Source organism: Ambystoma mexicanum, chromosome 5q (assembly GCF_040938575.1).
Source record: "Ambystoma mexicanum isolate Mex_15411 chromosome 5q, UKY_AmexF1_1, whole genome shotgun sequence".
NCBI lineage: Eukaryota > Metazoa > Chordata > Amphibia > Caudata > Ambystomatidae > Ambystoma > Ambystoma mexicanum.
The window spans coordinates 1,310,390,938-1,310,463,026 of record NC_090933.1 but is presented as its reverse complement, the minus strand read 5'-3'; positions in this window follow the sequence as shown (position 1 = coordinate 1,310,463,026).

Sequence of the window (72,089 nt, the reverse complement as noted above, 5' to 3'; positions counted from 1 at the left end):
TACCCTAGCCAGGTTTACCCATAACCTGTGGTACTGTTTTAAAGGGGCGGCTGAACATATTCCAGAAGGCAAAGAAAGGGAAGGCTTTCTGAATATAATTAAGAATGGCAAGGAGGTGATGGGAGAGTGTCTCTAGGCAGGGCGGTATACTGCTGACAGCATCAGCAGATACATGGCTGCAAGCAGCGTACTGCACAGATTTGCGTGGTTGAGAAAGTCAAGGTTTGCACAAACGTGCAGGCCAAGCTTCTCAACATGCCTTTCGACGGCTCGAGGTTGTTCGGCAGCAAGGATGGATGAAAGCTTGGACAAGCTGCAGACCGCCAGGGCAGCGGCTAAGTCCCTTAGCGTCTCCATTCGACAACCTCAGCAACCTTATTCAGGCTCATCTTCCTGGAGAGGCCGTTCTTTTCGTTACTACTCCTCCTTTGGTAGAGGAAAAGGACAGGCTGTACAGAAAGGACAAAGGAAATTTGCTCATGGTGGACGAGGAAAGAGTGCTAAATTAGCCCCAGCAGCAGCATTTTTACCCTCAGCCGCTGCTGCCTCTAAACCACTCTGTGGCCTTGACCCGCAAGACCCCGGTGGGAGGCTGAATCTCTCAGCATCAGAACAAATGGCGAGGCATTACTTCAGATGCTTGGGCACTGGAAATAGTATCCCAAGGTTACTGCCTTCCTTTTCTAAAGAGGCCTCGGGATCATCCACCGGGACCCAGCTCTGTCAAAATTCCAGATCTGCTCCTTGTGCAGGAGATTTTAACCCTGCTAGAGAAAGGTGCAATAGAACATGTACCTGTAGCGGAGAGGAACAAGGGTTGGTAGTCCCCTTATTTTCTCATCCCCAAGAAGGACGGAGCACTGAAACTCATCTTGGGCTTAAGAAACTTGAACAAGTTCCTCAGGAAGGACAAGTTCAAGATGGTGACACTTTCTCAGATCTTTCAGGTTCTCCAACTCCAAGACTGGTTGGTATCATTGGACCTTCAGGATCCGTACTTTCATGTGTCAATCCATCTCAAGCACAGAAAGTACCTGAGGTTTGCGGTTGGCGACTCTCATTATCAGTTTCGAGTTCTGCTATTCGGACTAACCTCCTCCCCAAGGGTTTTCACCAAACTGATGGCGGTGGTGGCAGCAAGTCTCAGGAGAGGGGGGGATTCACGTCTACCTCTACCTGGACGATTGGTTAATCAGGGCGGCTCGTTCACCCAAACAGGCCCAGGAACATCGGAGAATCACCTGCCACTTCCTACACAGACTGGGCTTCTCCCTCAATTACAAGAAGTCCCATTTGATACCTTTCCAAAGACTCCAGTTCATCGGAGCGGTCTTGGATACTTCCTCGGCAAAGCCTCGCCTGCCGAGGTGAGAGCTCAACACATTCTGCAGATGGTAACAAAATTCTAAAATGCCCACCGCCTACCAGCCTATGATATTTTGATGTTGCTCGGCCTCATGGCATCCTGCATTTTTTTGGTGCCAGAGGCCAAATTGGGAATGAGATCCCTTCAATGGGCCTTCAAGACTCAGTGGTCCCAGTTTTCGGGGAATATGTCAGATCTTCTGCAGGTTCCGAGCAAAGTTGCTCAAGACCTTCTATGGTGTGCCTGCAAGGACAATATTCTCAACGGAGACTCTTTTTGGCAGCCATGGCCGGAGATAATGTAGTGACGGACGCCTCACTCACGGGGTGGGGAGCCCACTCCAACGATCTGACAAACAGCAGTCAGTGGCGTAACACAAAATGTGGGGGCCCCCCTGCGAGCAATGTGTTAGGCAGAATCCAGTGCAGTTCCCTTAGGGAGCACTTCACCAGATTAGGCCTAAAGGTGAGAGCAATAAATCCCCTTTGGTATCAGTCTGTACCACAAAGATTTAGCTGGTAGTTGTCGCTGAGCAGTCAGACTTATCTCAAGAGGGAGATGAGCAGTATTCAGTGTTTACACATTAGGCCCACTAGGCCATGGAACAAGGAAACACTGACCAAAGCTTTGTAGTTAAAAAGTAGATATATATTTATTTTATACACTTCTAATAAAACACATGTATTACAAGTATCAAGGAAGTTAAATTAAGTCAAGGAAAAATATACACACTCCCTATATGAATTGTAGACCAAGTGAACCAGAGAGAAAACCGAGCAAAACGGCACAGTGAAAACTACACACAAGGGATCCTCTGACAATTCCTCACAAGGGAGGGAAAGCACAAGTTATTCAGAAATAGGCTCTTATACACCCTAGCAACACTCCCCATCAGTTGTGAACCAGTTCAGCAAAACAGTGCATTAGTGTAAGCAATACTTAAAATGAAAACTGAGCAAAATGGCATTTCACAATGTTTATGCAGTGGGAAGAAAGAGTAGTTATAAGAAAGGGATGCACCACACAGTTCGAATGGAGAATCCCGAGAAAGCAGGTCTAACAAATGTGACCAGAGTCAGTGGGCCTGTGCCAGGGTTAGTGGTACAGAGCAAGGGCCCAGGAACAAAATGTTCTTGTAGCTGCAGTCAAGTCTTTGGTTAACGATATTTGAAAAGGTGGTTGCAAAGGTTGAAAAGACAGTGTTAAGAGAGAGGGGCGGCCAACCTAACAGGTAGGTAAAGTATTTAAAACACCTTTAGCACTACTGCGAAGAAAGGGCGGCCTGGTGGAACATTTACCTTAAATGGAGAAGTGGCTCCTGTGGTGGTGGTTATTCCTGGTAGTTCATGCAGTTAGGGTGATCCAGCAGAGGAAGAGATGCTCTCGTCATGCAGGAAGGTTCGAGTTACTGCACTACCCAGGGATGAAACCAGCCGCGGTGTTGCCCGATGAATAAAAGGTACGCTCCTTTAAATCGCGGTCTGGGTGGACTGGTGCCTGGCTATCCGGCCTCTGAGTACAGGGTATGGGAGATTCGACCATGGCAGGTCCGGGAAGGCGATTGGCAAACTGGTTGGCCCCCCCATCTCAAGGAAAGAAGGCTCTTGCAGGTGAAGATCTTCTCTCGTCGTGTGGAGAAAAGTGCTGAGACGCTGCAGCAGGGCTTCACCGGTGGTTCAGTTGATGGCTTCTCTCCTCTTTGGCTTCTTAGTTCCAATGGCAACGTCTTGCTCTTCCAGTCCTCAGGACCCTGCTTTTATGCAAAAAGATTCCCATTCATACAGCCTAGCTGTCACTCACACAGTGGAGTGGTCATCTTGGCGGGAGACCCTCCAGCCTATCAGGATAGAGTGCGACATGGGTTGCTGAGGCAACCCTGTTCAGGGGTCCTACTCCCCCTCCCACACAATGCACCCACCCCAGACTCAGTGGCGCCGGAAGGAGGGCTTCCTGACCTGGGATAGGATTGTAGAGAAAGACACGAAAAAGAAGTTATATTAAAGTTCTGGCAAATAAAGTCTACCGGAGCAAAGTCAATATTAAAAAGCAATGGCGGTATGTTAGAGGTTGTCAGAAAAAGTGGTAGCCTCGAACAATGGGAAAATCCCATAGAGAATTATTTGTGGTCGAATATTTAGGGTAGTAACCACTGCCACCAGCCAGAAACTTTTGAGAGAGGTACTGTAGGGTACACTCTCGAAAATGAACATAGGGGAAAAACTATTAACCCCTTCCAGTACCTCTATAGTAAGATGGGTTGTACTGGTTTAGTTCATAGGATTTGACTAGTAAAGTCAATTGGGACTTTACGTGCCCTGGGAGACAGTAGTCAGTCCCAGGGTATGGAGTCTATGTTTGGGGGTTGCTACGACACCCCTGTGTCACTGCACAGAGGGTGCTGTGTAACACATGTGAATAAAGATGGTTCCTATCGGGTTGAGAAGATCCCATAAGCATTAAACACAAAAATAGCCTAGAACACACATAGCAACACGGCCAAACTCTTTAAAATCTGCAAGGAGCTGGTCAATCCTGTTGCGGTCTTTACCTCTCCTGTTCCCTCCCAGGCCCTCTGAATGGCTCTGTCCTCTCACATCTCTGCTAAAACTCAGGACATCCTGTCCTTCATCTCCTCCTCCTCTCCCTCTCCCTCTTCCTCTCTGGGCCCCCCATCGGCCATCTCTACCTCTCTTCCTCCTTTTTCCTCTTTCTCTCTGACAATACCTGATGAGGTTTCTAGACAAGTCCGATCTATGAAAGTGTTGTGCAGACAGGAGCTCCATTGCTCCTTCAGAACCATCATGGACCATATTGACACCCTCACCCCAGCACTCCCTTGTGCACCCACTCCTCAAAAGCTGTCTGCCGATCCAAACTTTTGGCCAAGCTCCATTACTTCTTTCCTGGGCAAACTGCTGGAAAAGCTGGCCATCTCCCAGCTTACTCTCAACACTTAATCTGTTAGTTGTCTCCATAAGCATCAGTCAGAGCTGCCAGAGGCACGGAAACTTGCTCTTTCTCCAGCATGGGGTCTGGCATGGATTCACATGCTCATGAATATTCCCTGTCGTCAGGCTGGGAATCCCCGGTAAAGAAAAAATCAGTTTCAGTTTTGTTTTTGAACTGTCTTTCTACTACTAACCAATCACTGGTCTCTGGGCCCTACTGCCCCCAGCCAATGACTTTCCTCTACCTAAGCCCCTCCTCTGGCAGCCATCTTCAGATTTATACCGCACATTCAAGTGTTGGGAGTCCTCGTGCTGTAGCTCTCGAGCTTTTGCAGCTTATTGCATTATTTTGGAGAGTTTACTCTTATTTTTTCGGTCAATTCGAGGCTCAAGCTCCACCGATTCTTCTTCCGATCAAAGGGGACCCGTTTCAGAAATTTCTACGCTTCTCAAGGGTGGATTTTCATCAAATTACACTTCTTGGAGGATTCCAGAAGACCTTTGAGGCCTACCCCGATTTGGACATGGCCCGGGACAAAGGAGATTCGACGCCTACTGGATCCAAACTGTTTAGGAACTGGCCAGGATGTGGACTGAAGAGCATCTTTAAGGAGGATGAGCACTTCCGGTGTCTCTACTGCCTACATGCCGCCAAGTCGCACGTGGATGAGGACTGTGCGTTCTGCAAGAACATGTCTGTCCGGACCATGAAGGACCGTCGTAAACGACTCGCTGACTGGCTGGAGGCGAAGAGCCCAGCAGCAGGTGAGAAGAAGAAGTCAGAGCGGTTTACTGAGACCTTTGAGGGCACTCCGGCGACAGGGGCCCAACAGAAGGCAAAGCACCGTGAGTCCGCGGGCACCGGGAGCACTGTTGGTTCGGGCTCCTCGGCTGCCAGGCAGGACGCAATGTCACCGACGCCATCATCCACGAGCCAACGCTCTGGCTCGGTGAAAAGGAAGTCGGAGAACCTGTGTAAGCTTCAGGAGAAGCCCCGGTTGATCCTGATGGAGAAAGCTAAGCGGGGGCTAGGCGGTGACCCTCCCCTAGGGTGAAGGCCTCAGATGCGCCTAAGGTCGTGAAAGACCTGATTCACCCGGCGAAGGCCTCGATTGAAGGAGTCGTGGCTGCCCTGGCGAAGCCTGCTATGGCTACCCGAGTGGAGACGACTTCCGGGCCTAGAGTTTCCCTGCCCTCCTGGAGGGAAACATCTTTTCTGCCTATCGAGAAGACCCCCGTGAAACACCAGGACGAGAAAGAGGGGGGGGCACGATAGCCCTAACAAACACAGATGCCACCTCCGAGGATGAGCTGGCTGGCATCAAAGCTATCCTGGACAAGAAGTTCGAGGAGGTCAGGGCCTACGGGAAGGATCCCGACGAGGCGGACGTAGAGAGCTATGGTGGAGCTGAAAAGGAGCTCCGCACTGTGGTGGAAACAGAGGACCCCACCCCCTAGCCGTCGCTCCCGTCACAACCAATGCCTATGCCATAGGACAAATCAGGAGCAATCTTGATGACTTTGCAGACCCTGTGTGCGGAGATAAGGACAAGGTTGCCCTTAACCCCACCGGACGATCCAGTGGCACCTGGACCGTCGGGGGGCCCACCAAGCAAGCAGAGGTGAGTCCATCCTCCCTCTCCCTTCCAGCCTTCACCCCCATCCCCTCCTCCGAGGGATGAGATGGAGATGGGGACAGAGACGGCAACGACAGGGACTGACGACGGAATGGATCTCCAGTCACCTCCCGCCTGGGCCCCCCCCCGACGAAATTGGCTCCTTTCACGCCATGATCGCCAGGGCCTCTGAGCTTTTACAGCTGTGCCCCGAGGAACAAAAGAAAGAGGGATTTCTTTACCAACGACGGGAAGCCAAGAGGAAAACCGTACTTTCGGTCCTGCTGTTGGATGACATATGGAACAAGGGTCTGTCCCTTCTGAAGAACCCTTCCAGGGCCCCTGCGAAGAGAGATGGGTACGAGAAGAAGTATTGGGTCCCGGATTCCGCTCCTATGTGCCTCAGGGCGCAGCCTACCCCGGATTGTGTAGTCTCTGCGGCAGCCAAGAAGAAAGCAGCAGGGGCGATGGCGTCATCTAATTCACTGCTGGACAGCGAGGGAAAGAAGCTAGATGCCATGGGACGTCGAGTCATGTCGTCGGCAGCGCCTACTATTAAGGCGGCCAACGACCTCATGATCGTGGCCCGCTATGATAGGGAGCTGTGGTTCAAGATCGCCCCTATCCTGGACTTCCTCCCGGATGACAAGAGGGCGGAAGCCCTGGAAATCCTGCAAGAAGGCGAGGTGGTGTCGGATCACACCATCACTGTAGCTATGGGCATCGCCGATACCGGTTTTCGTCAGCTGGGCAACAGCGTTTGCCTGCGCCGGCGTGGTTGGCTCAGGGCCACTGACTTCCTTCAGAATATGCAGACTGGGGTACTGGACATGCCCTTCGACAGAAACAACCTGTTCGGGAAAGCAGTGGACGAGTCGCTACAGGCCATCAAAGTGGACACCGAGGCGGCCCGTGCCCTAAGCACTCCATCAACGACGGCCGTCCTTTCGGACCTCCGGAGGCAAATCTCAGGGTGCCTCCAAAGAATTCAGCGGCAGTTCATTGTTGTACTGCCAAGCTGCCCGTTCCTCGTCGCAGGAAGCTCACAGAGGGCGCAGCAAGTCCGTTGGATGCTGTCGTCGCCGCCAAGGAGCCCAGGGTGGCAAGGCCTCGGCTAAACAGGACTGAACCGGCCGTGATGTCGGGCCCCCACCTAAGCACCCCGGGGGGAGGCCGGCTGGTGAACTTCATCAGCGTGATGGAGACCCTCTCCACTGACCATTGGGTGCTGCATGCCCTGGCCCACAGGCACACTCTGGAGTGCCAAAGAAGGTGCCCCCATTCCCTACCTGTGGCCAGGAAAGAAAACCACATTCCACAGCTGCTTCTGGAGGTACGAGCCATGCTGAGAAAGGGCGCGATAGAACTCATCCCAACGGATCCCAACAGGCTCCAGGGCTCCGGAGTATACTTGCGGTATTTCCTTGTCTGAAAGACCGGCGGCCCATCCTGGACCTACGGCGCCTCAACAAATACATCAAAGCCCAGAAGTTCTAGATGGTTACCCTTCAGCACGTGCTGGGACAGCTGGAGGATGGCGACATCCTATCGTTGCTGGACTTGGAGGATGCTTACTTTCACATACCCATACACAAAGAACATCGAAAGTTCCTATGTTTCGTGGTCCAAGGGCGGCACTACCAGTTCAAAGCCCTGTCCTTTGGGTTGAAGTCGGCACAAAGGGTCTTTACCAAGTGCCTGGCACCAGTTGCGGCGTGGCTGCACCTGCAGGGGAGCCTATTGGCTCATTTAAGTAAAGTCAAGAGAACTCGCCGTCGACCACACATCGAAGACCATCCGCCTGCTCACGGAACTGGGATTCTCGATCAACTTTGCGAAGTCCAACTTGGTACCATCGCAGGACGCCCCGTTCCTGGGAGCCAGGCTCGACACAGTAGTGCAGTTGGCCTCACCGTTGACATGGAAGTGTCCAGGGTGAGGGCTATCAAGCCCCTGTTTGGCATGTCATCGTGCATCTACCTTGTGCGTCTGTGAAGGTTGCGGATGCGGCCACTGCAGGAGTTCCTCGACGCCCATTGGATGCAAGATCCCACTCAACAAGACTTTCCGTCAGGCGATCCAGTCGTGGGGCACCCGCGTGCATCTTGCGGCGGGAATGGACTTCCAGACCCCAGCGCACCAGGAAACGGTGATGACAGACGACTCCCTGGAGGGATGGGGAGCACACACTGGAAATCTCCACGAAGAGGCCTTTGGCTCCCAGAGGAGAGGTCCCTGCACATCAATGTCCTGGAGCTCTGGGCTGTGTCCTGGGCCCTCAGGTCTTTCCTTCCGTCCTTCGAGGGCAAAGTGGTGCGGATCTTCACCGACAACACCATCACAATGTTCTACATCCGAAAGCAGGTGGGCACCAGATCCCCAGCCCTATTCAAGGAAGCGCAAGATCTGTGGCATTGGGCCATCGCCCACGGGATGTTCCTGGTGCCCTTCTACCTGGCAGGAGTAAAGAACACCATTGCCGACTCACTCAGCAGGGAGCTGCGCTCGTGCCACGAGTGGGAACTCCAGCAGGATCAAGTGGATCTACTATTCTGACGATAGGGCAATCCCCAGATAGCTCTATTCTCGACGGCAACGAACACCAAGTGCCAGAGGTTCGCCAGCAGGTTTCCCCAGCCGGGGGGCCTGGGCGATGCATTCTCCTTCCCCTGGGATGGCCTGTTCCCTCCGTTGCCATTGCTTCTGCGACTCATCAGTCAACTCAGACGGTCCTGGAAGTCGTCTCCACTCGGGTAGCCATAGCAGGCTACGCCAGGGCAGCCAGGACCCCTTCAATCGAGGCCTTTGCCGGGTGAATCAGGTCCTTCACGACCTTAGGCGCGTCTGAGGCCTTCACCTTATGGGGAGGGTCACCGCCTCGCCCCCCCTTAGCTTTCTCCGTCAGGATCAACCGGGGCTTCTCTCGAGAGCAGGTAAACCTTTCTTATCCAATAACAGTTGCATGATCTTAGCGAGAGCCTTAATACTATCACGACTCGATTATTGCAATGCCCTTTACAGTGGCGCCAACAAAACTATCACCAAAAGGCTACAAATCCTCCAAAATAACACCCTTAGAGCCGCCTTAGGCATAAACAAAAGGGAACATATCTCCTCCACTAGACAACAATACAAATGGCTCTTCACCGACAATAAAATTCACCTAAAAATGCTCTCCCTGACGCACAAAGCCCTCAATAACGCTGCCCCCATTTACCTGATGGACAAAATAAAAAGAAAAACCTCTAGCAGACCTACAAGAACGCCCAACTCCAACTGTCTGGAAATTCTAAGATTTAAACTTGCCAAAATTGGCGGCACAAGCTTCCCTGTGCTAGCCGCTAAATGGTGGAATGCCCTGCCACACAACCTTAGATCAGACCAACCTTTCCCCCACTTTAGAACAAACCTCATCAAACACCTCATTGACAACAACATGTAAGGTTTGAAAGACGTTATTTGTGTTATGTTACTCATCTGAATGTATATATGTACCTTCAAAGATTCATCACTATTGTAAATTTTAATTATGTAACATTGTAATTTGCTGTAACATTGTAATTTCTATGCAACTTTGAAAGCTTCGTATATTCTGCTCACTGCGCCCGGTTACCCTTGGGTCTGGCGCACAATACAAATAAATAAACAAACAAACAAACAAACACAGGTTCTCCGACTTCCTTTTCACCGAGCCAGAGCGTTGGCTCGTGGATGATGGCGTCGGTGACATTGCGCCCTGCCTGGCAGCCGAGGATTCCGAATCAATCCCCATCAAAGGATGATTCTCGTTGCACCGGCGTGGCCGAGGCAGATATGCTTCCCAGACCTTCTGGACTTGTCAGCGTCCCCCCCCAGTCAGACTGTCGACGGAGGCGGATCTTCTCGCCAGGGAAGGAAGCGCCATCCTGCATCATGACCCAGGATCGCTGAACCTGCAGGCCCGGCTCCTGCAGCACTAGGATTCGGAGGCTACGATATCCCGGCAGACTGCAAGGAGGTCCTTGCAAAGGCCAGGGCGTCCTCGACTCTTAAGTGCTATGGACATAAATGGAAGAGGTTTTCTGTCTGGTGCTGTGCACAGAACATCAACCCTCTACGGATTACGGCCCCTCAAGTGCTGCTGTACTTGCTGTCGCCGGCCAAGGCGGGGCTGGCACACGCCTCCATCAAGATTCATCTGGCGGCTATCTCCCGCTACACCTGAACTCCGGGGCGGTCGTTGCTGTGGTCTCACCGCCTGGTGAAGGAGTTCATGAAAGGACTTTTCCGATTGTTCCCGCCGGTGAAGGCTCCGGCCCCGGCGTGGGAGCTCAACGTGGTGCTGACCAGGCTCATGGGTCCCCCATTCAAGCCCTTGCATATGGCACAGCTGAAGTTCCTATCATGGTAATCGGCGTTTCTTGTGGCTATCACCTCTGCACTACGAGTGGGAGAGATCCAGGCCCTCTGCTCTAAACCTCCATACCTGACATTCCACGAGACGAGGGTCGTGCTGAGGACGCACCCCTCCTTCATGCCCAAGGTGCCGTCGGACTTCCATCTCAACGAGCCCTTAGTGTTACCTGATTTCTTCCCGTCATCTTTGTCACCGGCTGAGAGGACTTTGCACTCGGTGGATGTAGCTAGAGCGCTGAAGTTCTACGTGGATCGCACAAAGAGTTTTTGGAAGACATCACAGCTGTTTGTGAACTTTGGAACTGTGCACCAAGGGAAAGCCCTCTCGAAGGCTTCCTTTTCCAGATGGCTCTCCGGCTGCATCATGCACTGTCACCGTTTGGCTAACCGACCGATGCCCGTCCGTCCGAGAGCCCATTCAACCAGAGCGATCGCTGCTACTACGGCGTTCCTGTCTGGTGTGCCCCTGCTGGACATCTGCATAGTTGCTACATGGAGTTCGACGCACATCTTCATGGGATTCTACTGCATGGACCGGGATTCCAGGGAGGAGTCCAGAGTCGGCCAGGCAGTGCTGCGCAACCTGTTCGCTTGAAGGTGAGCCTGGTGAGGAGGTAAGAGATGCTTAATGTTGAGTTGTTGAAATGCTTAATGTTGAGCCTTGCCACCTCCCGTGGTTGTGCATGTGTGTACTGCTATGTATTCTTGTATTCATGAACATGTGAATCCATGCCAGACCCCATGCTGGAGAAGGAACAAGTTACTTACCTGTAACTGTTGTTCTTCAGCATGGGTCTGGCATGGATTCACATGTGAACCCTCCCTCCAACCCCTCTGCAGCTCTTCTCTTGGTCCTACTGCCACTTTAAGTGCTACCAAATCTTAAGATGGCTGCCAGAGGAGGGGCTTAGGTAGAGGGCGTCATTGGCTGGGGGCAGTATGACCCAGAGGCCAGTGATTGGTTACTAGTAGAAAGACAGTTCAGAAACAAAACTGAAACTGATTTTTTCTTTACCGAGGATTCCCAGCCTGACGACGGGGACTATTCAGGAGCATGTGAATCCATGCCAGACCCATGCTGGAGAACAACAGTTACAGGTAAGTAACTTGTTCCCTAACCTTGATTCCAGCATTCCTTCTGTCCACATCCTCCTTGATATTTCCTCTGCTTTGGACACGGTCAACCACACCATCCTGATCATTCGACTCCATGAGAACCTGGGCATCACGGATCAGGCCCTTGAGCGGCTGACCTTCCTCTTGGATGCCCCTCCCAGGTCCAACTTGGTCCTTTTCTCTCTGCCACATCTCTCTATACCTGTAGGTTTCCCCAGGTCTCCATCCTTTCACCCTGATTTTTCAACCTCTACTTGGCCCCTTTGGCCTAGCTGATCTCTACCTTTCTTACTCTTACTTTCAGTGTTATGCAGATGACACTCCGCTTTCCTTCAGGCTCCCCTCATACTCCTCTCCTTTCTCACTCATTCCTGACCGTCTATCCTGGATTCAGGATTGGTGCGCCTCCAACGATCTCTGCCTCAATGACATTAAGATGGAGAGCCTTCTCATTGGGACCCCTGCCCCTGCTTTCCCTCTCTCACTCTGGCCGCCCGCCTTGGGCCCTCTTCCTTCGCCTTTCTGCGAGGCAAAAAACCTTGGTGTCATCTTTGACACCACGCTCTCTTTCTCTCCTCACATCTCGGACGTCGCCAAGAAGTCCCACTACCAGCTGCTCCTCCTCAAAGGGACTCTTTCCTTTCTCACTTTCCCCCAGAAGCTCACTGTCTCCAGAGCCCTGGTTCTCTCTAGGCTGGACTACTGCAACAGCCTCTTTCTCAATCTGCCTTTCTCTACTCTCCGCCCTCTGCAACTAATCCAGAACAGGACTGCAAGACTTATCCTTGGCCTCAAGCCCAGGAATTGTATCTCTACAGCCCTGAAATCTCTCCACTGGCTCCCGGTTGCGGAAAGGATCAAGTTCAGGACGCTTTGCATTGCCCACAAGGCTTTCTGTGCCCGGGACCCACACTAGATCCAATGCCCTCTCTTCCAAAATACCTTCCTTCTCCGACGGAGCAGATCCACAGCGCTAAAACTGAGGAGGCTATTCGGCACAGTAGCTCAGATCAACCCTGACCTCCCAGCGTCAGCAATGGTGATGTATGCCGAAAAGGCGTACGACTCTGTGTCGTGGAACTTTCTATTTGGTGTCCTCGGACGCATGGGACTGGGCAGTGGTTTATGTAAATTTGTTAAGTTACTATATAAAGACCTCAAGGCCATGGTTAGGCAGCAATAAAATTAGCCAGAGGCACCCGCCACGGGTGCCCATACTCCTACGTCCCGTCCCCTTTCCTCCATTCTTATGGGACATTCCTCCGTCCTGTGGGACGGGACCGGAGCACTTTGTAAAAAGCATCCCATTTTTCAAAAATGTGTCCTTCCTCTCTTTTTACGCAACCCTGCCCTTAGCTCTACCCAGCGCATCGCCCATCAGTCCTTTTCTCCGCTCGCTCGGGACTGGACGCACTTATATCTCCGGAAGATTTTTTCCTTCCAGTTCCTCCTCTCTTGCTCTGGCTTAGCAGTCGCGTTGTAGTCCTTCTATGCCGTTTCAGATAGACTTTCCAAATTGTTCTTCTTGTCAGCGACCCTTCGCTATGGCGGTTCCCCAACCTCTGTGCTTAGAGTGTTAGGGTCCGGACCACCGGTGGGACTCGTGTTTTTATTGCGATTCCCTTTCGGTCCGGACGCTTCAATGTCCTTTGGAGCGGCAGGAGGAGGTGTTTCAGCGCACTCCTCCGGTGCATTTTCAATCTTTCAAACAACGATAAAAAGAAACGCCCAGTGAGTTCTTTACTTTTTAGGGCACCCCAGCCGGGGGACTCCTTCGCGGGGTCTTCCCGGTCCGGGAGGAGCGTCAAAAGCTCTATTACCGGGGCTAGCCCTGAGGTGCCTTCCAGGCCTAAAAATTGTACCAGAGTTTTCTCCGAGGGCATCCGTAATGGGCCTATTGACACCAGATTACATTCCGAGGCCCCTCCTGTGAGGGCTGTTTGTGGGCTTAGTTCTACTGAGGCATCGAGTACTGGAGCTTGCTTCAAGGTCTCCTTGGTTGGAACTTCCTGTAAAATCACTGGGGTTCGCCCTGAGACCTCAGTTGAGGTTGTTGACACCGAACGAAATTTCGCAGCCCCTCGAGAGGGGGCTTTTACCGGACTCAGTCCGAGGCCCGACATTTAGAGGCTTAGGTGTCCAACAGTTCTGAGAAGCCTTTTAAGGTCTTGCAGATGAAGTATGTTCCTCCTCGTTCCCGCGGAGACCCCAGTTCTGTTAAGGGGGCACGGAGTGCTGTTTTGTACCATAATCCCTCCGTTACCGGCAGTGCTGAGGTCCTTCCTTCCTTTGAAGGCTTAGTTATGATGTCACAGAAACATTCTAGGCCACACAGTACCGGCTCGGTTGAGGTTCTTTGTGTTAAGGCTAAAATGAAGACCCCTGACCCACCTGTGGGGAACCCTGCTTCACTTCCACATGTGTCGCAGTTCTCCTCAGGTGGCGACAAAATGGTGGCCGTTCCCGCCAAGACCACAGTGCCAATTTTGGATACAACCCTTACAACTTCGCCATCGGACCTAGGTGTAGGGGGTGCTTCTTCAGGTGAACTTCGGTTTCCTTGTGCACATCCGTTTTGTCCATGTTAGGCAGAATCCTGTGCAGTTCCCTTAGGGGGCACTACAGAAGATTAAGACTGCAGGTATATGCAAGAAAATCCCCTTTGGTATCAGTCTGTACCACAAAGATTTAGTTGGTAGCTGTGGCTAAGCAGTCAGACTTATCTCAAGAGGGAGATGAGCAGTATTCAGGGTTTACACATCAGGGCTTCAGTCCTATGGGACAAGGAAACACTGACCAAAGCTTTGTATCAAAAAGAATATATATATATTTCTCCAGCATTGGATCTTTCATGGATTCACATGCTTAGAATATTCCCCGTCGTCAGGCTGGGAATCCCCGGTACATTATATAGACCTTTTCCCGTAGGAAAACTTTTTCGACGCTTATGCGTCCTATCCACCTCGTTTTGTATCATGCGTGCCCGTACCGTCAGGACGTCATGATATAAATACAGGCCCCGCCCCCGCGCTCCCTCAGATTTCAACCGTCTTTCAAAGTAGTGGGATCCTTGTGTTTACTACTAGTGAAAACTAGGTTGTTTTTTCTGTTTCGCTTCGGCGAAGTTCAAATTCTGGAGAATTATGTCTGGAAAAGCGTTATTTCGCCCGAGTGCAACATGTGGCCTCAAAAAAGTTTATGAAGGAGACGGCCACATGGACTGTATCTACTGTCTCCACCCGCACCACACGGCGGATACATGTGAGATATGCCAGGGTTTCTCCCAAAAAACCCTTAAGGACCGTAAAAGAAGGCTGGTCGACTGGCTTAATGACGGAGCGGGTGCCTACCCGGCTTCGGAAGTTGGCTCCACGGCCTCCAGGAGCAAGTCGGAGCCTCCATCGAAAAAGGTGCGGCCAGCAGAAATTCGCACTGAGGACAAGCATAAGGGGAAACATGCTGGATCTTCCTCATCACATAAAAAGCCCTCCTCCTCCTCATCATCTAAGACGGAGAGGCTAGCGCTGTCAAAATCCTCCTCAGGGGACCGTCCCAGGTCTTCCATGAGTCGAGATGCTTCAGCCGGGAAGTCGGCATCGAAATCGACGACGAAGTCTAAGGGCTCGACGACGACGACGTGCTCGTCGACCTCGGTGTCATTCACGATGCCTATTACTGTTCAGGCAGCAGCGGTTGGGATTCCTTCGTCGACGGAGACTCAGTCTATGGCTTGGCTGCCAGAGGTCTATGACCCGATCCCCCCTGAGGTCTTACTGCAGCCAGACACGGCCTGCTCGGCGGAAGGAGAAGGTGGTACGGTTCTGCAGCCATCGGATTTAGGCTTACGGCCTTCCACGTCGGCGACGACGACGATGAGTGCGAGCGGGGGTATGGTACCTATATCATCCACGTTACTGACCCCCCAGACAGTTTTGTCTCTGGATGTGCTTAATACTCTTCAGAAGCTCCTGCAACGGCTGGATACGCAGTTCCCCCAACCTGGGACGTCATCGTCACTTTTTTCTGTACCTGCCGTCGACGAGCAAACTTGTACGGCTCGCTCGACGACTAAACACCCATCGGCTCCCCAGGTGGTAAAAGATCATCCTCGAGCTCAGGAGGAGGGTGAGTTGTCGGAGTCCGACTCTATACTGGGTGACTCGGGGTCAGACATCTCCCTGTCACCGTCGAGGGACCCAACATGGAATTCGGATGTAGAGTTAGAGTCTACGAGGAGCCAGACACAGCCATCTCCCCCGGATGATGTGGGAGCCTTCCATGCAATGATGGGAAAAGCTTGTTCCGAGTTCGGCTTGATTCCTGAGGAGCAGAAGAAAGACTGTTTCCTTTTTGACCACATGGGTCAAAGGAGAAAATCGGTATTTGCCATCCCAATCCTGGACCACGTGTGGCAAGAAGGTCTCAAGACGATGCGCCATCCGTTCTCGGAGCCAGCCATAAAGGGACGGATCGAGAAAAAGTTTAAAGCTCCGGAGTCCACTCCAAAATGTCTAACATCACAGCCTCTGTCTGACTCGGTTGTGTCAGCGGCAGCGGCTAGGAAGGCCAGGGTACAGCAAAAATGTTCAACACCACCGGAAAGCGAGGCTAGGAGGCAGGACGCCTTTGGAAAAAAGGTGCTCTCGGTCGGAGCGACGACAGTAAGAGCAGCCAATTCCTTAGCGATCGTGTCACGATATGATAGAGAAATGTGGCACAAACTGGCCCCTATCCTAGAACACCTGCCAGACGAACACCGGAAAGCTGCTATGTTACTGGTGCGGGATGGCGAAGAGGCCTCGAACCACGCTATTAATATCGCAGTTGACCTAGCAGAGTCTGGCTTCAAACAAATCAACCATGGAGTAGTGCTTCGTCGACAAGCGTGGCTCAAATGTACTACTTTCCGTCCTGAAGTCCAGTACAAAGTCCTTGACATGCCATGCGAAGGGGAACACCTGTTTGGCGAAAAGGTTGATGAAGCGTTGAAAGGGATGAAAGAAGACACTGATACTGCTAGGTCCCTTGGCGCCCTTCAAACGGGTAGAAACTTTCGCTCTTTTCGCCCCTTCAGGGGTGCTTCCGGAAACTCCCGCTTTGGAGCCTCGAGGGACCGTGGATTTAACAGGCCCTCGTACTCTTCACAAGGGTTCAGACGAGCGTCCCAGTCGGCACGTAGAAGCAGGGACTATCAAGCCTCCAGGCGGCGAGGCTCGGGTCCGTCGTCAACGAAGAACAAGCAAACCAGCAACCAATGACGGCCTTCGTAACGTCCTGGGGGGTCGAGTCTCTCATCACTTCGACCGATGGAAATGCATCACCACAGATCGATGGGTTCTAGACACGATTCGCATGGGTCATGCGCTACAATTCAAAGACAAGCCTCCGCGTCTTCCTCCTTTATTCTCGACACAGCCCCACCTCCGAATCCTACGACAAGAGGCGGCGCTTATGTTGCGAAAAGGGGCGGTAGAGAGAGTTCCTGTGGCACAGGAAGGACAAGGAGTTTATTCCAGGTTCTTCGTTGTCAAGAAGCCAAACGGCAAATGGAGGCCCATTCTCGACCTGAGGGTACTCAACAAGTGGCTAAAGAGCCTAAAATTCAAAATGCTAAAGCTCCAAGAGGTTACCAGGTCGGTGCAACCCATGGATTATCTATCATCACTAGACCTTCAAGATGCTTATTTTCACATCCCAATACGCCCACGACACAGGAGATATTTAAGGTTCGTCGTCGGGAGAAAGCATTTTCAGTTCAAGGTCCTCCCGTTCGGGCTCAAGTCCTCCCCCAGGACGTTCACCAAGTGTTTGGCCCCTATAGCGGCCCATTTAAGAAAGGATGGTCACCATGTCTATCCATATCTAGATGACTGGCTGGTCAGAGGTTCGTCCAAGGAACAAACACGAGACAGTCTAAGGGCCACAATGTCCCTCTTACAGGAACTGGGCTTCGCAATAAACTTCAACAAGTCCTCCGTAGAGCCTTCGAGGACCTTGGTCTTTCTAGGAGCGGAGTTTCATACACACACAAGCCTGGTGAGACCATCCAGCGAAAGAATTCAGAAACTTCAAAGCAAGGCGTCGGAATGGAGAGGCGGTACCAAGGTTTCAGTGCTCAAGTACATGTCCCTGCTAGGGACCATGTCGTCCTGCATTCCGTTGATAAACAACTGCCGTCTGTTTATGAGACCTTGCCAGGAATTTCTAGCGGACCGTTGGGCGCAGAGCCGAGGTCGCTGGTCCGACAGACTGGTCGTCGACGAACAACTAGTTCAAGCACTCTGCTGGTGGAGAGTGTCTACTCATCTAACAAAAGGAATGCCTCTACTGGAACCAGAGTTCCAAAAGACGGTGGTGACGGATGCATCGCTAAGCGGATGGGGAGCTCATCTGGATACGTTACAGGTACAAGGCCAGTGGTCGTTGCAGGAGTCCTCCCTGCATATCAACCTGCTAGAACTGAGAGCAGTGCGATGGGCTCTGAAATCTTTTCTTCCTCAACTGAGGGACTCGGTGGTGCGTGTCATGACGGACAACACCACTACGATGTTCTACTTGAGGAAACAAGGAGGGACACGTTCCAGGTCCCTATCGACGGAGGCACAGAAAATCTGGCATTGGGCCCTGCAACACAACATGCAAATCTTAGCGTTCCACCTGCCAGGCGTGAAAAATGTGGAAGCCGATGCCCTCAGCAGAGAAATGAACGAAGTTCACGAATGGGTGCTGAACGACCAACAACTACAACATGTATTCAAGAAATGGGGACATCCTTCCATAGACCTGTTTGCGACGAAGAACAACAGGAAATGCCATCAGTACGCAAGCAGATGGCCTCAGCAGGGCTCACTGGGGGATGCGTTCTCCTTCCCATGGACGAACAAATTCCTGTACGCATTCCCTCCATTTCCCCTTGTCCGGAGGACGTTGCAATGGATCCTCAGGTACCCATGTCGGGTAATTCTGGTGGCCCCGTACTGGGCCAGACAGGTGTGGTTTTCAGACCTGCTACACTTAGCGGTGGCGGAACCGATGAGATTCCAGAAGACCCCCGACCTTCTGTCTCGACAGGAGGGTGTCGTTTGGCATCACGACCCGGACAGCCTCAAGTTGACGGCCTGGCTCCTGACTTCGCCGAATTTGGTCGGTTAACGATTCCAGAGGACTGTCGGCGTATCCTGCAAGCGGCAAGAGCACCTTCCGCAAACGCCTCATACGCGTACAAATGGAGAAGTTTCTGTCAATGGTGCGAGGATCAACCAGGTTTGGCCCCGCAATCGATTAAGCCGGAACAGCTCCTTCCATACTTGCTGTTCTTAGCTCAAAAGGGCCTGTCGGTATCGTCAATAAAAGTACACCTGGCAGCCATTTCCAGGTTTACTCGTCAACGGCATTCGGCACCATTGTTCAGCGACCGCCTGATTAAGCACTTCCTTAAAGGCCTCTTTCGGAGTTTCCCTCCAGAGAAGAAATTTCCGCCGGAGTGGAGCCTCAATCTGGTCTTAACATCTCTTATGAAGCCGCCTTTTGAGCCAATGTCATCATCGTCTCTAAAGTTTTTGTTGTGGAAATTGGCCTTCCTGGTGGCCATCACTTCAGCCCGACGTATTTCAGAAGTTCAGGCTCTAATGGTAGACCCACCATACTTACGATTTTTCAAGAACAAGGTAGTCCTAGCCACTAACCCACGGTTCATACCAAAAGCTCTTTCGGTGTTCCATAAACACTCCTCTATTGTGTTGCCTACGTTTTTTCCAGAGCCATGCTCGGGAGCGGAGCGCATGTTACACACATTGGATGTAAAAAGGGCCCTCAAGTTTTATCTTCATCGTACGCAACCGTTCAGAGAAACGAGACAGCTGTTCGTGGCCTATGGTCTGGGTGCTAGAGGAAAAGCCATTTCAAAGCAAGGACTGTCAAGATGGGTGTCATCTACCATTTCGTACTGCCATTCCAGGGCAGGGAAACCTCTTCTGCGACGGCCAAGAGCTCATTCAACTAGAGCAGCGGCATCGTCGACGGCACTGTGGGCCGGAGTCCCTCTGGGGGACATCTGCATGGCGGCTACCTGGGCGGCGACACACACCTTTACCCGCCATTACTGCCTGTCGCAGCAACATGCCGAAGATACCCGGATGGGACAGGCGGTGCTCCGACACCTATTCCAATAAGGTAAGCCCCGGCTGAGGGGTTGCTTCCTGTGGAATTTATGACTGTATGTGGTTCGTTTTCCTATGTTAACGATTTCTAATGTATACATGATCATAGGGAACGGGCTTTGCGAAGAAAGTGTATGGGTTTGCATGCACGCCTCCTCTTTGGGGGTGGTACTGCTATGTAATCTATTCTAAGCATGTGAATCCATGAAAGATCCAATGCTGGAGAAGGGAATAGTTTCTTACCTGTAACTCCATTTCTCCAGCATTGGTATCTTTCATGGATTCACATGCGCCCTCCTGCCTCCCCTGAGCATGCAAACCGGTTCCCCCACTACTTTGGGGGCCGAAATCTGAGGGAGCGCGGGGGCGGGGCCTGTATTTATATCATGACGTCCTGACGGTACGGGCACGCATGATACAAAACGAGGTGGATAGGACGCATAAGCGTTGAAAAAGTTTTCCTACGGGAAAGGGTCTATATAATGTACCGGGGATTCCCAGCCTGACGACGGAGAATATTCTAAGCATGTGAATCCATGAAAGATACCAATGCTGGAGAAATGGAGTTACAGGTAAGAAACTATTCCCTTATTGTACACACTCTGATGTTCACACACAAATCACTATTATTAAAGCAAGTTAAAACAGTCAAGAAAGGTATACACAACTCCCTATTTAAATTGTAGACACGTTTGAGCAAGAGTGAAAACTGAGCAAAACGGCACAGTGTAAACCAAGCAGAAATGGCACACTAACAATTTCTCAGAAGGGAGGGAAAGGACAAGTTATACAGGTTTAGACTCTTTAACACACTAGCAACACTTCCCAAGTCGATTGTGAACAAGTTAGGCAAGGCAGTACTTTAGCATATGCAATACTGAGTTGAAAACCGAGCAAAATGGCACTTCACAATATTTAAAAAGGGGAAGGAAAAAGGTGGTTATAGGAGTTGGGTGCACACACACATTTCTAGGTGAGAAGCAATCTAGAGAAGGCAGTTGTAACAGATTAAGCCAGAGTCAATAGGCCTGTACCAGAGTCAATGGTACAAGGCAATGTGCCCAGCATCAAACTGTTCTAGTAGCTGCAGTCAAGCCTTTGTTTAACGATTTGAAAAGGCGGTTGCAGAAGGTAAAAGACAATGTTAGATGATAGGGGCGGCCAACCCAGTAGGTGAGTAAAGGATTTAAAACACGTTTAGCGATACCCAACGAAACGGGAGGCCTGGCGGAACAATGTACCCTAAAAGTGGAAGAGGCTCCTGCGGTGGCGGTAGTTCCTGGCAGTTCCTGTAGTTCTGGAGATCCAGCAGAGGAAGGGAGGCTCTCGTCGTGGAGGAAGGTTTGAGTTATTGCACTGCCCAGGGATGAAGCTAGCCGCGGTGCTGCCAAAACAAATAAAAGGTACGATCCTTTAAATTGCGGTCGTGGTGGACGGGTGCCTGGCTATCCGGTCTCCGAGTGCAGGGCACTGGCGATTCGACCAAGGCAGGTCCTGGAAGGCGATTGTTGAACTGGTTGGCCCCACCAGCTCAAGGGAAGAAGACTTTTGGAGAGGAAGAACTTCTCAAGTCATTCGAGAAAAGTGGTGAGGATCTGCAGCAGGGCTTCGCCAGTGGTTCAGTCGTTGCAGGTGTCTTCAGCTTCTCTCCTCTTCGTTTTCTTAGTTCCAGTGGCGACGTCTTGTCCTCCAGTCCTCAGGACCCTGCTTTTATGCAGCTAGACCGCCATTCATACAGCCTAGCTTTCACTCACACCAGTGGTCGAAGTGAGCGAGAGCAGTCGGGAGCGATGCTCCTCTACTTTTTTAAATTACCTTTTACAGCTCCTATACTTTTATTTTAAAAAGAAACCATTCCGGAATGGTTTTGTTTTAAAATAAAAGTGTAGGAAGAAGTTGAAACTTGCACTTTCAGTGCACTACACTGAACGTTCTCTTAAACAGCAGGTGCAAGTGTTTGGGTTGTGTATTGTGTGTGAGAGGGAGCATGGTGATGGGGTTTGTGGGTGCAGGCCCGCAGTGAACATAGTTCCACTACTTCCTTTCATACACTTCGACCACTGACTCACACAGTGGGGGGTGTCTCCTGGCGGGAGAACCCCCCAGCCTATCAGGGCAGAGTGCGACTTGGGTTGCATTGGCAACCCTGCCAGGGTGCCTATTCCCCCTCCCACACATCCTGTCTACCCCAGACTCAGTGGCGCCGAGAGGAGGGCTTCTGTGCAGAATCCCGCTAAATGGACGAACAAAGGATCCCCGACCTGGGCTAGATTTTCAGAGAAAGACACTAGAAAGAAAGATTATTAAAGTTCTGGCAATAAAAACCTACTGGAGTAAAGTTAATATTAAAATAAACGAACGGTATGTTAGAGGCTGTCAGTAAAAGTGGTAGCCTCGAACAATAGGAAAATCCCATAGGAAAATATTTGCGGTCGAATATTTACGGTAGTAACCACTGCCTCCAGCCAGAAACTTTTGAGAGAGGGACTGTACGGTACCCCCTTGAAAATGAACACTAGGGAAAAACTATTAACCCCTCCCGGTACTTCCATATTAAGATGGGTTGTGCTGGTTTAGTTCATAATTATTGATGAGTAAGGTCAATGGGGACTTTACATGCCCTGGGAGACAATAGTCAGTCGCAGGGTATGGAGTCTATGTTTGGGGGGTCGCTACGACACCCTTATGGTACTGCACGGAGGGTGATGTGTACCACACATGTTAAAAAGATGATTCCTATGAGGGTGAGAAAACCCCATAGACCATAAGCACACAAGATAGCCTAAAACACACAAAAGCAATCTGTCTAAGAGTGGGAAAAAAGGGTCTCACTCTTAGCAGGAGAAAAAATAAGCCCTCAAAATCCAGCAAAGCTGCTGGGGGACTCTATAGGTAAGGGAAATTAGCCTTAGAAGAGAATTCTCCCTAACCGTCCACTTTATGATCGCTTCCTGTGGCATCGGCGCCCTTGATTTATGTAGACAACAGTGGGGAAGGGCCCTCTTGGCCACCCTCTCCCTTACGCCCCTGGAATTACTCCGCTCATGAGAGGCCTCCTCCTGTCACACGTAAATATCGACAGAGGACGCCTTTTTCGGTAGGTTTCAAAAACTGATGCGTTCCAACCCCATAAAGCAGTACTTTCGAGGCTTGTTTAGGGAGATATGCCCGCCTGTGCCGACGGTCCTAGCTGCTGTGCCTGTGCCTCCGACGGCGCCGCCCTTTACCGCCTGGGCCTCCTCCAACTCTTCCAGCCCTGCCTCCATTTCCCCAGTGGACAAGCCTATTGTGGTGCTGGATGTGACTCAACCTGATCCGGATCTGTTGGATGATGTACAGGGCGATCAGGAGAGCGAAGACCAGCCCCGCTCTGTCAGAGTTTTTCATGACCGGGTGCTAGACATGATGTGTCTGTTAGATGTTCCAGTACCTGAGGCACCCGCTCCGCAGGAGGGTGTACTTTCGGGGGCGTTCACCTTATCTCCTTCGTAGCGTACCGATTTGTTCTTGCAGAAGGACGTTTTGGCCGAGGTCCGTAAAGTTTGGAAAAAGCCACACTCTGGACTGTTTGTTAACAAGAAGATTGACGCGCGTTACAGGCTCCATTCTTCAGAAGAGGTGGCCTTAACGTCGTGTCCGCCTGCCTCCTCCATGGTAGTGGTGACAGCCACTTTGCAATCCAGACCTGCGTCATTCTCTTCTTCGACGGCTACACAGGTTCTGGCCCAATAGGATATGCTTCTTGACACCTTTGGGAGGAAGATTTTCGCTAACTCAGCTCTGCAGCTGCGTCAAGCCAATGCAGAACTGGTTTTAGCGGGGGCGAATATGAAAATGTGGAAAGGTCTGTCAGAGTTTGAGGAATTTATTCCCGCTGAAAAGTTGGAAGATTTCAAAGCGGATTTGTCGGACGCCAGGGTCTTGGCACAGGATCTCCTGGAGGCTGCAGCGCACCACGTCGACACCTCGGCCCGGGGTCTTATGCTTGGTTTGGATACCTCTTGTCAAGCTTGGCTGCACGCCACCAAGTTCTCCAAGGAGGTACAGGATAAGGTTTTGGACCTGCCTTTCCATGGCAAGGAGTTTTTTCACTCTACAACAGATGTGGAGTTGACCAAAACTAAGGACAGCACTCAGACTGCCAAGTCCTTGTCTGTCCTGGTTAAACCTCCTTTCAGGACGCAGAGATCGTTGTCAAACCCTCGGCCTTCCCTTGGTTTCAGGTTTTTTTTAGATCAGAAATCCCGAAGGGTTGACACCCCTTCGGGAAATTCCCGCCGAAGGCAGCAACGGAGTCGTTTTTTCTCCCGCTCCTCAGCCTCCTCCTCAGGGTCAGGTGGTGCTTCCACCGACAAACCAAGAAAAGAGGGTTTTCTGCGTTCACATGAGACCCCGATGGGAGGACGCATTGCATCTCATTGGGAGGCATGGCCGACCATCACCGAGGACCAGTGGGTCTGGTCAGCGCTCGGGCGGGCTTCCACTTACCCCTTCCCCCTACCCCGCCCATCAATCTTCCCTTCCAGCAGTCGGGGTCGCGCTCCCTTAGAGCCGAGATTCAGAAGTTACTGGATCTCAGGGCGCTGGAACCTGTTCCTTTAGGGGAGCGAGGGGAGTGCGTCTATTCCCGGCTGTTTACGGTGCCCAAACCCAACCAGGCTGGCCTGCGCACCATCCTAGACCTTTCCCAGTTCAATCTCTCTCTACCCCAAGAGAAATTCAAGATGATCACGCCCTGTCAGATAAAGTCCTCTTTACAGAAGGGCGAGTGGCTCAGTGTGGTGGACCTCCAGGATGCGTATATGCATATCCTGATCTGGAATCCACATCGGAAATACCTACGGTTTTCTGTGGGGGAGGAGCACTTCCAGTTCCGAGTGCTCCCTTTTGGCCTCAGCTCGGCACTGCATGTCTTTACGAAGAAGTCGGTTATCGCAACTTGTCTTCGGCTACAGGGTATCCATGTGTATCCGTATTCGGACGATTGGCTGCTGCACAGTCCTTGTCCGCTGAAAGCCTCGAGCAATCTTCAATCTCTCCTCCAGCTCCTGTTCCACCTTGGGCTGTCGGTGAACTGGTGGAAATCTTCCATGATGGTCTCTCAGGACTTGATTTTCCTGGGTTTTTGTTTGAACACGATCGACTGCAGAGTTTACCTGACCGGGGACAGAATGGTTCATCTTTTGGCCACGTGTCAGATGTTTGCGCAGTCAGAGAGTATGTCGGCCTGATGGTCCCAGAGGCTTCTGGGCCTCGTGCGTATTGCCTCTTCCTCTTGCTCGGCTCAAGATGAGGCAGACGCAGATGGCTCGTCAGAGTTCTTGGCGTCTGGCTGTGGATCCAAACTCAAGATAATATCGATTCCGGCTTTCATGAGAGTGGACCTGGTGTGGTGGTCATCTCTCAGCAACCTGTCCGTGGGTGCGGGTTTCCAAGACCCCGCTCCGATGGTGACAATCACGACAGACTCCTGCCTTCTGGGGTGGAGTGCGACATTGGATCTTTTTCAGGTCTTCGACCTCTGGTCGCCCCAAGACAAGTTCCTTCATATAAATCATCTGGAGCTTCTGGCGATCTTCCTGGTGCTCATGGCGTTCAGGCCAGTCATTGCCAACAAAGTGGTTTGTGTCCGCACGGACAATGTGGTGTCCATGTTTTACATCAACAAGCAGGGGGGCACCAAGTATCCTCCTCTTGGGGATCTGGCCATTCAGATTTGGGAATGGGCGGTTCATCATGGTGTCTGGCTGGTGGCAGTTCACATGCCGGGCCAGATGAACGTCACGGCAGATGCCCTCAGCCTACAAATAATGGTCAGCTACGAGTGGGAATTGAAAGCGGAGGTCCTCTTACAGATACTCCTGTGTTGGGGCGCTCCGGAAGTGGACCTCTTTGCAACATCGGCAAACAAGAAACTTCCTCTGTATGCCTCCAGAAATGGGCTGGGAGCCTCCTCTCTGGGAGATGCTCTTGCGATTCCATGGCACAACATGAGGGCCTATGCCTTTCCGCCTCTACCTCTGATTCATCGGACGAGCTGAAGAACACGGTGGATGGTTCTTTTTTGCTCATACCTCTGTGGTGGCCGGCCAGGTTTTGGTTTTCAGAGCTTCAACATCTGTCGGTGTGTGCACCGATCAGGCTTCCGCTAGTTCCCAATCTGCTTCACCAGAGGGATCGGCAGCTGTGGCACCCCTCCCCACAATCGTTCAGCTTGGCGGCTTGGTGCCTGAGTTCAGATCTTTAGAACATCTCAACCTGTCCGCTGACAACATGCGGATTATTCAAGCAGCCAGGAAGTCCTCGACGAGGTCTCAGTATAAGAGCACGTGGCTTTGGTTCTGTCACTGGTGTTTAGCCAAATAGTTGGAACCCAGGATGGCTACTATTGACACAGTGTTGTCATTCGTCTCTCATCTAGCAGAATCGTGCATTCATGTCTTGTCATGCAGGACTTATCTTTCGGTGGTAGCCGCCTACCTATCCACGGACCAGTGCTCTTTCTCACTGTCTAATCCAGTGATTAAACAGCACTTTGCGGGTCTAATGCGTCTTTACCCTCCTGTTCGCAAACCCCATCCGACGTGTGATCTGAAAGTGGTTTGTACGGCTTTGTGCTATAAGCTTTTCGAACCAATGGCTACGGTAAATCTTAAGCACCTTTCGTGGTAGGCAGCTTTCTTGGTCGCCGTTACCTCGGCAAGGCGTGTGAGTGAGCTCCAGGCTTTGTCGGTGGAGCCTCCCTTCTTGGTTTTCCACAAGGATAAGGTTGTCCTTAGGGCAAATCCTGATTTCTTACCAAAGGTGGTTTCTGATTTCCATCTTAATCAGTCAATCTCGCTGCCTGTCTTCTTTCCAAACCCGGCCTCGAAAGCTGAGCGGGTTTTGGATTGCCTGGATGTCAGAAGAGCTCTTAAGTTCTATCTGGACAGAACTTGTGAACCTAGGAGTTCTTCTCAACTTTTGGTGACCTTTGGTAACCCGCAAGGCAAGCAGGCCTCCAAAGCGACTATCTCCAGAAGGAATGCTGCCTGTATTACGGAGTCTTACACTATTCAGGGTCGACAGCCTTCTAAAGGGATCCATGCACATCTGGTACGGGGCAAGGCAGCGGCTGTTGCCTTTCAAAAGTATGTCCCCTGGGAGACCATCGCGAAAGGGGCTACTTGGGCCTCCCCATCGGCTTTTTATAAACATTACTGCTTGGACTTGAGCTCCAGATCTGATCAGTTTGGCCAGGCTGTGCTGAAAAACTTTTTTCAGTATAGTGGTTTCTATCCACCCGCAGTTCCTGTGAGTAGTGAATCTCCCTTAAGTATGGAGGAAAGGGGACGGGACGTAGGAGTATAACCAGATACTCACCGTAGTGACCACCTTCCTCCTAGTCCATCGTCCCCTTTCCCCCATACGCCCGCCCGCCGTCCCCTCTAATAAGGTTCCTCTATTATTGCTTAAAGGTCTCTGACCTGGCGATAGAAAAGGACTGATGGGCTATGCACTGGGCGGAGCTAAGAAGGACGGTGTTACGGCCACGTGCGGTACCCCGCGTAAAAAGAGAGGAAGGACACATTTTTGAAAATGTGATGCTTTTTACAAAGTGCTCCAGTCCCGTCCCACAGGACGGAGAAATGTCCCATAAGTATGGAGGAAAGGGGACTATGGACTAGGAGTAAGGTGCTCACTACGGTGAGTAACCTGGTTATTCTCCCCCCTGCTCTTTGCACTAACAATAGAAGAACCCTTTGCCAGCAGGATACAGGAACACACAGACATAGGGGAATAAACATACCTGGGGCCCCGCAGATTATATCACTGTACACCGATGACACCCTAATATACTTAAAGCACCCCGAAAGAAACATAAGCCCCATTATCACAGAAGTGGACACCTTCACCAGATACTCTGGATACAAAATCAACACTCTAAAATCGGAATTGTTCCCTCTGACTGCCAATACCACGAAGCCCACTCAAACACACGAGATGAAAAGGGCCGATGAGACAGTGAAATATTTGGGTGTCACGGTGGCAAGGTCAAACAAATTATTTTGCGATAAAAACCACCTGGACTATCTCAGCAAACTAGAGAACAAGCTCCATCTGTGGGGCAAGTTCCCACTGTCACTAATAGGACGAATAGCCATTTTAAAGATGATAGTAGTGCCTAAACTCCTGTATTATTTCACTACCATTCCTATATGCCAGGAAGACAATTCTTCGACTCTCTCAATAGGGTCTCGATAGGATTTGTGTGGGGCGGCAGAAACGCATGGGCGAAGTGGGGTTCCCTCACCAAACCATATGATGTGGGGGGGTTGGCAGCTCCCGACTACAAGTTATATTACCTTGCAGCCCAAACCCAATACACAGGTATGTGGTATGACCCAGATAAGGTATACCCACACATTGACTCACAGAAACAGTCCACTGCACCAAATGAAATAAAGACACCCTTGTAAACGAACATAAACTGGTCACATGTCCCTTTGATCCACTGCGCGCCACTCTAGATGCGTAGCAGCGATAACGGATTAAACTAAACATTACTGACCCGTAGACAATACACATCCCGCTTTGGGGCACCCAGGACCGCCCTCCCACAATTGGTTCCCACCGTCCGAACTTCCTGGGACCCGAACCACGAGATGAAACTGGGCGACCTCTTCCCGAGGGGAGATTTGTTACACTGTCCGAATTTCAAAGCAAGCTAGGAAATAACCCTGTTAAGACATTACAGTATTATCTCATGCGGGCGGCAGTGCACAGGAAATGGCACTCATTTCCAACCGAACCCACATCCAATGACTACCTTGAACTGATTGTACAGCCAAACAATAAGCGCAATCTCCTTTCGAAACTGTACTGCATGATCCAGCAAGGAATGCCTCCGCCTAGTGCCCTAAGAGAGAAAGGGGAGGAGGACACAGGGACAACAATAGATGAGCACAAGTGGGGGAAGATGTGTAACCTGACCAAAGAAGTATCACTGAAGGCCCGGCTGAGGCTCATACAATAGAAAGTACTTAACCGGCTCCACTACACGCCCAAACACATATCCAGATTCAGCCCAACACAATTACAAACATGCACGAAATGCAACTCCGTGGATGCAGACACCATACACATGTTCTGGAGCTGCCCCCACATCGTAGAATTTTGGCAGCTTGTTGCTTTGAGACTTCACGAAATGGTGGGTATAACCCTAACACTTCTCCCTCTAAAATACTTACTGGGCGACATAGGCAAGACAAATATAAAAGTCCGTAGGTTGTTTAACCTCGGCTGCGTCTTATCCAAGAAATGTATACTGAAAAAGTGGAAGGCTAACAAAGCGCCAACACTGAGACATTGGGCCTCATTACGACCCAGGCGGTAAGGGGTTAACGGCGCCGTAAAAGGTGGCAGCGCCGTTAACCCCTTACCGCCTAATTACAAGGTCCCTTTGCAGGTCCCCACCTTAACATCTGGTTTTACCAGCCGTTAAGGAACCCGCAAAGGGACTTTCGAGGTCATTACGGTACCGTAATTTGCGGTACCGTAATTACCGCCTTCCCCATTCCCATTAAGCCCTTTGGGGGCAAAAATGGGAATGGGGATGGGCCAATGGGGAATGGGAAATTACCGCCCCGCCAACCTTGGAATGGGGCGGTAATTCCGCCATCCACCATGGCGCAATCGTTAAAATACCGGCGTCAACCATGCCGCTAATAGCGCCATGGTTAACGCCTGGGTCGTAATGACCCCCATTGGTACCATGAAATGGCGATGGTAAATGACAATGAAAAACATTTCATAAAAACTGTTACAGCAGCTGCTAGGCCCAAAGACATATGGACCCCACTTCGATCCCACATGGAGAAACTGTCGGTAGTCGATGCATAGGATCCCGGATACCACACCGCCCGGAAACCCAAAACAGTAATTGTACATCCACTAATGCTTAAGTGCTCACCTGATCTAATGTGATGTTGGACTGTCAATATACTATGTAATGTACGCTCTACTTCTTGTCTCTGTCATATGTTAAATAAAGTTTAAAAAAAGAAATGAAGTCGGCTTGTACAATTAGAGCCAGAGGTCAAGTCCTAAAAAAAGAAAGGAGGCAGACTCATTAGCATACTAATTGAATGGTTCCTTTAAGGTCGCGTGGGTTACCATCGCCCTTCAAATAAATAAACAAATAAAATAATTTGGTGTCACCAGAAATTCATATGAATGTGCCCTCTGAAAAAAGTGTGGGGACTTCTAAAAAAAGTGGGAGGACTCCGTCCACCCGCGTGCACCCTTGAATTGAGACCTGAATACGGCCACAGCACAAGCACTCGCTGCAGTAGTGTGAGCGTATGGGGCCCTTCCACAGAAAGGCTACTTTCCGAATGTATCCTTCGAGCCTAGAAACACTTGCGTACAGACGTGTTATAAATGCCATATCATATTATGGCCAAATCACGACCATTCCGGTCAATTGTTGACATTCTGCTGTGGTGGGACCAGTGGGTCTAGTGGCACAACATTGTGCCAGCCAAAGGAGGCTAAACCTGACAAATGATGGAAACACCTGGGCATGCAAGTCTGTACTTTACATACAATAGCTCTGGCATGTGAGCCTTAACCTGGCATAAGATGGCAGTATTTGGGTGGACGCTACCCTAAGTCATCATATTACAGCAGTGCCTAGCATGAAAGTCTTGATTTAGCATACTCTGACCACACCTAGCATGTAAGCTTTAACTGGAATAAAATGGCAGTAACTACCCATCTGATGTTTACAAAATACATTGGTACTGGTCTATTATGGTTCTGCTGGCTCTGCCCCCAGCATATAACTGCACACATGGCATATTGAGGCAACACTGTGGTTAATATCAGGCTGGAACCTAAAATAGCCTTTCGTCCATGTTAGCACTATTTGTCCTTTTATCAATCTTAAACTTATTGTAGCGGTTACTTTAATTTGTGATGTCACTTCATGTTAATATTAAAGGTATTTGTACTGACCTTATGGCCCTTTAGGAACGTGCATATAATGGATGGGATCACACAGAATAACTCCAAGTCCAAATTAACCGAACCAATTTAGGAAGATGGCAAAGTACTGTTTTATTAACAATTATCTAAAACAGGGAGTTTACAATGAACATCAACAGACGTACGCTCAGTTGTCCTCTCATCGATCTTTACACAAACAATAGCTTTTATATCAACAATACGTCAGAGGTGATGTCATACTATGAAAAACCTATCGAGGATCGGGATTGGCTAAGGGGAACATCTAAGTATACTTTCTATAGGAGCTAGGATTGTGATTGGCAGCCCACTGTCAGATGGACAACATATGCCTACCTCTAAAACATGTAATCTTCAGAAACATTACATACACAGTTTCTCATTGGTCTTGAACTGTAAGGTCCTTCGTAATATGGACTACTACCATTGGTTGGCACGCTTGTGTCATGTCTGGAACATTTTGTTCACTTAGCAGCACATAAGCCCGACCCAGTTGCAAGGAGGTGGGCCATGACACTACCTCCCCACCCAAATAGCCCATCATCTCTCATAACCCAGGCCTTCTGTAAAGAAGATTGTTTTTGTACTTGGCCTTGCAAAAGTATCTTTGAGAATGCACTGTGTGGGCACTCACTATTGTGTCCAGGACTCCAAGTTCAAACTCTATTTTTATCGTTGGCTCACCTGACAGGAGACCACGATTTGGTCCATTTTGTAGGTTTTAAATGCTCTAAATGAATTAAACTTGGCACTCTTGGTGTTTGTTTTTTTTTTGTACCTTAACAAGGGATGATTCATCCTCTGTATGTTCCCTCATTTCCAGACTAGAAAGCTGACCTTGGCTGCTTCAGTCTTGACTCCAGGCCAGACAACCTCACCATGTAGCTCCACGATTCTGCTTATTCTTGCTGCAACACAGTTTTCCATTCCTGCTTCATGGGTCCTGGCTTTCTAAATTCATGATAACGATGTCCAGCTTCTATACAATGGTGGCTTAGCCTCAGTCTATTCACTATGTATAGCTAGCTTCTATGATGACTTAGTCTACCTTGACTTTCAGCATTTGTACATCTATGAATGGTTGATTCTCTGCAACACCTTGTGCACGTATAACCTTCTTCGTAGTTAAAAGCTTCCTTAATTCTTTACTTTATCATTAGATTCTTTAGAATCTATACATTCGCTTCAGTCAGTATATTGGGACGTTGTACAAACTTTCTGATGACATCACAAACTTCTTCTCTTTGCTCTTTCACATATTCATTCAGGGAGTTCCTCCCTTAGGTTATCATCACTTCAGGGATACATTCAGAAGGGTTGTCTCAACGGGTACCTTCTTTCGAACACACGCTGCAGTATCTGCACAACAGCATGTGTCAAACACGGTACAGTCTCATTTCTCCAACATATGGGAGGAAGGGGGGCGTGGTCTCCTGCAGAGGTATATAGCTGCTCCTCTACATTCCCCCCTCTGGTCGAGTCCTCAACCACCTCTTAAAGTTTTTTTACATATTGGTATTTTCTTTTGAAGAAGTGTTTCTTAGGTGTCCATATTTTCATCACCACCCTCAGGGTGCCTGCTGTTTTGACCTGTTCATCTACACTCCAGGTCATGTAGTAGCATTGTCCCTTTGGGGTTCAATAGATAAATCGTCCTACGTACTTTTTATGATTCTTTGGATATAGAAACTTTGTTCCCTCCATTGCTACAATGCTAGCCTCTATATATTTTCTGAGAGCGTCATCAGTCAGCTTCTTGGTGTTTGGTTGATCTTTGACATCAATCATGATCTTCATTCACACTGCTCTCTTTCCGTTTTCTTGCATTGGGCGATCACCATCCTGACTATACAGAATCCAAACATTACTAGCACCAGTATTACTCTAAGAACCTTGAATAGATTCGCCAGCCACTGAGGAGTCCACGAAAACAAGGAGGTATGCCAATTGTCATCTTCAATGTCATCTGTCTTGTCTTCCATCTTGGTCTGCAGGTCTGTCAACATCGAGATGGCCTCTGTCAATGTCCCATTCTGACCATCATGAGAAGGTATGAATGCGCAACATGATGGCCCGATTTTGGGGCAAACTCCTCCTTCCATCGCTATTATCATATCAAGGACATATCTATTATGGAGGGTCATCAATCATATGGCTCTTATCTCTTCTGTAATGGCATTGATTCCCTTTATGGTAGCGTTGATTGACTGCAGAAGCTCCCATCTGGTGATTTTTAACCATTTGGTGTTTGCTACGGTCTGAATTCCAAGCATGAATGTAGCTGTCATTATCATAGCCGTCTTGCTGAACAACTCATGCTCTTCAGGATTAGTTAAATACTCTGTTATTGATTTGGCTGAGAAGTAATTTTCTCTTTTCGTCCGTGGGAGTTCAAGTGATCTTCTTTTTCTCAAATAGTCATCCACTTTTGGAAATTCACCAATGTTTAGATCACTCCGAGGAACCACCAATGCTGGAACATTGATGAGCACCAGGGAACACACTCAGCCCCAACCCTTGGGCAACTTCCTATAGGCCCTAGATCCACAAGCCCAAAATCGGTCCACAAGGACGGCTGTCCCTTCTCCCATTTTGGGAACGTCAATTGTGGTTTTGCATTCTTTGTTACACATGGTTCTTTCCATGTCTTCGGAAACATAGTGTCACATTTATTTATTTATTTTATTTTATTGTTTAATTTATAAAGCGCACTGGCAGCCCGAGGCATCGAGGCGCTGTTACATGAATGTGTCTTAGTTACATGGAAGATACATTGCTACAGGTTACAGTGAGCGTAGCACAATTAAGAAGAAAGAGTGAATTCAAGTATTGTGGTTACGTGGAGACAGATACAGTTGCATTCAGCACAATGAGAGCTACGCCGCGGGCGGGGGCGCGATCATACAACCAGCAGAGTTTTAATTGCTTTGCGGAATGCTAGGTGGGAGTCCATACCTCTGAAGTGGGGTGGTAGGGAGCTCCACTGGGTAGCAGCAATGAATGGGTAGCTGGAGCCTCTGCCACGAACCCTAAATATCTTGGGAACTGTGATTCGGTTGGTGTATGTGGTTCAGGTGGGTCTGGCTGTGTGTGGTTTTGTGATTCTCTGATAAGTAAAGGGGGAGGTATTGTGGATACATTTGTTCGTGAGGGACAGTTTTTTAAAGATTACACACTCTTTAATGGGGAGCCAGTGGTCTTGTTTCCTGGCCGCTGTGATATGGTCCCTTTTGGGAATGCCGATGGCAGCTCTGAGGGGGTTGTTTTGGACAATCTGGAGTTTATTGATAGTTTTAGTGGAGATGCCAGGAGGGGGCTACAGTAATCAGGTCGAGACCGATTATGGCTCTAGTTATGGTGAGGCAGTTTTTCTCAGAGAGAAAAGGTGTAGCTGCGTTGAGTAGCTTGGAGTGATAGGCCACTGCAGACGCAATAGCGTTGACCTGTCTGGTCATCGAGAGGTTGGAGTCTAGATAGACTCCCAGGGTTTTCAATTGTGAAGGCGTTGTACTGGTTGTCAAGTTTCCTTTGGGTTTCTGGGGATCCAATTATAAGTAGTTTGGTTTTATCACTGTTTAAGCACAACCAGTTTTCTGCCATCCAGCTTTGGATGGTGAATAGACGGAGTTGAGGGTTTCAGTGTCAGACCGGTGGGAGGGATGAGGACCTGAGTGTCATCAGCATAGTTTGTGAATGTGATGACTAGTGAGTCAAGGATGTTGAATAGTGACTCTTCCTTAAAGAAAGGAGGTGATCCATGCTGTGACCTTAGGGGCGAAGTTTGCAGCGGTGGAGAGGTGATGGCAAAGGGTTTTGTGGTCCACAAGATCAAAGGCCGCTCACAGGTCTAAGAGCAGGAGAAGATCTGGTTTGGCCGCGTCTTTAATGTCATCCATTTGGTTCTTGATGTCCAAAAGAGCTGTTTCGGTACCGTGGCCTGGGCGGAAGCCTGACACCGAGAAGGTTGTTAACTTCAAGGAATGTTTGTACTTGCAGAGAAGCTGCTTCATGAAGGATCTTTAGGAGAAATGGGATTGTGGTTGTTAGGCAGAAACCTGTGCAGTTCCCTTAGGGAACACTGCAAAAGATTTAAGACTACAGGTGTTGGCAGTAAACCCACTTGGTAGCAGTCTGTACCACCCAGATTTACCTGGTAGCTGTGGCTGAGCAGTCAGACTTCTCTCAAGAAGAGTTAGGCAGTATGCAAAGTATACACAATAGGCACTCAGACACAATACTACAAGCAAACACTGACCAGAGCTTTGGTATCAAAGTATATAATTATTTATTTAAAAACACACGGTTTGAAACACTCCAGCACTCTTGTTGTAAAATATTCTAAACACAGTTACTATTGTAATATATACACCCCTTTTTCCTTATCAGATAAGGCACAGTAAAACACCACTTATTTTCATACAGAGGTGAGCGCTTAACTAGATGGCACTCCAATAAGTTTGTGAGAAAGGGAGGGAAAAAGACAGAATATGGAAAGGTACACCACTCTAAGATTCAGGAACACTGTTAGCAAGGCAGAAGAGCAAAAGTCACTGGTGAGCCAAAGTCCAAAGGCTGGGCCCACTCTTAGAGAGAGCAGAGCACAAATGCGCCCAAGATCACACAGTTACCCTAAGCTTTGACAGTCTTGCAGAGGGTTCAAAAAGAGTTTAGAGAGGCTTAGGAAAGTTTAGCCAGGGTGTCCCAGGCTAACCCAGGTTCGAAAGCCGGGGGCTAAATCTACCCCGTACAGTCGGTAGCAAGGGAAGCCGGGCGGGACACGGTACCTTAAGAGGGAAGGATCCTCCAGCGGTGGCAGTTGTTCCTGGCAGTGGGTGCACGTTGCGTCGTCGTCCAGGGGAAGAGAAGATCTCGACTTGGAGGAAACATGAAGGTCGTTGCACTACCAGGGAAGAAACCAGCCGCAGAGTTTTCCAGTTAAAGGTGGTACCTTTGTTCGCGGTCGTGGTAAAACGTGGTATCCCGGTTGCCGGGGTGCTTGGCACAGGCAAGGCGGCCACGAGGTATGTCAGGAAGGCGAAAATACGGTGAAACTGGTTATCCCCACCAGTCAAAGGAAGAAGACTCTCCGGCGGGAGATCTCCTCTGTCGTTGGGAAAAGTGGTGAGACGGTCCAGCAGGGCTCCACCGGTGGTGGTGTCGTGGCAGGTCGGCTCAGCTTCTCCCTCGTCGGATTCTTAGGTCCTGTGGCAACTTCTGAAGTTCCAGTCCCCAAAGCCCTGCTTTTATGCAGAAAACCCCCATTCACTCAGCCTAGCTGTCACTCAAACATGCTAAGTGGTGAGCCAGCCGGCTCACCACTTGGGCCAATCAGGACGGAGTGCGACTTGAGTTGCCTAGGCAACTCAGTCCAGGGTGCCTAAATTCCCCTCCACCCCTCCTAAGTACCCCAGACAGAGTGGCACCACTTTGGAGGGCTTCTGTGGAGAAGGCCGCCAAAAAGTGGAAAAAAGGGCTCGACTTGGGTTGGAGTCACAGAAGAGAACACAAACGCCATTTTAGAATCAAGTTTTGGCAAAAAATACCAACCGGAGAATTAATCTTAATTAAATAAACCGGCGGTATTTTCGAGGCTACCGTAAATAATTAAATAAAGATAGTAGCCTAAAACAATGGGAAATCCCATAGGAAAATATTCGCGGTTGAATATAAAAAGTAGTATCCACCGCCACCAGCCAAAACTCGATCCGGGGGGACGGAGAAGTGCCTCCTCGACTAACAGACCCTGGGGCAATTGAATTGCCCCAGCCAGTACGTCCACAATATGATGGTTTGTACTGGTTCTGTTCAGAATTTAAGACTAGTAAAGTCAATGGTGTCTTTACATGCCCTGGGAGACAGTAGTCAGTCCCAGGGTATGGAGTCTATACTGGGGGGTCCCTATGACACCCCTGTGTCACTGCACTGAGGGTGCTGTGTAACACATATCACAAAAACACATGAAGCCCTATGGAGTAAAATACCCCATAGCCCATTAAACACATCTAGATTCAAAGAAACACACTCAAATCATGCCCAAGAGTGAGGGTAAAAGAGTCTCACTCTTGGCAGGAGAAAAAAAATGAACCCCAAAAATCCAGCAAAGCTGCTGGGGGACTCACTAGGTTAGGAAATTCAGCCTAAACAGAGAATTCTTCCTAACAGTGGTAATGGGTCTATAGTTCCCTGGATTAGTTGCGTCCAATGAGGGTTTATTTATGAGAGGGTGTACCCATGCTTCCTTAAGGCAGGCTGGGACATGGCCAGTGGAGAAGGAGGCGTTAATAAATGCTGTAAAGAAAGGGGCAAGAGTAGAGGTGCACTCTTTAATGAGTTGCGCTGGTCAGGCGTCCCCTTTACAGTTAGATGGTTTGACAGAATTCAGGAGGGAGATGACTTCCTGCTCGTTAACTTCCTTAAAGGCGAAGGAGGGGGATTCATTGGTGTAAAGACTGGAGGGGGGTCTGTACTTCTGCTCTCTATATGGTAGAGGAGAGGCACAGAGGACCCCAGCCAAGATTCTCTATTACCGTAGCAATAAACGAGCAATCAAGGCCTAGCTTCTGAGGAGGTGATGCAGGCTGGTTCTTAAGTACAGTGTAGCCCCCAAGCCCCCATAAAGGAATGTCCACACACTGTATTAGTTAAAACACAGTCTTTATATAATTAATATTCAAAGTTATGTACACTATCACAATAACTCACTTTATGCTCAGCAGATCTATAATGGCAAATATATACAGTTCTAACTGGTACCACAATTATTATTAGATTCCTTTAAAGTGCATCAACTGTACTCTGGTTAAATGTCAGACAAATCAATTAATAGTGGGAACCGACTTTAGACATAGGAGGAAAGCAGTTGATTAGAACAATTGGCAGAATACTGTCCCCGTTACCTAGAAACAGTTCTGTGTGGAGATCCCCCCCACCTGGGCAACCTGTAAAGTAAAGGGATCACAGGCCCAGTCCATATATTGTTCTAGAAGTCTTATTTCCTTCTAAGATAGTTCTACAACTCCAATGTACCTGGAATAACAGAGTTCGTCGTCGGGTCGTCGACAGATCCTTCTTGAGCGGCTCCCTTTAAGACAGGAGCCACAGATCATCGAGATCCCACGAGGAAAAAGGGTTGAACGACGACGGTGAGGTGGCAGCTTTGTTCCTAGCAGTGCTCGTCGACGACGGAGCTTTGGCGTCCTGCAAGGAAGAGGCGAGCGGGACACATCGGTGATGATAGTTCAGGACCGCAAAGAGATTGTGAAGAACTGAGGCCCAGCAAGGATGTCGAGTTGTGCACCGTCTCTACGATCGTCAGGTGGCGGGAAACCCACCGGCGGCCTCGTCTTTCTCCGGCGGGACAAATTGGTCGACGGTGCAGGCGAGAGCGTCCTTGGATCAAATGCTACTTAGGCAAAGGGAGCACGGCAGCTCCGGTAGGCGATGGCAGTCGTCGACGGTGATGGACAACAGTGTCTGGGCGCTTCTCCTTGTGATTCCGTGGCGGTCACCGTCTCCGGTCGGCAGCCTGCCGTAGGTCTGTCTACCAGGGAGCTTTGGCAAAGATCAGCTGGTGCACGATGGTCCCTCGTAGCTCAGGAAAAGGGCGCCTAACTAGGACCTTTCTGGGTCAGTCCTTGGAGGCACAGCAGCTTTCAGATCGACGAAGTAGAGCAGCAGCAAGACTTCTCGTCCAGCAGGGCTTCAAGGTTAAGCTTCAGTTTCAACTCCAGTTTCTCTTCAGCTTCTGAACACAAATTCTAGCAGTGAGAGCCCCCCAGATATACTAGTTGATCTCCCATTTATTCTGCTGGATCACACTCAGGCAACCAATCGGTCAGAAGGGCATTCATGCAGGCAGGCAGCCAATCAGATGCATAGTGCATTCAGGCCATTCACTTCTCTCCAGTCACTCACAACAAGTTATGTGTATTGGGACAAGTACCCAGCCATTCAACACTCCACACTGCATTCATACCAGTTTCGGGCAGGGCTGTCTCGGTCATTGTGTCAAACACCAGAAACTAGACATCCACAACAAGAAGTGCATATTCGTCACACACTCCATTCACCCAGGTCCCACCCACAGGGTGTACCCACAACATACATTCACTGGGAAGGCTCCAACCAGTTTGGCCTGGACTTCACAACACCATATATGGAACTTCCACCCAACAGCCAGTCAGGGGGGAGGGACAGAGTCAGGGCTTCCCAGGACTTTGGGAAAACAAGGTAACAGGCAAAAGAAAGCGAGAGGCCACATGGGCCATCTTGTTTCCTATCAGGAATCAACTGATTCCAATGGCAGGGCCTGGGCATACCAAAATGGAGGATACTCAGAGCACCTGTCCAATTCAGCATGGAGCTGCCACCAGCCCATACCCTGCTCAATGGGAAACTGTCAGAATGTTCACCCTCACCACCCTTCTCCTCACCTGATGCTTCCTCTTGCTTGTCCTTGGAGTGTTTGGAGGATCTTCGGGGGGTTCTAGTATCTTCCTTGGTAGACTTGTCTCTGGACCTCCTGTCATGCAAGTAGGGTCTGGCTCCCTCGGAGGCCACCTCGACAGGAGGTGGAACCTATCTTGGGGGGCCCCGAGGAGCCAAAGCCCCGCGACAGGGAAAAAACCGATGGGCGGTAAAAAAAACCCTGTGTAGTCTTCCGGAGATGGTATGAAATGGGAGACTCCAATGGTGGATGTGGTAGCAAGAGATCCGGAGCGAAATCAGGAAACAAGAGGATCCAGCGAGTTCGTTCGGTCCACCAATGTGATGATGACTCGGGAAAAAGAAGGCAGAGACCGATCCGAAGAGGCTTGGCCGAATACAAGGTAGCAGCTACGAGAAGCAATGAAGGAGGAAAGAAAAGAAGGAAACGGGGAAAACGGACCGAGCAGAGTGGAAAAGGAAGGGAAAGAGGGAGAAGCAGTAAAGTCCCTACTTACCAGAAACGGTTGGATCCACGAAAGGCACAGAGAGGAACACGAAGATACGTGAGGATGGCGGCGGACCGCTAGCGCGAGTGGCAAGATGCCTAAAGCAAAAGGAAAGTCTGAAAAGGAGTGATGGGCAAAGTGCCGAGAACGGACAAGGGAGCACGGAGAGGCAGAAGAAAAGACAGAGGTAAGACAAGCGGGAAGGAATAAGCACTACTGGAGGGGCACTGGAGGGGCACGGAAGGAGCTGAACAGAGTATAAAGCTGAGCGCTGGTATCAACTAGGAGTAACAACACAGATACAACGCGCCGGGAGGTGGGCGGGGCTTGCTTAAATAACAAAGGCCGCCATGTTGGATGAGGACTGGACTGCTAAGTGAAGGTTCTCTGCGGCGAAAACTTCCACTTCTGCCATAGTCTCCAAGGATGGATCCTGACAGTATAACCCTTCTCCCTCCGAAAGCCCCCTGGTTTTCCCGGGTATCTCTGGTGAAACTCTCTCAGCAATCTTGGAGTATGCAGATGTTGTCTGGGTTCCCAGGTCCTTTCTTCAGTGGAGAAACCCTTCCAATGGACAAGATATTGGAGACTGCCTCGATAATACCGAGAATCCACTAGGTATTCCACTTCATATTCTTGTGGTTCTACTGTGGACGGAGTCTTGGTTTTCCGAAACTTTCGTGAGAAAGGATCCATCTTATATTCTTTAAGCAGTGATGTGTGGAAGACAGGATGTACTCTCTGGAGGTTCTTAGGCAGGCGGATTTCGTATGCAACTGGGTTTATTCGTTTCACTATAGGATAAGGACCCAGATATCGTGGAGCAAATTTGCCGGTGTGTATCCACTTGGGTAGATATCTTGTGGATAACCAGACCCTTTGTCCGGACTTCCAATCTGGGTTGGGTCTTCTGCTTCTATCGGCCCACTTCTTTTGTGCTAGTCGGCTGTCCTCTAATGCTTCTTTTGCCAACCTATGTACCTCTTTTAGTTCTGATAACCGGTCATCTATGGCAGGAGATTTAGTGGGTTGCATTCCGGACCAAGGCATCTGCTGAGGATGGTAACCATAAGTGCAATAGAAAGGACTCATCTTAGTCGAGGTGTGGTAGTTGTTGTTATAGGCGAACTCGGCCTGCGCGAGGTAGGAAGACCAGTTCTCCTGTCTGTTGCTGCAGAAACATCTTAAGTACTGCTCAAGTCCGGCATTAAGTCTCTCTGTCTGACCGTTGCTCTGTGGGTGAAATCCTGACGATAGTGCTCTGTGAATACCCAACTGTTGACACAACGATGTCCAGAATCTAGAGGTAAATTGGGTACCTCTATCCGAAACTATAGTACGAGGCAGGCCATGCAAGCGTACTATATCCCGGAGGAAGACTGAAGCAGTCTTTGGGGCTGACGGAAGACCTTCCAATGCTGAGAACTGGGCCAGTTTACTGTATGAATCAATAGTTACCATGATTGCGGTCATTCCTTCTGATTTTGGGAGATCGACAATAAAATCCGTAGACACGTGTTCCCAAGGCTGGGTGGGTAGGGTAGGTTGTTGTAGTTCGCCCAAAGGTTTGCCTGTTTGGTATTTGTTGGTAGCACAGATCGGGCAGGTCGAAACATATCTCTCTACATCCTTGTGGAGTTCTGGCCACCAAAACCTTCGGCTTATGAGATCTTGGGTCTTCTTGATACCGGGGTGTCCAGCGAGGGGGGTATCATGACACCAGGAGAGGATCTGCTCCTGAAGTTCTTTGGACGGGAGAAACAACCCAGTACCATGGTAGTACAAGCCATCATCAGCCTGATTGACAGTGGTTGGTATGGTTGATAGCGAACCGTATTGGGAGGTAAGTTCTTGCAAAAAGAGAGAGACACCTGCCGTGATCTTAAGGTTGGGAAATAAGAGATCGTGATCTTGATTGAGGTCAGTTTCTTCTCCTGGACATCTGGAGAGGGCATCTGCCATCTTGTTCTCTGATCCTGGTAAATAGGTGATGTGAAAATCATATTGGGAGAAGAAATATGCCCACCTAGCATGTCGGGCATTGGTACACTCCATCTGCTGTAACACTCTGAGGTTACGATGATCAGTTCGTACTAGAAACGGGTGTGCTGCTCCTTGTAATAAGTGTCTCCACTCTTGGCATGCCAGTTTGATGGCCAGTAGTTCTCTCTCTAAAACAGAGTAATTCTGTTCGCTTTTGGTCAGGGTCTTGGAATAATACGCTACTGGATGCGTGAGACCGTCTTCTACCTCTTGCAACAGAATGGCTCCCACTGCTCCCCCCGAGGCATCAGTTTCCAATATAAATGGTCTTGTTTGATCTGGTTGCACCAGTATGGGAGCGGAGGTAAACAGCTCCTTGAGCTGTAAGAAGGCTCTTTTCTGTTCTGTTCCAAAGGCGTACTGAACCCCTTTTTTAAGGAGACCTGTAATGGGTAACATCAAGTTAGAAAAGTTGGGGATAAATTGGCGATAGAAATTTGCCAAACCTAAGAAAGACTGGATCTCTTTGACACTTCTAGGCTCCTTCCAGTCCAGGATCGCCTTTATCTTCCCGGGTTCCATCCTGATCCCTTCCTTCGAGAGGACATAACCTAGATAAGAGACCGAGGTTACTTCAAACTGGCACTTTTCTGGTTTGACCAGGAGGTGATTTGCTCGGAGTCGATGTAACACTCTTTTGACTTGTTCACGATGGTCCGGTAGTTCTTGAGAATAGATCAATATGTCGTCTAAATAAACGACCACCGAGACAAACAACATGGCGAAGAAAATCTTGTCGATAAACCTCTGAAAGACTGCAGGGGCATTTACCAGACCGAAGGGCATAACCCTGTATTCATACAATCCGAATGGGGTCCTAAATGCGGTCTTCCACTCGTCACCTCTCCTTACTCTGAGGAGATGGTAGGCTCCTCTGAGGTCCAATTTGGTGAAGTAAGAGGCCCCTCTCACAGCTTCAAGGATGTCCCTTATGAGTGGCATAGGGTAGCGGTCACGGATTGTGATCCGATTCAACCCTCTATAGACTATGCTGGGACGTAGTTCGGTGGTGTCCTTTTTTGGAATGAAAAACAATGAAGCCCCCCCTGAAGACCTTGATTCCTGTACTAGACCGTTCTGCAGGTTGTCATCCAGATATTTTCTTAAAGCCTGTTTTTCGGCTAGAGATAAGGGAAACATCCTGCCAAATGGGACAACAGACTCCGGGGTAAGTTCTATGGCATAATCCTCTGGCCGAAGAGGTGGTAGGAGTTTGGGTGTAGTGTCTTCGAAGACCTCAGTATATTCTTGGTACTGACGGGGAACCGATGAGACCACCTTGAGTAGAGGGGATCCCTTGTTCCTGTCCTTTCCTTTGACCCAAAGGGCAGATTGACAATGCTGTTCACAGTAGGAAGAATCAAAACGCACACAGTTGGTAGTCCAGTTTATTTGGGGATTATGTCTTCTTAGCCAGGGTATTCCTATCACCAAGGGAAAGTGGGCTGCTCTAATGAGATCGAATACCAGCAGTTCCTGATGCTCTCCCAAATCCAGACGTAAGGGTATTGTCTCGGATTGGATCGGGCCTGAGGACAGGGGGGTACCATCCACTCCTTCTACTGGAATGGGCCTATCCTTCTGTTTAAAAGGGATCTGTTGTTCTCGAGCCCATCCTTCGTCCATAAAGTTCCCTGCGGCACCGCAGTCCAGCATGGCTAAGACTTCCACACATGAAGTTTTGGTTGTCCAAAGTTTGACTCGAAATACCATCAGGCTGTTATCCTCACTTAATTCTGTTGGTCTGGTAAGGTTGCAAGGACTGTATCTTGTCCCCCCGAGACCTCCCTTGCAAAGGACCGAGGGTGGAAGTTTTCCTTCCTTCTTGGAGGTACTTCTGGGCAATCCCTGAGAAAGTGCTTTGAAGAGCCGCAATACATACAGAGGCCTGAATCCCTGTGTCTCTTGCGTTCTGCAGGTGTGAGAGGGCCTCGGGCTGCTCCTATCTGCATAGGTTCCTCTCGGGTGGATGGTTCCCTCGAAGGGTGAGGAGCTGGGATGGATGAAGGCTGGCTAAGACGAGGTCTTCTCCTTTCCAGGCGGCGTTCGTTGAGACGATACTCTAATTGGAGAGTGAGTGACATGAGATCTTGAAAGGACGGAGGTCGAGCTACTCGGGCTAATTCATCCTTCAACTCATCCTTAAGTCCCCTCCGAAAGATCGTCTGTTTGGCAGATTCTGGCCAATCTGTTTTCGCCACCAGTCTCAGGAAGCGAGATATGTAGGTCTGTACATCCGTGTTTCCTTGTTCTACATCTAGTATTGCTTCGAAAGAGGTGTACAAAACCTCTGGACGATCGAATCTGGCTTTGAAAAGGTCCACAAAAGAGTCATAATTAGCCAGTGCAGGATCATTTATTGTTACCAAAGGGGTGGCCCAGGCTAAGGCATTTCCGGTGAGATTAGCTATGAGGAACCCCACTTTCGCTCTGGCTGTTTCAAAGGCGTGGGGACGAAAGGCAAAATATACGTGGCAGGCGTCTAGGTACTCCTTTAGAACACCTGGATAGCCATCATACTTTCCGAAGGATAAAGGCATGGGTGGTAGGTCTCCTTGGTCATCCCTATGTAGGACTACTTGTTGGCGTAGGGCGGCATTTTTGGTTTTCAGAGATTGGACTTCTAGGGTTAGTCCCTGCAATGCTGCCACCAGCTCCTGATATTGTTCAAGGGAAGCCATGATTCTGTCTGGGCGTTGTATTCTGTCAGAATGTTCACCCTCACCACCCTTCTCCTCACCTGATGCTTCCTCTTGCTTGTCCTTGGAGTGTTTGGAGGATCTTCGGGGGGTTCTAGTATCTTCCTTGGTAGACCTCCTGTCATGCAAGTAGGGTCTGGCTCCCTCGGAGGCCGCCTCGACAGGAGGTGGAACCTGTCTTGGGGGGCCCCGAGGAGCCAAAGCCCCGCGACAGGGAAAAAACCGATGGGCAGTAAAAAAAACCCTGTGTAGTCTTCCGGAGATGGTATGAAATGGGAGACTCCAATCTTGGATGTGGTAGCAAGAGATCCGGAGCGAAATCAGGAAACAAGAGGATCCAGCGAGTTCGTTCGGTCCACCAATGTGATGATGACTCGGGAAAAAGAAGGCGGAGACCGATCCGAAGAGGCTTGGCCGAATACAAGGTAGCAGCTACGAGAAGCAATGAAGGAGGAAAGAAAAGAAGGAAACGGGGAAAACGGACCGAGCAGAGTGGAAAAGGAAGGGAAAGAGGGAGAAGCAGTAAAGTCCCTACTTACCAGAAACGGTTGGATCCACGAAAGGCACAGAGAGGAACACGAAGATACGTGAGGATGGCGGCGGACCGCTAGCGCGAGTGGCAAGATGCCTAAAGCAAAAGGAAAGTCTGAAAAGGAGTGATGGGCAAAGTGCCGAGAACGGACAAGGGAGCACGGAGAGGCAGAAGAAAAGACAGAGGTAAGACAAGCGGGAAGGAATAAGCACTACTGGAGGGGCACTGGAGGGGCACGGAAGGAGCTGAACAGAGTATAAAGCTGAGCGCTGGTATCAACTAGGAGTAACAACACAGATACAATGCGCCGGGAGGTGGGCGGGGCTTGCTTAAATAACAAAGGCCGCCATGTTGGATGAGGACTGGACTGCTAAGGGAAGGTTCTCCACGGCGAAAACTTCCACTTCTGCCATAGTCTCCAAGGATGGATCCTGACAGCAACATACAGGAGCCCACAACATACCCTAGGGGCACAGGGTTGCACCCCCACCCATTGGTGTCATAAGGGTATCCCATGGGTCTGTACAACAAAACCAAAAACAGGAAGAGCTGCACTGCCAGGAGTCCCACACGGACTCCTGGGCAGAACCAATACAGAACACAAATGAAAAAGGACTACAGGACAAGGACAGGGAGGCCCTATCCCTCCAATGCATTTCCAGCATCACAACTGGAGATATGGTTTGGGAGGTTTAGTATTTGGTGATTAAGAGACTGTTGGTTGGCCAGGATTTTGTTCTGTAGGGAGTTAAGTTTGTCTAGCATGGCGGATTGGATGCTGTTGAAAATGGTGAAAATCTGTTTGGTGTCGGATTTCTCGTTGGCTATCCTATGTTGAAGGAAGTGACTTTGGCTCTGATTATAGCTGATTTATATTCTTTGGAAATTTTGTGGAAAGCTAGTTTAGAGGAGTCGCTAGGGTTAGCTTTCCAGGAGGAGAGAGCTGCCCTTTTTCTCTTGCGCAGCTCCCGAAGCTCAGGGGAAACCATGCATTGGTGTGCTTGGTGCCCTTTGCTTTCCTAAAGGTGAGTGGTGCAATTGCGTCTACAGCTTGGGCAATGATGGTGTGAAATGTGTGAGCAGGAGTTTCAGGTTCCTTAGCAAATGGGGGCTAAGGGCAGGCACATAGAGGTAGGGTGTGAGCCTCTCTTTGGTGAGCTAGCGGGAGCTCCTAGTGAGGGCAGCAGCATGGGGAGTCTCTAGCTTGGGTGTCGCCTTAGCCTGTGCTCATATCAAATTGGATGGCATGGTGATTGGACCAGTGAATGGGTGAAATGGAGATGTTTGTGGGAAGGCAGGTGTGGTAAGCAACCCAATCGAGGATGCAACCTTTAATGTGGTTAGGATTTGTGCTGGCCTGTTTGAATCCTAGAGTGGTTAATTCTTTATCAAGTGATGTCGCAGGGGAGTTGTTGGATTATTGAGGCCAAGGTTGAGGTCTCCAAGGAGGATGGCCTTAGTGGATTTCTTAAGGATTGTCGGAAAAGGTATGCACGAGGGCCTCTTTGAAGTCTGTGGCTGTCCCTGGAGGTCAGTAGATGATGTGGAGGGTAATAGTGCAGTTCGGGGAGGGGTTAACCTTAAGGAGAAGGTAATCGCTGTTGTTTCCAATTTCGCTGTCTACCTTTCATATCGGGATGGTTTCTCAAGCTATGAGAGCAACCCCACCTCCTTTCAGGTGAGGCGGTCTTGCCTGAGTATTGTGTAACCAGGAGGGATTGCTAGGGCTAGAGCCTAGAGTTTTGGCTATACTTTGGGCATCACTCCTAATCCTAGACAGAGGTGTAAGGGGCGTTCTCATTTGACTCATGCGGGGTGAGGTGGTGGTCCGAACCTGATTCTAAAGGGCATATAAGGCAGGGGGTAGGCAATACAGCCATCCCTTTTTCAAAGTCAATTAAATCTTGGCAAACCTCTCTTTGAGGAGGCCGTTTAGTCTCTCACATAACTTGTTTGCTTGCGCGTGATACGCAGAAGAGAACTTATGCTTTATATTTAATTAAAGCATTATTTGTTCGAATAGCTCATTGACAAAATGTGGCCCATTATCAGATCTAAGTACTTCGCACACACCCCTCCTCTGGAAAACTTTGTGTACTAAAAACTTTGATGCACAAGTGGCATCAGGGTGTGCACATGGACCTGCTTTGATCCACCTACAGAAGGGGCACTCCACCACTAATAGAAACCTATATCCATTACATGTCTGTAGCATATCAACAGTCAATATGTAAATGCTGAAATGGACCATTTGGTCGAGGTATTACTCCTCTAATCGTTCTCAGTGTATGCCAAGCAGTAAACTTTTGACACACGATGCAATTCACCATCAACAGTGCAACGTGCTCCAACAAATTAGGAATAAACCAGTCTTATGCAATATTGGTAGCAAGATTTTGTATACGCGGGGTAATGCAGCTGTTCAATAGTGACTTTTAATAAGGTTACTGGCATCACTGGCTTTCCAGTGCATTCCTGTCGCCATAAAGCTTCAGTGGGGGATAAAGAACAACCCTTTGTTTCCACAGTTCTTGCTCTTCCTGTGGTGCACTTCCCTGAATCTCTATTAATTGGTATATTGACAACGTATGAAACCCCTCCTGTACTAACATAGTTGTAATGAGACTTTCTTTAATATACTTAGTATCAAATCTCGACATTTCTGGAGAATATGCAACCCTTTTGGCTTCTATATCTGGGGCTTTGTTCCTGCAAGCGATACATTCTGTTAGTTTAGTATGCGCTGTGCATTTAACGACTGCTATAGCCATTGGGAGCTGTAGTGCCTTAATGAGCCTATTCAATAAGGGCGCATGCTGTACTGGAGAGCCGTCTGCGTGGAGATAGCCCCTCCTTTTCCACCGTGACAACCCTGTGCGTATGATTGACGTCACATAGGCGGAGTCACTGTACACATCACTTCCTGCCCTTCATGTTTCTCAAGTGCGACAATGAGCGCTACTAATTCTGCTGCTTGCGCTGAAATCAACTAAATTCTCCATTTAATCTGCAGCGCCTGAATGCCTTTCCCCACTAGTCTGATCAATTTTCAAAGAACAATCAATAAAAAGAATCTTCCCTATCGCAAAAGCATTCTCCTTTACGTGGGTCATATCGTAAAATTCAACATAATTGGCACAGTCAGGCACATGTTCACCTTCTTCTACTGGCTCAGCTATGAACATAGTTGAATTCACTATTTTAAATCTTACAATTTTAATTGGATTAGAAATCATTACCTCAAAAACTGAAGCTCTTTGGGATGTCAGTGTGCCCTTGGGTTTCTCTAAAATGGCAAACAGAGTATGTTCCATGTAAAGGGTCATAGAACAGCCCATGACAATACTTGTGGACTTCTCAATTGTAAATGCGGCAGCTGCCAAAGATTGTTCGCAAGGGAAGTAGCCTCTCATAACTGGGTCTAAAATCCCACTGTAATATGCCAACAGTTTATACCCTAATTTGGTTCTTTGTGTAAGTACTGCTGTCATGGCTGTCCCATTTGTGTGCGAAAACAAATAAAATTCCTCACCATAATTGGGAATCCCTAAAACAGAGGCTGTACAAATTGCTTTTTTCAACTCCTCAAATCTTTCCTCCATTTATTCGGTCCATTATATTTTTGTTTTACCAACTTGTGCTTTCTTTAATGCTTGCAGAAGTGGCTTTGTGTACCTGCTATAATCAAACACCCAGACTCTGATACAATTGAGCAAACATAGAAACTGCTGCATTTATCTCACTGTGTTTGGCTTTGGTGTTTTCATGATTGTCTCAGCACTTTCAGGTGTCACTTTCTTTCCTTCATGTGAAGTTAACTGACCCATGTACAACACTTCCTCCTGACAATACTGTCATTTCTCCTTGTCCACCTTATATCCTTTGTCTGCTAAAATAGTCATCAGTTATACAGAATCTTGCCTACACTCATCCTCTGTTTTACTTCAAATCAATAGGTCATCTACGTACTGCATCACCGTGCTTTTAAGATCTATATTACCTAGATCCATCTGTAGGACTCTGTTAAAGATGGATGGGAACTCACAGTACTCTTGAGGCAAACAAGTGTGTTTTAGTCTCTTTTGGTGAAACGTAAAGGAAGTCAAGGCTTTGTGCAACGGGATTGAGAAAAACACATTTTTCAAATGGATCACTGTGACCTACTGAGCTTCTACTGGGATACTGCACAAGATTGTCGTTGGATTAGGAACTAAAGGAAACTCAGCATCTATAATCTGGTTAAGAGGTCTCAAATCCTGGATACATTTCCACAACCCTCCTTTAGATTGTTTAATTGGATGCACTGCAGTATTGCACAATGATTCTGGTGGCACAAGAATCCCCTAATTCATCAGTGCTGAAATAGTCTGAAATATACCTTCATCAGCTTCTCGAGTCATGGGGTACTGTTTTGCTCGGGGCGACATTACTCCTGGCTTAAGCTTTATTTTAACCTCCCCTATCCCTTTCAATAAACCTACGGCATAGGGGCTTGTTGTCCATAGGGCACTCTGCATCTTTTCAAGATCTTCCTGAAAAACTGCTGGTCGTTGCCGCATTATAGCAATTCTCTGTGGGACTTCCATTTCTTCTATCCTTATTCCAATATGTAATGCTCATGAAGAACACCACTTCGTCATTGCTTCGGTCTTCCTTGAACATATCATCATCGGTTATGTCAGTCAGTTTGTACCCCTCCTCAAGAGCTATCACGGTTTTCCTTGGTCTACCCTCACCGTCTGTTCCTTCGAGCATTGCCATCTCTTTTCGTACTATAGCTGCTTCGTACTATAGCTGCTTCCAAAAACTCATCAGGTATCCTCACAATCTTTCCTATGAGACCAGGCCATGGCAGCAAAATGCTTACTCCATATGCTTACTCCATATAGAAAAATCTCTGGATCTATTGGAATACTTTGCAGAGCCACTTGCACTGTAAAAGCCAGTATAAACACTCCCACATTAACATTGTGTATTCCTGGAGTGGATCACACTATTCCTTGATCAGTAAATGAAATTGTCATGTTAATTTTCCTCATTAAATCTCTTCCTAAAATGTTAACTGGTGTCTGTCGTGAATATAACAAAGGGAGAGACCGACATGTCACACTCTCCTATAGAGACTGGTAATTCATCAGTAAAAGGAACTAGACTCGTAGCTCCAGAGAATCCTTGAGCATTCATGTCATACTCCTACATCCTGTCCCCTTTCCTCCATACTTATGGGACATCTCTCCGTCCCACGGGACCGGAGCACTTTGTAAAAAGCATCCACATTTTTTCCCAAAATTAGTCCTTCCTCTCTTTCTTGTGCGGGGCCCGGCACGCGGCCGTAACCCCGCCCATCTTGGCTCTGCCCTGCGCATCGCCCATCAGTCCTTTTCTCCGCTCGATCAGGGCCGGACGCACTTAGAAGATTTTCGTCCCTTTTTTCCTCTCTGGCTCTCTGGCTCTCGCTAGCGTTCGTTTATTAGCCTGTCTATGTCTTTCAAGTTAGACTTTCCAGATTGTTCATCGTTTCACCGTCGCTTCGCGAGGGCGGGTCCCCATCCTCTTTGTTTAGAGTGTTTGGGTCCGGAACACTGTTGGGACTCCTGTTTTTACTGTGACTCCCTTTCGGTCCGGGCACTTCAACGTCAGTTGGAGTGTTGGGAGGAGGTGTTCCGACAAACTCCTCCTTCACATTTTCAGGCTTTCAGCGACGAGAAGAAAAAACGCCTGGTAAGTTCTTGACTTTTCAGAGCACCCCGGCCGGGGGATACCTTTCCGGGTTCCTCTCGGTCCGGGAGGGGCGTTGATCGCTCTGTCACCGGCGTTCGCCCTGAGGTGCCCGTTGGGCCTAATAATTCTACCGGAGTTTTCTCTGAGGGTCTCCGTAAGGGGCCTGTGAACACCGGAGTATGCTCCGAGGCCCCTCCTGTGGGGGCTGTTTGTAGACCCAGTTCTACTGAATCGTGGGGTACCGGAGCTCGCTCTGAGGCCTCTCTGTCGGCTTCCATCAAAAACAACACCAGGGTGCGCCCCTAGGCCTTGGTTGGGCTTGTTGTTACCGAACGGATGTTCGAGGCCCGTGCAGATAAGGCTGTTACCGGGCTTGGGCCCGAGGTCCCTCGTTCAGAGGCTAAAGCTACCAACAGTTCTGAGAGGCCGGGCAAGGCCTTGTTGGTGAAAGCGGTTGCTCACCGTTCCCGCTCTTGTGGTGACACCAGATCTGTTGAGGGGGCAAAGAAGCAAAGTTCTTCTTTTACCGGCAGTGCCGAGGTCCTTCCTTCGAAGGCTAATTTGGCGGTTGGTATGTCTCAAAAACATTCCAGGCCTCATAGTACCGGCTCTGCCGAGGTTCCTTACGTTAAGGCTAAGATTAAGACCCCTGATCCATCGACGGGGACCCCTGCCTCACTTCCTCAAATGCTGCAGTTCCCCTCAGATGAGGACAAAATGGCGCCCGTTCCCACCACAACCACGGCGGCCATTTTATGTGCTACCCCTACAACTACGCCATCGGCCTCTGGTGTTTGGCTCAGTCCCTTTGGTGAATCTAAGGTCCCTTGTGCGCATCCTTACCGGCCGGTTTATGATTGGAACGCCCGGATGCCTCTTCCGCACAATGTTTCGTTGCCCGCGGGGGCGGCACCCTTGATTTATGTGGATACGTCGGTGGAGGGGCCGGTGTGGCACCCTTCCCTGTTACGTCCCTGGATTTGTCCACCTCATGAGAAGCCTCCTGAGGTTCCGAAACAATCTCCTGAGGATGCCATTTTCGGTAAATTTCAGGCGCTTATGCGCACCGACCCCATGAAGGAATATTTCAAAGGGCTTTTCAAGTAGATATGTCTACCTGCGTCTCCGGCTCCACCCATTCCTCTGGTGGTTCCGCCGACGCCTCCCTTGCCCGTGGTGCCTCCCCCGGCTCTTCCGCCTGTACCTCCGTTGTCCCCAGTGAACAAGGCAGTGCCTGACACGGCTCACATGATCCTGACCTGTCAGATGACCCTCAAGGCGATCAGGACAACGAGGACCTTCCCCGCTCAATCAGAGCCTTTCATGATACTGGACATGATGAGTTTCTTAGATGTTCCGGTGCCCGAGGCACCCACTCCGCAGGAGGGTGTGCTTTCTGGGGCGTTCACCCTGTCTCCCTTGGAGCGTACCGGCCTGTTCCTGCAGAAGGACGTTCTGGCCGAAGTCCGAAGAGTCTGGGAAAAGCCACACTCGGGACTCTTTGTCAATAAGAAAATTGATGCGAGGTACAGGCTACATTCCTCGGAAGAGGTGGCCCTGTCGTCTTCTCCGCCTCCCACCTCCACAGTGGTGGCTGCGGCCACTTTGCAATCCAGACCTGCAGCATCCTCTTCCACGACGGCTACTCAGGTCCTGGGTAAGGAGGACAAGCTCCTTGACTCCCTAGGGAGGAAAATCTTTGCCAACTCGGCCTTGCAGCACAGGCAGGCCAATGCTGAGTTGATATTAGTGGGAGCTAACATGCGGATGTGGAATGGTCTGTCGGAGTTTGAGGAGCACATCCCGGTCGAGAAGTTGGAAGACTTCAAGGGTGCCTATCCGACGCCAGGGTCTTGGCCCAGTATCTCCTGGAAGCTGCGGCTCATCACGTAGACACCTCGGCTCGGGGCCTTATGCTGGGGGTTGATACCTCACGGCAGGCGTGGCTGCATGCCACTAAGTTTTCAAAAGAAGTGTAGAACAAGGTGTTGGACCTTCCGTTCAATGGGAAGGAGCTCTTTCATTCTACAACAGATGAGGATAGCACGCAGACAGCTAAGTCATTGTCTGTCCTGGTTAAGGCTCCTTTCAAAACCCAGAGACCGTTGTCACAAAGTCGACCCTCCTCTGGCTTTAGGGGCTTCCTCGACCGCAAATCTTGCAGAGTGGATACCTCTGCGGGGAATAACCGCCGTAGGCAACAACGGATCCGGTTTTTATCCCGCTCCTCAGCCTCCTCCTCAGGTTCAGGTGGCACCGCCACAGATAAACCTACTAAATGAGGGTTTTCCGCGCTCGCACGAGACCCCGGTGGGAGGACGCATTGCGTCTCATTGGGAGGCGTGGCAGACCATCACAGAAGGCAGATGGGTCTTGTCAGTCGCTCGAGCGGGCTTCCGCTTACCTCTACCACCTACCCCATCCGCAACCCTCCTTTTCAGATGTGGGCTCGCCCTCCCTCAAAGCTGAGGTTCAGAAACTTCTGGACCTCAGAGCTGTGGAACCCATTCCCATCGGGGAGCGAGGGGAGGGCTTCTACTCCCGGCTGTTTACGGTGCCAAAACCCAACCAGGCTGGCCTGCGCACCATCCTAGACCTTTCCCAGTTCAATCTTATCCTACCCCAAGAGAAATTCAAGATGACGCTCCTCCTTGCAGGCGGGCGACTAGCTCAGCGTTGTGGACCTTCAGGACGCGTACATGCATATCCTGATTAGGAACCCACACAGGAGATATCTCTGCTTCTCTTTGGGAGAGGACCACTTCCAGTTTCGAGTGCTTCCTTTTGGCCTCAGCTCAGCGTCGCGTGTCTTTACGAAGATGATGTTGGTGATTGCGGCCTATCTTCGTCTCCAGGGTATCCATGTGTATCCGTATTTGGATGACTGGCTCTTACGCAGACCTTGGCCGCTAGCAGCAGCGGGCAATCTCCAGTCTCTCCTTCAGCTCCTGTTCCATCTTGGGCTGTCGGTGAACTGGCGGAAATCTTCCATGACGGTCTCGCAGGACCTGATTTTCCTGGGTTTTCGCTGGAACACGGTCGACTGCAGAGTGTACCTGACCGGGGACAGAATGGCGGATCTGTTAGCTACGTGTCAGATGTTTGTGCAGTCGGAGAGCATGTCGGCTCGGTGGTTCCAGAGGCTTCTGGGCCTCATGGCCTCATGCGTGCTGGCTCTTCCTCTTGCTCGTCTCAAGATGAGATGGACCCAGATGGCTCTTCGGAGTTCCTGGCGTCAGGCTGTGGACCTGGATTCCAAGCGGATAATGATTCCGGATTCCATGAGAGTGGACCTGGACTGGTGGTCATCTCTCAGCAACCTGTCGGTGGGCGCGGGGTTTCAGGACCCGGCCTCCATGGTGACGATCACGTCGGACTCCTCCCTTCTGGGGTGGGGTGCGACGTTAGATCTTCTTCAGGTCTCAGACCTCTGGTCGCCTCAGGACAAGCTCCTGCACATAAATCATTTGGAGCTTCTGGCGATTTTTCTGGCGCTCAAGGCTTTCAGACCGCTCATTGCCAACAAGGTGGTCCGCATACGCACAGACAATGTGGTGTCAATGTATTACCGCCTCCATGAGGAGGGGAACAAAGTCTCCCCCCCTCATGGACCTGTCTATCCAGATATGGGAGTGGGCCATGCTTCATGGTGTCTTGCTGCTTGCAGTACACATCCCGGGCCAGCTGAATGTCACAGCGGATGCCCTCAGCTGGCGGACAGTGGTGAGCTACGAGTGGGAGTTGAAGGCGGAGGTCCTCTCATGGATTTTCTCGTGTTGGGGCACACCGGCGTTGGACCTCTTCGCGACCCCGGTAAACAAGAAGCTTCCTCAGTATGCCTCCAGAGGGGGGCTAGGAGCCTCCTTTCTGGGGGATGCTCTCGAGATTCCATGGCACAACATGAAAGTTTACGCCTTCCCGCCTTCCCGAGGTTGAAGAATTCGGTGAATCGTTCCCTGCTACTCATAGCGCCCTGGTGGCCGGCCAGGTTTTGGTTCTCAGAGCTTCAACACCTGTCGGTATATCCGCCGATCAGGTTACCAGTAACTCCCGATCATTTTCACCAAGGGGAACAGCAGCTGTGGCACCCCTCCCCTCAATCGCTCAGCTTGGCGGCATGGTGCCTGAGTTCAAGTCTTTAGAGCATCTGAATTTGTCTACGGATAACATGCGTATTATCCAGGCAGCCAGGAAACCCTCGACCAGATCCCAATACAGGAGTAAATGGCTCAGGTTCTGTCATTGGTGTTTGGAGAAGAAGTTGGATCCAAGGGTAGCCACGATTGACACGGTGCTGTCCTTTGTGTCCTCCCTAGCAGAGTCAGGGGTTCATGTTCTGTCATGCAAGACTTATCTCTCAGCGGTTTCCGCTTATCTTTCTACAGACCAGTGTTCTTATTCCCTGACTAACCCAGTGGTGAAGAGGCATTTTGCTGGCTTGACACGCCTCTACCCTCCGGTTCGTAATCCGCACCCGCCGTGGGACCTAAATGTGGTGCTGACGGCGCTGTGCCATAAACCCTTTGAACCAATGGCCACTATGGACCTCAAGTACTTGTCCTGGAAAGTGTCCTTTTTGGTCGCAGTTACGTCAGCAAGGAGAGTAAGTGAGCTCCAGGCATTGTCGGTGGAGCATCCTTTCTTGGTCTTTCACAAGGACAAGGTAGTCCTTCGGACGAACCCGGCCTTTCTGCCGAAGGTTGTGACTGAATTCCATCTGAATCAGTCTATTTCCCTACCGGTCTTTTTTCCGAACCCTGCCTCTGAGGCTGAGAGGGTTCTACACTGTCTTGATGTCCGAAGAGCTCTCAAGTTCTACCGGGACAGGACTTCCGAGTTTAGGAGTTCTTCTCAACTTTTTGTGACCTTCGGTAACCCTCAGGGCAAGCAGGCATCTAAGGCAACTATTTCTCGGTGGATCGCCGCCTGCATCACAGAGTCTTTCACCGTCGTAGGGCTGAAACCTCCTAAGGGTACTCATGCACACCTGGTGCGGGGCAAGGCAGACGCGGTTGCTTTTCAGAAATATGTCCCCTGGGAGTCCATCGCTAGGGCATCTACTTGGGCCTCCCCATCTGCTTTCTGTAAGCATTATTGTCTCGACATGAGCTCAAGAACTGATGCTCAGTTTGGTCAGGCTGTGCTGAAGAACCTGTTTCAGTGAGGGGTATTTCCATTCACCCGTAGTTCCTGTAAGGAGTGCTTGGGAATCTCCCATAAGTATGGAGGAAAGGGGACGGGATGTAGGAGGATTACCAGGTTACTCACCGTAGTGACCACCTTACTCCTAGTCCATAGTCCCCTTTCCTCCATAAGCCCGCCGTCCCCTCTAATAAGGTTCCTCTGTTATCGCTAATCGGTCTTTAACCTGGCGATAGAAAAGCACTGATGGGCGATGCGCGGGGCGGAGCCAAGATGGGCGGGGTTACGACCGCGTGCCGGGCCCCGCGCAAGAAAGAGAGGAAGGACACATTTTTGGAACAAAATTTTGATGCTTTTTACAAAGTGCTCCGGTCCCTTCCCATAGGACGGAGAGATGTCGCATAAGTATGGAGTAAAGGGGACTATGGACTAGGAGTAAGGTGGTCACTACGGTGAGGAACCTGGTAAATACCTGACATTGGATACTTTCCCTCTCGTATAAACGAATGAGTTGCCCCAGTGTCTGCAAGAAAAGAAAAAGATTTGCCTCCTATCGTCACATCGACCATTGCTTCCTCTTGGGGGTCTGGTGTCACAGATAGTACTGAGCACATCAAGTCACCCTGTGAGCTGTCCTATGCGAGTACAGGCTCATCCCCGTCCCTGTGAAAGGATTGTCTCCTACCACAGTGACACTCCTATTCTAGGTGTTAGTACTTGCCCTGTATTCACATACTGCTGTGTCTGCGTAGGGGCCTGATGCAACTGCCCTGGGGTGGATTAATTTGCACTTTGAAGAGGAAGTGCCAAGCAACAGTTGCACCCCAGCCACTCTTTTCGAAGTGCCAGGAACTTTCACGCCAAAATATGTGATGTATGGAGAGCAGTTAAACCAGCAGGGAGCCGCAATTGGGCTCTGCCCAGTGCCTATCGGAAGAACAGCACCTATTGAAGTACCGACACCCAAGCAAACCTGGACAGCAAGGTACCCACTGAGAAATCCACATCCACAGACACGACAAAAGGACGTTTGTCAGAATAGAATACCTGAAGAAGCCAAGAAGATACTAAAAGAAGATAACTGGTGACGTCACAAGAGATCGGACCAACACACAGAGAGGGTATATGATAACCTAAGAATGCTGATAAAGAGACGAAATGCCATGGATAAGTGACATCTTGGGCCTAAGATGAAACAGGTGATTTCAAGATAAAGAAACTTATGCCATATGCACGATGAAGACATTAAGTCAGTTTAAATGTGTAAATACGCAAGAAACCGCAAGAAGCAAAGAAATTGTTCAGCTTGCTTATGCTTAATAGTAAAATAGATTGCAGCAAGCGCCAACTATACATATCTACCTCAAAGCAATCTTAGATGAGCAAAAATCCACTGCGCACATGATCAGAATTGACTGGAGGTTTCTAAAGGCCTCAAGAGGAGAGGGCCACAGCCAACAATCAAGAAGGAAAGACAGAGAGAAAACCCGCTGAAGATAACCCTGCAAAGAGGCCAAAGTCATATCAGGCTGGAACAGGCTAGCAATGCCTACAGTTAAAGAGAAGAAGAACAGAGTCTCCTGTTCAGCAAGGTTGAGATAAGCCGCAGATGGTATACGACTGACAGGACTAAATCAAATGCACAAAATTGCATGAAGAAGAGGCCGATTTCACGGTGTCCTAGTCACGTGGCAAGGCGGCAGAAAGGGATGAAGCTTTCACACCTACGCATGGAGCCTTGTCGTTCCAATACTCCTTAAACTTTCTCAGACCAAGAGGCAGCCTCAAGCCAAACTACAAAGCAGTAATTGACACACAGCCACTGAGGTGATGAATGGTTGTACCATAAATTGAGGCGAAGCTGGGGTGCAGGCTTACTCCCTGCACCTGGCTAATTATTCTGCATGCTGCTAAGCGCAAGTGGAAAAGAATGTGTGGGATCAATGCCAACCCAATCATAGTGGACGATGTAATCAAGGGTCCTAGAAAAAGTAGAGCCAATGGGACGTCGTACTTTTAGTGACGTTTACAGTAGCCAGTTGGAAGGAAGGGCTTAGTTGCCCCATCTGACATTATCATCCAATCCCCTCTCCCCGTTGCCATATACAGTTATAGTACCTATATTAAAGTTACCTTCCTATAACCAATCAAGTTGAGTGTTAGGTTTATGAGATTACGCATCAATGATGATGAGTTTTTGGTTTAAATGTTGTAGTTTTTCTGAAATTAATCAGAGTTTAAGCAAGAAGGAAGATTGAGCGGTTGCTGATGTTCATTGAACTCCCCGTTTTCTGTACTTGTCATTAAACGAACTCCCTTTGCCTAACTATTGAGTTGTCATTATTATTTGATGCAAGAGTCGGAATCTGTATCCCCATCTATCTGAGGGTGCTGCTACTCATCTTAAAGGGCTGTTTGGAGACCCCAGTCTTATGGGCCGGCTGGGGTTCATCCAGTTCACTTGGTAGCAGAGATTGGATGGTGAAGATTAGATAAAACGTAAGACACCCTTTGCCCGTCGACATAATTAACTTCGGTTCCTCTGCAATATCACAAGTCCTTTGCCATCTGGCTGATAAAACGAGAAGCTCCCCGTAGATAGTGGTTAGTGTAATCGAAAAACCCTGCAGGTTAGGTCTGAAGGAACCTTTGCTTTCCCCCAAGAATCCCTTCACACTTCTACGAGCAGCCAATCAGACGAGCAGCACGGAGAGGCGGTAATGAAGGTGGTGATCCCTAGCGTCTGGAGAGGAAAATATGCGAACAGTGAGTGAAAAAGACTGAATGCTTTGGCAAAAAGTGCATGCCTTAAAACAAGTAAAGGGAAGGTAATGGAGGGAGGCTGGAAAACAAAAATAATGTCTGAGTAGGAGTATAATGTATATAAGGGGAAAATATTGACTCGGGGGTGGCCGATCAATAGAGAGAGATACTGGGAGTAACCGAGGTAGAAAAGAGTATACGTCCAGTTTCCTAGAGTTTTAAAGAGCGCTAGAAGAAACCTTCATTTAAGGTCCTGAATTAATAGGACGACGTAGACGACCAGAATCGATTAAAGACGATCTAAAAGAAATGTGCTTACATTCCATGTCGGAATACAATTAGGCGCAGGATGCATCTGACAAAGCAAATGGCATGAGATTTGTGTAGCCGGCTGGAGTCTGTCATGTCTGTTTCATGTTTTTGTCTGTAACGTTAGAAGGTAAAAACATTTAAAAAGTAGCACGGAAATTGCACGATTATGGTAATGTGATGTTGCATGGCATGTATTTATGGCTGGTAAAAGTGAAATTTATTGTTGAAAGAGCTGGATATGAGCTTGCGACGATTGGTACTTGCTCATATTGTTGATCTTGTTTGTGAAACGTAAAGCATAATAAAGTGTTATTTAAGGATAAGATAAACAGGTTAACGATGGAAGACATTACCCCATTGGTACACATGTGCAAACAGCTGCCGAAACATGCACCTAAGCTTAAACAGTACAGTTGAGAATGGGTTAAAGGGACCGCAGGCAAAATGTTTATGCCATGGCCCCAGGGAGGATCGCTATCGAAAACGATCCTGCAGCACATTACGACATATTTGCACTCCACATACACAGGCAAAAAGTCAAACGCCTAGCTAGTTTAGAGCTTTGGAAAATGTACCAACAAGAAAAGGAAGAGGAGCCACCGTTAGATTGGATACTGAATGTATGCACAGAGGGGGGTAAAGAGCCTTCTGCACCAGCCGCCCCGTCTGAAACAAAAAGCGAAACTAGTAAAGACGAAGGATTATACCCGTTGAGGGAACTTAAAGCAGCCACGGGATATAGCAACCCACAGTATGAGTCACCTATGCAAGGTAGTGACGAACGTCCAGAGAAAGACAGAGACAGAGATATTACCTCCAAAGTCCCGAGGAACAAGGAGAGGCGTGAAAAGGAAAAAGGAGACCAAGCTCAAGCAAGTACATCACTAGATACCGGAAGAGGCGAAAAGAGATGGAAGGGAGATGAGGCTAGGACTGATGAGATGGCATTCGCACAGAACAAATGGAGGGGAGGTCAGATTTTATTGAAACTCGACGGTAAAGGCATTGAGGATATGAGACAAAATGGAGAACGGGATGAATTGGAGGAAAGGGAAAAGGAATATCGATCAAGAGAGGAAGGGGCTAAGAAAAAGGATAGAAAGAAACGAGAGCAGCTGTATTGTGATGAACGGGTCAGAAAACAGGAAAAGGCAGAAGAACAGAGAAAACGTTATTACAAGCAGAGAACAGATGGTGATCGAGATAGAATAGAACGAAGGAGAATAGAAGAAGAAGAGGATACGGGAGAAGAGAATAAAAAGACAAAGGGATGACGAAATGCGAAGAGCAAATGAACAAAGAGATGCGAGGAAGCAAGAAGAAGATAGGGTCAGAGAGGAAGCGAGGACGCGTAGAGAGTTTGACGACGACAAGTGAAGACAGAGAGCACGAGATCTTGAATATCTGGAAAGAAAGGTTAGAAAACCTGATCCAGTAATAGGCTGGGAAGATATAGAAGAATTCTTCCCTGAGTACGATTCAGTTCCAGGCACGGCAAGGGAAAATATCGAAGATGACTTTGACACCAGAAGCATCGGAGAGACGATCGATAGAAAATATGATGAGATGGGGATAGAAGGAGTACCCCAAAGGGAAGAAGAGGATGAGCGTCCGGAGAGCACTCAGTTGTACGATACTGAGGCTGCCTCGCAAAGTAGCAGAAACAGAGAGCTGTCATTAGATAGGCTGACCCCAACCAGAAATTAGGAGGATGAGAGGAGTTGCAGGAGTTGGGCATGAATGATAGCGGACGCAGAAAAAGAAGAATGTGAAGAAAGAGAAGACGAGAGAAGCCGCGAAGAACGCTTCTCTAGGGGAAAGGGAGTAAGATGGTCAGATTCTAGTGGGTCTGCACCTAAGACACCAGAGTTAGCCACAGCTGCAGATTGGCATGAAGGAGTATCATATGGTCAGAGGGGGGTGTCTCCACCACCCTATGTGAGCAGACTAAGGATATTGCCAGGTAGACACCGATCCGGGAATATTACCCCTGCGGTAGACAGAAAAATGATGAGAGAGGAAAAGGAGTGTCATGTGTCACAGTTCCCTTTACTAGAAAAAGGAGGTGCGAGGCCACAATATATACCCTGGCCTCACATGGAAAGAGAAAACCTGAAAAATAAGCGCCCAATGTTTACATCGGGAGCCAGAAAATGGATACATGTGTTTGAAAAAATGATAGGAGGGAACACGTTAGCTATAGGGGATATCAAGGGTCTTTTAATCGCCATACTTGGTGATAGAGCTGACGATGTGTGGGCACGACCAGGTTACCCTGGAGTGACTACAGTTAATACCACGCATGACGGGACGCTGTTTAACAATTGCAGGACCGCGGTATGCAAAGCGCTCAGAGTGCTATACCCGGACACTTCTGATATGGGAGCCTTAATGTCACGCAAGATGAAGGAGTCGGATGATCCTTTGATTTACATTCAGAATTTCCAAGATGCCTGGGTGCTGGAAACTCATGAATCGTGGGGAAAATCTATACCTGTGTTTTACCATATATTATGCAAAGGGCTGCTAGAACAGGTGCACAAGCAGCTCAAGGAACTGGTAGGGATTGAGGCAAAGCCATGGTCTGAAATACAGTTAACCATTGTGCACTAGTGCAGGCTATTGCAAGAGAAGAATCGCCAAAAGGAAGCTGCACGAAAAGGTGAAGAGGCCAAATTGGTACAGAAAAAGTTATCAAAGTATGCCATTGAGGGGGCAATGATAACTAACATGCAGCAGGCCAATAGCCAAAGACAGTTTGATCAAGACTATAACAAGCTTTACCCAAGGGGAAGAGGCTTTCCAGGAAGAGGATGGTAGAGTAATGAGGGAGGTTTTCAAAATATGCAAAATGGAAACCAGGGTATGCACAATTGGCAAATGATCAGACCACCACCAACATGTGGGATGACAGGGCATCTAGCACGTACATGCAGAAGTCAAGACATGGTGCAAAATGACCAAATCACAAGAGAAGGGATGGTAAATCCATCTGCGTTCTCACAGCAGGGTGGAAATGGAGTTGCGCAGAATCACACGGTGCAGCAGCAAGCACTGAGAATACAGCCAAGTCTGCACCCCTTAGTGTGCCAAATTTTCCACAGGAACAGTCTTAACATGCACCAATGCAACTGTCACAAACAACAGGTACAGGACAGATACTGAATTCCGTAATGAGAAATGCCACAGGTGACGGAGGAAATCCGTTCACTCAAAATGGGACAAGATAATATATAGATTAGGACAGCTCACTGGGAGACCTGATGTGTTCTATCCTATCAGTGACACCGGACCCTCACCAGGAACCAAGGGTAGATGTCCTTATAGGGGATATAGAATATTCTTTCTTAGTTGACACAGGGGCGACACGCTCGTGTATACATGAAGGCAAGTTTTCTTTGTCTGGCGACGCCATAAATACTCAGGGCTTCACAGGAGCAACAAGTCGTGTTTCTTTTACAACAGAACTTCCAGTCTCCATAGGAGAATGTGATATGAATGTGCCACTGCCCCTGTGAATATATTGGGATGAGATCTGATGACAAGGTTAAACATGACAATCTCGTTCATGGAGAAGGGCATAGTATGTTCAACTACAGGAATGCAATATTTGAACGTGTGCGAAATGATTAGAGCATACGCAGGGCAAGTGGCAATGAGAGCTATCCCATTAGAACCAGAAATATTCGCTTATGGAGTGCGCATATTAATGGCATGGCTACCAGGCCTGGCAGACAAAACCATGAGACCCCAGTTTTTATTTAGACCAAGGATACCTATACATGAGGAAAAGGGACAAGTGTTTCCCTTGACAGTACAAGCAGCCATAGTGCGAAGAGAAATGGCTCTGCTTGACGGTTGTGATGATGAAGGCAGACAATGGTGTGCAGTAATCGCCATTGGGGAGGGTTACAGATTGACTGACGTCACTGATGACGATCTGTTTGAAGAACAAACAAGTGAAGATGAGATAACAGTTGAGGTTAATTTCATCTATTTGGTAAAAATGATCAAATGAGCAGTGCCTCAGAGAAGGATGCTGGCACAAAAATGTCCTGAATATTTTGAGGACAATATGGCTAAGGTGCTTGTCTCAGTATGGATTACAAGCCCGTATGACGTAGGCTTACTGAAAGGAGTTGGAGAAGTGAAGATTAAATTGAAACCAGGAGCAGTTTTACCAAAAGCACAACTGTATCCCATCTCTAGGGAAGCAGATGAAGGGATTTTTAAGACAATTTCTGCCATGATGGAGCAGGGCATCTTAGTGACGTAAGAGTCACCCTGTAATACGTCAGTGTACCCGGTCAAGAAATCAATGGGAGGGTCTTGGCGTTTAATCCAAGATTTACGACCATTGAACCAGATTTTCGAGGCTGAGTTCCCGTTAGTCCCTAACCCGTCCACGATCTTATGTAATATACCAGTTGAAGCAAGGTATTTCACGGTGATTGACTTGAAAAATGCATTTTTCTCATACTCCTACATCCCGTCCCCTTTCCTCCATACGTATGGGGCATTCCTCCGTCCTGTGGGACGGGACCGGAGCACTTTGAAAAAGCATAAAAATTGTGCAACATTTTCAGTCCTTCTCTTTCTGCACGGGGCACAGCACACGGCCGTAACCCCGGCCATCTCGGCTCAGCCCCGCGCATCACCCATCAGTCCTTTTCTCCGCTCGTTCGGGACTGGACGCACTTGCATCTGCAGAAGAATTTCTTCCTTTTTTCCTCCTTTTGGGCTATAGCTAGGGATCGCGTAATAGTCTGTCTATGTCGTTTAAACTAGACTTTCCAGATGGTTCCTCGTGTCATCGACGCTTCGCGAGGGCGGATCACCATCCTCTTTGCTTAGAGTGTTTGGGTCCGGATCACTGTTGGGACACCTGTTTTTACTGTGATTCCCTTTCGGTCCGGGCACTACAACGTCGGTTTGAGCGGTGGGAGGAGGTGTTTCGACGTACTCCTCCTTCGCCTACTTCTCCTTCGAAGAACCCAGTAAGTTCTTTACTTTTCAGAGCACCCCAGCCGGGAGACACTTTCCCGGGTTCTTCCCGGGCCGGGAGGAACGTTGACTGCTCTGTCACCGAGGCTTGCCCCGAGGTGCCTTCTGGGCCTAATAAAAGTACCAGAGTTTTCTCTGAGGTTCTCTTTAAGGGGCCTGGTGACACCGGATCGCAATCCGAGGCCCCTCCTGTGGGGGATGCTTGTAGACCTGTCTCTACTGAGTCGTGGGGTACCGGAGCTCGCTCTGAGGCCTATTTGTCAGCTTCCCTCAAAAGTACTGGGGTGTGCCCCGAGGCCTTGGTTGGGCTTGGTGTTACCGAATGCATGTTCGAGGCCCGCGCTGGAAAGGCTGTGACCGGACTTGGGTCCGAGGTCCCTTGTACAGAGGCTAAGGAATCCAACATTTCTGAGAGGCCTGAGAAGGCCTTATCAGTGAAAGCTGTTTCTCACCGTTCCCACTCTTGTGGCGATGCCAGAACTGTTGAGGGGGCAAGGAGTGGAAGTTCCTCCTTCACCGGCAGTGCCGAGGTCCTTCCTGTGAAGGCTAGTTTGGCTATTGGTATGTCGCAGAAACATTCCAGGCCACATAGTACTAGCTCAGCTGAGGTTCCTTGTGTAAAGGCTAAAATGAAGACCCCTGATCCACCAACGGGGACCCCTGCCTCACTTCCTCATGTGCCGCAGTTCCCCTTGGGTGACGGCAAAATGGTGGCCGTTCCCGCCACGACCACGGGGGCCATTTTGGGTGATTCTCCCACAACTATGCCATCAGCCTCAGGTGTGGGGAGCGGTTCTGTAGGTGAACATAAGGTTCCTTGTGCGCATCCGTTTAGTCCAGTTTACGACTGGAATGTTCGGATGCCCCTTCCGCACAACATCTCGATGCCGATGGGTTCGGCACCCTTGATTTTTGTGGACACTTCTGGGGATGGGCCTGTTTGGCAACCCTCCCCTCTGCGTCCCAGGAATTATCCTCCTCATGTGAGGCCTACTCCGGCAGCTCCAAAGCCATCTCCAGGCAATCAGGACAGCGAAGACCAGCCCTGGTCTATTCGAGCTTTCCATGACCGGGTGCTGGACATAATGTGTCTATTGGATGTTCCAGTGCCCGAGGCACTAGCTCCGCAGGAGGGTGTGCTTTCGGGGGCGTTCACCTTATCTCCTTTGGAGCGTACCGGCCTGTTCTTGCAGAAGGATGTTTAGCCGATGTCCGTAGAGTCTGGGAGAAGCCACACTCTGGACTTTTCGTCAATAAGAAAATTGATGCGTGCTACAGGTTGCATTCTTCGGAAGAGGTGGCCCTAGCATCTTGTCCACCCCCCTCCTCCACGGTGGTGGCTGCGGCCACTTTACAGTCCAGGCCTGCAGCATCCTCTTCTACCATGGCTACTCAGGTCGTGGGGAAGGAGGACAAGCTCCTCGACTCCCTTGGGAGGAAGATGTTTGCTAACTCGGCTCTGCAGCTCCAGCAGGCCAATGCGGAAATAGTGTTAGCGGGGGCGAATATGAAAATGTGGAAAGGTCTGTCCGAGTTCGAGGAATTCATTCCGGTCGAGAAGCTGGAGGACTTTAAGGTGGGATTGTCCGATGCCAGGGTCTTGGTCCAGGATCTGCTGGAGGCCGTGGCTCATCACGTCGACACTTTGGCTCGGGGCTTATGCTGGGAGTTGATACCTCTCGACAGGATTGGTTGCACGCCACCAAGTTCTCAAAGGAGGTGCAGGACAAGGTGTTGGACCTGCCGTTTCAACAGATGTGGAGCTGGCCAAAACGAAGAACAGCACCCAGACAGCTAAGTCCTTGTCCATCCTGGTTAAAACTCCTTTTAGAACCCAGAGACCGTTGTCGCAAAGCCGGCCCTTCTCTGGTTTCAGAGGGTTTCTAGATCGGAAATCCCACAAAGTGGATACCCCTTCCGGTAAATCCCGCCGGAGGCAGCAACAGACTCGGTTTTTCTCCCGCTCCTCAGCCTCCTCAGCCTCCTCCTCAGGTTCAGGTGGTAACACCACCAAAAAACCTGCCAAATGAGGGTTCTCAGCGTTCGCACGAGACCCCGGTGGGAGGACGCATTGTGTCTCATTGGGAGGCGTGGCAGACCATCACCAAGGACAGGTGGGTCTTTTATTTTTATTTTTTTGAAACTTTATTTACACAACATCCATAACAAATCCCAATACAATCAGCGTATATCAAATAACACATGGAAAAAAAACACAAGAAAAGCACAACATTGGTGGGTCTTGTCATTGGCTCGGGCGGGCTTCCGCCTACCCTTACCCCCTATCCCATCCTACAACCCTCCTGGCCAGGGGTCAGGATCGTCCTGCCTAAAAGCCGACGTTCAGAAGCTGCTGGAACTCAGAGCTGTGGAACCTGTTCACCTTGGGGAACGAGGGGCGGGTTTCTACTCCCGGCTGTTTACGGTGACCAAACCCAACCAGGCTGGCCTGCGCACCATCCTAGACCTTTCCCAGTTCAATCTTATCCTACCCCAAGAGAAATTCAAGATGATCACGCCCGGCCAAATACGGTCCTCCTTGCAGATGGGTGACTGGCTCAGCGTGGTGGACCTTCAGGATGCGTACATGCATATTCTGATCTGGAGTCCACACAGGAGATATCTTTGTTTCTCTGTGGGAGAGGAGCACTTCCAGTTTCAAGTGCTTCCTTTTGGACTCAGCTCTGCACCGCGTGTCTTCACGAAGATGATGCCGGTGATTGAGGCCTATCTTCGTCTGCAGGGTATCCATGTGTATCTGTATTTGGACGACTGGCTCTTACGCAGCCCTTGCCCGTTGAAAGCCGCATGCAATCTTCAGTCGCTCCTTCAGCTCCTGTTCCATCTTGGGCTGTCGGTGAACTGGCGGAAATCTTCCATGATGGTCTGGCAGGACTTGATTTTCCTGGGTTTTCGCTGGAACACGATCGACTGCAGAGTGTACCTGACCGGGGACAGAATGGCGGATCTGTTAGCCACGTGTCAGATGTTTGCGCAGTCGGAGAGCATGTCGGCCTGGTGGTTCCAGAGGCTTCTGGGCCTCATGGCCTCGTGCGTGTTAGCTCTTCCTCTTGCTCGTCTCAAGATGAGGCGGACTCAGATGGCTCTTCGGGGTTCTTGGCGTAGGCTGTGGATCCGGACTCCAAGTTGATAATGATTCCGGCTTCCATGAGAGCCGACCTGGAGTGGTGGTCGTCTCTCAGCAACCTGTCGGTGGGTGCGGGGTTTCAGGACCCAGCCCCTATGGTAACTGTCACAACGGACTCCTCCCTTCTTGGGTGGGGTGCGACCTTGGCTTCAGGTCTCGAATCTTTGGTCGCCTCAGGACAGGCTCCTTCACATAAATCATCTAGAGCTTCTGGCGATCTTCCTAGCGCTCAAGGCGTTCAGACCGATTATTGCCAACAAAGTGGTCCGTATCCGCACAGACAATGTGGTGTCAATGTATCACATCAACAAGCAGGGGGGCACCAAGTCTCCCCCTCTCGTGGACCTGTCCATCCAGATTTGGGAGTGGCCGGTTCTTCATGGTGTCTGGATAGTTGCAGTACACATTCCGGGCCAGCTGAATGTCACGGCAGATGCCCTCAGTCAGCGGACGATGGTCAGCTACGAGTGAGAATTGAAGGCGGAGATCCTCTCATGGATTTTCCTGCGTTGGGACACTCCGGAAGTGGACCTCTTTGCGACAGCAGCAAACAAGAAGCTTCATCTGTACGCCTCCAGAAACGGGCTGGGAGCCTCCTCCCTGGGGGATGCTCTCGAGATTCCATGGCACAACATGAGGGCTTACGCTTTCCCGCCTCTGCCTCTGATTCATCGGACGATTTACAAGCTCAAGAACACAGTGAATTGTTCTCTTGTACTCATAGCCCCGGGGAGGCCTGCCAGGTTTTGGTTTTCAGAACTTCAACAGCTGTGGCACTCCTCCCCACAATCGTTCAGCTTGGCGGCATGGTGCCTGAGTTCAGGTTGCTAAAACATCTCAACCTGTCTGCGGATAACATGCGCATTATTCAGGCAGCCAGGAAACCCTCGACTAGGTCTCAGTACAGAAGCAAATGGCTCAGGTTCTGTCATTGGTGTTTAAACAAACAACTGAACCCAAAGGCGGCTACAATTGACACTGTGCTGTTCTTTTTATCCCACCTAGCAGAGTCGGGAATTCACGTTCTGTCATGCAGAACTTATCTTTTGGCGGTATCCGCCTACCTATCTACGGACCAATGCTCTTACTCTCTGTCTACTCTAGTGGTTAGGAGACATTTTGCAGGTTTGACATGCCTTTATCCCCCAGTTCGTAATCTGCACCTGTCGTGCGTTCTAAATGTGGTCCTTACGGCGTTGTGCCATAAACCCTTTGAACCAATGGCCACGGTGGACCTTAAATACCTGTCCTGGAAGGTGTCTTTTTTGGTTGCCATTACTTCTGCAAGGCGTGTGAGTGAGCTCCAGGCTTTGTCAGTGGAGCATCCCTTCTTGGTTTTTCACAAGGATAAGGTGGTCCTACGGACAAACCCTTCTTTCCTGCCGAAGGTGGTCTCTGATTTCCATCTAAACCAGTCAATCTCCCTGCCTGTCTTTTTTCCGAACCCTGCTTCAGAAGCAGAAAGGGTTCTGCACTGTTTGGATGCTAGAAGGGCTCTTAAATTCTATCTGGACAGAACATCCGAATTTAGGAGCTCTTCTCAACTGTTGGTGACTTTTGGTAATCCACAAGTTAAGCAGGCCTCTAAGGCGTCTATCTCCAGATGGATCGCTGCCTGTATTACACTGCCCAAGGACCAGAGCCTCCTAAAGGTATTCATGCACACCTGGTGTGGGGCAAGGTAGCTGTGGTTGCCTTTCAGAAATATGTCCCCTGGGAGACCATTGCAAAGGTGGCTACTTGGGCCTTCCCATCGGCCTTTTGTAAACATTATTGTTTAGACCTGAGCTCCAGATCTAATGCTCAGTTTGGCCAGGCTGTGCTGAAGAACCTTTTTCAGTAGAGGTTTTTTTCCACCCACCCGTAGTTCCTGTAAGGAGTGCTTGGGAATCTCTCATAAGTATGGAGGAAAGGGCACGGGACGTAGGATTATAACCAGGTTACTCACCATAGTGTCCACCTTACTCCTAGTCCATAGTTCCCTTTCCTCCATACGCCCACCCGCCGTCCCCTCTAATAAGGTTCCACTGTTATTGCTTAAAGGTCTCTGACCTGGCGATAGAAAAGGACTGATGGGTGATGCGCTGGGCGGAGCCGAGATGGGCAGGGTTACAGCCGCGTGCTGTGCCCCACGCAGAAAGAGAGGAAGGACTAAAATATTTGCAAAATTTTGATGCTTTTGCAAAGTGCTCCGGTCCCGTCCCACAGGACGAAGGAATGTCCCATAAGTATGGAGGAAAGGGGACTATGGACTAGGTGTAAGGTGGTCACTACGGTGAGTTTACATTCAGGCAAGTTCGTCTGAAAATCACAAGGTTGCCTCAAGGGTAATGTGAGTCTCCTTCGATTTTCAACAGAGTCCTGCAGATGGATTTGAGCAATATCGCGTTAGAGAGTGTTGTTTTACAATACGTAGATGACATCCTAATTTGCAGCACGACAGAGGAAAAGTGCAGGCATGATTCTATTCAGCTATTGACTATACTGGCTGCGAAAGGATATCAAGTTGACAAGGAGAAGTTACAATATTGTCAACAAGAAGTGCTGTATATAGGCCAGCTAATCTCACACGAGGGTTAAAAGGTTTACCCCTGAAAGAGCTGAAGCCATTTCAAAGACAGCCAAACCACACACTATAAAACAAATGCAGAGTTTTCTCAGATTATGCAACTATGTCAGGTCATGGGTCTTTGACTACAATTCCTACACCAGACCCTTGTTACAAGCCTTGATGAAAGCACAGGCAACAAAATAAAAAATAGTGTGGACCAAGAGTATGGAAGAAGGGTTTGTTGAACTAAAAAATCCCATTTGTACGGCAGGCACCAGTTTTAGGGATTCCCGGTTATGCAGAGGAATTCTACCTGTATTCAAACACGAATGGCAGTGTTATGACAGCAGTACTCACACAGAGAACCACGCTGGGGTACAAGCCCCTGGCATACTACAGTGGAAATTGAGATCTAGTGATGAGGGGGTCACTTCCCATGTGAACAAAGTTTATCTGCCGCAGCGTACGCCATAGAGAAGGCTACAACCATTGTGATGGGATGACCAAGGACGTTATTCGTCGAGCACGCATTATTTGCCATTTTAGAGAAACTTCTCAGAGAGCATCTGCTTATGAAGTGATCATATCAAATCCAACGATTAAAATAGTTTGATGTAAAATAGTGAACCCAGCTATGTTTATAGCAGAGCCAGTTACTGAAGGAGAGCCAGTACATGATTGCGCAAACTATGAAGAATTTTATGATGAGATTCACAGAGTAAAAGAAAATGCATTGGCAGGAGGAGAGATCGTCTTCGTTGATGGTCCTTCGAGGATCGATCAAAATGATGGACAAAGACATATAGGCGCCGCTGTGATGAAGCACACGGCAAATGGGGAATTTCGAGTACTCATTAGTGCACGATTACCCTCACACTATTCAGCACAAGCTGCAGAATTACTGGCATTTATTCTCGCGCTCGTGAATCACGCAGACCAGGAACTGACAGTGTACAGTGACTCTGCCTATGTGACGTTAACAGTGCATGCAGGTTTAGCGCACTGGAAAAGGAGGTGCTACCGCCAAGCGGATGGCACGCCAGTGCAGCACGCAGCCCTATTGGACAGGCTCATTAAGGCAATACAACTCCCAGTGAGCATAGTAGTCGTGAAATGCGCTGCCCACATGAAAGGGATAGATTTTATCTCATGTGGAAATCAAGCAGCAGACACGGAAGCCAAGCGTGTGGCGACTAAAGACGAAACAATCATGAGTGTGAAAATAACTGATGTGCATAAGAGAATGACTGTTGCACGAAGGGAGCCTGAAGGCTATAGCAACCTGGCCAGGACCCAGTTAGTGGAGCTCCAGGGGGAGCTAGCGCAGGGGAAAAAGAACTTATGGAAGTGACGAGGGTGTTCTTTAAACCCCTCCGAGAGCTTGTGGCGACAAGACAGCACTGGTAAACCGGTGATACCTATAGCCTTATTGAAGATAGCACTGGAACAGTTACACTATCCACGCACATGACAAAAGAGAATCTAGCAGCAATGATTGCTGAAGACTGGTTCATACTGAACTTGGCAGAACACGTTGCATTTCTTATGATGAAATGTATAGTTTGCCAGCAGTTCACGGCTGGGCACACACTACGTGTAATTAGAGGAGTCATCCCGAGGCCTAATGGGCCTTTTCAGCACTTGCATGTCGACATGATTCAAGTATGTAACGGGTACAGGTATCTAATTGTTGTGGTGTGTCCATTCTCTAGATGGATAGAAGTAGGTCCATGTACACACCCAGACTCTACCTGTATGGCCAAATTCTTGGTGAGGGAGATGTTAACCAGATGGAGAGTTTATGAAGTCCTGAGATCAGACAATGGTCCTCATTTTGTTAATGCAGTATTTGAACAGATTAGCTTGTTGCTTGGTATAAAGCACAAATTCTCTTCTGCATATCATCCTCAAGGGAATGGCATATGTGAGAAGCTCAATGGCTTGTTAAAAGAAAGGATAGCCAAGTTGAAGCTTACTCTGAAGAAAGGATGGCTACACTGTCTTCCAGTGGCACTGTAGGCACTCAGAAACCAGCCTGGTTCTGACCATCATAGCACGCCGCACAAAATCGTGACATGCAGGAGGATGCGCACACCATTGACACCTCAAATTAGAGCTATATGTGATGCCCAGCCAACAGGAGAAGTGTTAGGATTGGAAATGCAAAACTACTTGAATTGCATGACACCTTGTCTTAATGTTATTTCAGGACAGCTGCAGCGACTACAAGCAGGGTGCAGGGCCGCACAGAACACAAAAGGAGATACTACAACAGACCCAATTCTGAAATTTCACATACCTCCCATATTCCCTGGGGACACAGTCCTGGTGACAAACCACACATGGAAAAAGTGGGACGAGCCAAAGTTCAACAGTCCCTTTTAAGTAGAGGACATGATACCCTCTACAGTCAAACTACAGGGAAGAAGAGCCTGGATCTTTTTGGGCGACATCAAGAGAACATCGGAGAAGACCCTCTGCCCGCACCCCACCGTGTCGAGACTACAGACGATGGGGAAGAACAACAGCACGTGCAGGCGAGATCCATGACGAGGAAGAATGACGCATTATCAGCAAAGCAGAGACAAAAAACATTTTTGTGCGAGTTGTGGCGTAGTTTTGGACACTTCCTTT